Source organism: Ailuropoda melanoleuca, chromosome 3 (genome assembly GCF_002007445.2).
Source record: "Ailuropoda melanoleuca isolate Jingjing chromosome 3, ASM200744v2, whole genome shotgun sequence".
In the NCBI taxonomy this organism is placed as follows: Eukaryota; Metazoa; Chordata; class Mammalia; order Carnivora; family Ursidae; genus Ailuropoda; species Ailuropoda melanoleuca.
The window spans coordinates 80,664,590-80,727,186 of record NC_048220.1 but is presented as its reverse complement, the minus strand read 5'-3'; the positions used below and the strand labels follow the sequence as shown (position 1 = coordinate 80,727,186).

Below are 62,597 nucleotides of genomic sequence, written 5' to 3'. Positions count from 1 at the left end.
TAGCGGAGGAGCCTGATGTGGGGCTCGATCCCACAACGCTGGGATCACGCCCTGAGCCGAAGGCAGACGCTTAACCGCTGTGCCACCCAGGCGCCCCTGGGGGAGATTTTTGATCACTGCTTCAATCTCTTCATAATTAATTGATCTGTTTAAAAAAATCAATTTTTTCCTGTTTCAGTCTTGGTAGTTTATAGGTTTCCAGGAAGGCATTCATTTCTTCCAGTTGTTTAATTTATTGGCATAAAGCTGTTGAGAAAAGTTTCTAATGATCCTTCGTATTTCATTGGTGTTAGTTGTGACCTCTCCCTTTTCATTCATAATTTTATTAATTTGGGTCCTTTCTCTATTCTTTTGAATAAGTCTGGCCAGTGGCTTATCGATCTTATTTATTTTTTCAAAGAACCAGCTTCTAGTTCTGTTGATCTGCTCTACTTTGCTCCTGGTTTCTAATTCATTGATCTCTGCTCTAATCTTGATCACCTGCCTTCTTGTGCATGGGTTAGGCCTGTTCTTCTGTTCCAGCTCCAGCTTCTTGAGGTGAGAATATAAAAAGTGCATTTTAGATTTTTCTATTCTTTTGAGTGAGGCTTGGATGGCTATGTATTTTCCCCTTAGGACTGCCTTTGCAGTATCCCATAGGTTTTGGACCGTTGTGTATTCATTCTCATTGGTCTCCATATATTGTTTAAATTGATTCTTGATTTCCTGGTTTATCAAATCATTCCTGAGCTGGATGGTTCTTAGTCTCCAAGTGTTTGAGTTTCTTCCAAATTTTTCCTTGTGGTTGAGTTCCAATTTCAGAGNGCGAGGAATAATTTCAGTCTTCTGGTATCAGTTGAGACCTGTTTTGTGACCCAGTATATGGTCTATTCTGGAGAACATTCCATGTGCATTCAAGAAGAATGTGTATTCTGTTGTTCTGGGGTATAGTGTTCTGTAAATATATATGAGGTCCAACTGGTCTAGCATATCATTCAAAGCTCTTGTTTCTTTGTTGTTTTTCTGCTTAGGTGATCTGTCTATTGCTGAGAGTGGAGTGTTGAGGTCCCCTACTAGTAACGTATTTTTATCTATATGTCTCTTTATTCTGGTTAAGAGTTGGCTTGTGTATCTTTTTGCTCCCCTGTTGGGGGCATAGATATTTGTAATTGTCATATCTACTTGTTGGATACATCCTTTAAGAATAATATAGTGTCCTNTTCTGTCTATTTCTGATAGTGGGGTGTTGAGGTCCCCTACTATTACTGTGTTCTTATCTATATGTCTCTTTATTTTGGTTAAGAGTTGGCTTGTGTATCTTGCTGCTCCCCTGTTGGGGGCATATATATTAATAATTGTCATATCCACTTGTTGAATACTTCCTTTAAGAATAATATAGTGCCCTTCTGTGTCTCTAACTATAGTCTTTAGTTTAAAATCCAATCTGTCTGATATGAGAATTGCTACCCCAGCTTTCTTTTGACATCCATTGGCATGATAAATGGTTCTCCATCCCTTCACTTTCAGTCTGGATGTATCTTTAGGTTCAAAATGAATCTCTTATAGACAGGAAATGGATGGGTCATATCTTTTTATCCAATCTGCAACCCTGTGGAGTTTTATGGGAGCATTTAGGCCATTCATATTGAGAGTGATTATTGAGAGATATGATTTTAATGATGTCATGTCTCTTTAAAGTCTTTGTATCGGTTGTGACTTGCTGCTCTGTATCACTCTTGGGGCCTTTTTACCTTTATAGAGCCCCCCTTAATATCTCCTGTAGGGCTGGTTTCGTGGTTACGAAATTGGTTAATGATTGGCGATTTTGGAACGTCTTTATTTCTCCATCAATTCTGAATGACAGCTTTGCTGGATAAAGGATCCTTGGCTGCATGTTTTTCTCTGAAAGAGCTTTAAAAATGCCCCCCCAAGCCTTTCTCTCATTCCAGGTCTCTGTAGACAGGTCTGACATTATTCTCATATTTTTGCCTCTGTACATGAGCAATGTCTTTGTCCTGGCTGCTTTCAATACTGTATCCTTGGATCTAACATTTGTGAATTGCACTATGACGTGAAGTGGTGTAGGTTTGTCGTGGTTGAGCTTGGGAGGGGTCCTCTCTGCCTCTTGGACATGAATGCTTGTTTCCCTTGCTAGATTAGGGAAGTTTTCAGCTACAATTTGTTCAAATATCTCTTCTAGACCTCTGTTTTTCTCCACCCCTTCAGGGATGCCGATGATTCTGACATTGGATCGTTTCATAGAGTCAGTAATCTCCCGTAATCTACATTCGTGGGCGTGGATTTTTTTAAGACCAGCTTCTATTTTCGNCAGCCAAGTTTCTGTTTTAACTTTCTCTTCTACCTTCCCATCCTCCAATTCACTAATTCGTTTTTCTGCCTCATTTACCCTGGCCATCAGAGCATCTAGTTTTGACTGCATTTAATTCATAGCATTTTTAATTTCTGCCACATTTGCTCTCATTTCTGCCCTTAAATATTCTATATTCTCATTAATATTTTCATTAATATTTTTTCAAGTCTACACATCAGCTTGACAATTGTTATTCTGAACTCCATTTCTGACAATTTGGTTATATCCATATCCATCAGTTCTGTGGCAGAGGCCACAGACTCATTATCTTTTCTTTGCTGGGGGGATTTCTCCTTCTCGTCATTCTGATGAGGAGAGGTTGCGGGGTTGCCCAGAGACCAAATTATTGACCAGGACCCAGGCAGTGTGCCCTTGTTTTATAGGGAGCTTAGGGATATGGGCTTCTTGATTTTTCAGCCTGCCTTCTGGGGGAGGGGGTCTGCCGTGCTGATACTCAGGCAACCCTGTTTGGGTGGAGTCTCCCTGTCCCTGCGAGGGGGGATGGGGATGGGCACAATGTGAGCTGGTATTTCTGGGCTTTTGTTCTCTGGCGGCATTCCTTGGCAGTTTTCTGTGGCTCTTTTGAGAGCCAGAGCAGCAGTGGCCATATCCTAGCCTCTGTCTCAGCACAGAGAGATCTCAGTCTGCTCTCCACTGAGCTCTCTTGGCCTCTTTAACTCTGTTTCTGTCGGTGCTGCTAAAAACCCCACAGCACCCGGGGATGTGCTCCCCGTAGCTGGTGTCCCAGCCCTCACTTCCAGTGCTGGCACATCTCTTTCCTTTGTGCCTCTAACACCACCAGCCACCCCCTGTTCCCGCGCTCACTTTCCCGAGGTCTCTGTTTCAGTCTGGTTCACGCTTACTCTGGAGTGCCAGTTTTCAGTCAGGTCGTGCGTGAGGTCCTGAGCTCTCGGTCAGTCTAGTTGACTGTGCACTCCAGAGCTCCAGTTGTCAGTCTAACGTGCACCCACTCCCGAGCTCCTGGATTTAGTCCGGTTCCAGTAAGCAATCCAGTGCTCCGGTTTTCAGTCTGGTCACGCAAGCGCTCCCGAGCTCCCAGTTTCAGTCTAGTTCAAGTGTGCGCCCTGGGGCTCTGGTTTTCAGTCTGGTCATGTGCATTCCTGGGCTCACGGTCTCAGTCTGCTCTCTCGCAGGTGTCGGTCCACGAGTCCGGCCAGCAGCTCCGTGCAGGTGGCTACTGCTTCCTGGCGCCCGAACGCGGCAGCTCCCTCCCCCTTCCATTTATCTTCCAATATCTGTGCATGGATTCATGGCTCCCTGCTTCATACCTCAATACTCAGCACTGGAGATGTTCATTTGTAGAGATCCAGATATAACTTCCTACATCTCAGGCTGATTCCGTGGGTTTTCAGCATGGTCTGGTACATATTCAGCTCAACTCGTGGGACCAGCTGAAAAAGAGGACCCCTACTCCTACGCCATTTTTTCCCTCCTCCTCCAGAAATGGCCTTTCTTACACAGAACTTAAATACTGGTAGAAAATAAGGGTAAGTAAACAGGCAATAGCATGATACATTTTATAATGTGACACAGAGGAGAGACATTTAACTCAAACTTGGGATTCAGAGAAGGTTTCCTGAAGGCAGCGATATTTAACTTAATACCAGAAGCATGGATATGAATTTATCCAGGTAAAAAGTAGGAAGAGATGACCAAAAACAACCCTGGCAAAGGCATGTATGAAAGTTAAGTGGAACACGTTATGTTCAAGGAACTGAAAAATTTTTAAAGAGTTGGATTATAGAATTGAAAGTTGGTCAGAGATAAAAATGGAAGGTAAGCTGGGATGGAATCAATGAAAAGTTTTTAAAATTCTGATAAGATTAAACTTTTTCTTAAGAGCAATGAGAAGACATTGAAGAATTTTAAGCAAGAGAGAGATATGATCGTATTTCTATTCTAGGAAAGACATGCTGGCTGAGGTATAAAAGATGGATTGGAGGAAAGTAACACCATGAAAATGGAGGACATCAGTATTTATACTTTGGCAAATATCTAGTCTTAATGAGAAATGGTGATGGTCTAAACAAGGAAAGTGGAAAAGATAGAAAGCAGTGAACAGATCATGTATAGGAGTCTCTGAGTATAAAATTTCTGGATTAGTGAGGATAATTTCTTGGTTTCTAGCATGAACAAATGACTGAATTTATGTTAAAAGGCTCTGGGGAGGAGTAATTTTGCACAAGATGACAAGAATCTTATTTTTTTCCTATGTTGAGTTTTATGTGCTTGTAGGAAATCCAGAAATATTGAGTGGGCCATTGAATGAAACTGCTTACTCCTGAATGAAGCTCAGGAAAGATAAAAGAGAGAGAGAAAGCAGTTTAGATTCATCAGTCTACACGGTAGAATTGAAGTCTTGGAAGTGGATGAGATTATTGAATATAAGTATGTAGGAGAAGAAGAAAAGAGGGCCTGGTATAGAATCTTTAGGAACACCAACACTTTGCAGAAAGTCAGAAGACTTCACAAAAACAATGAATACAAAATGCCAGAAATGGCAGCTAGAAACCAGAAGAGAATTGTATCTTCAGAGGCAAGAGAAGAAAGTCTTCCAAGAGGGAATATGAGGTTAACAGGATCAAATGTAGCAAAGGTCAATATTGAAAAGTCACTTGAATTTACTATCAAGTTGCCTTTTCTGATCATAGCATTTTGGTGGAATTGTGGAGATTGAAGCCATACTGCTGTGGGTTTCAAATTGAACTCTAGGGGGAAAGAGTAAGTACACAAAAGAACTGTAGGAAGTTTGTTTCTAAAGGGGTAAATGGATGGAGAGAGATAGGTTGGTAGCTGAAGGGAGACATGGAAGCGAGGGAAGTTATCTGTTCTATACTTTTAAGATGAATAGCACAGAGGATATTTAAAAATTCTGGTTGGAAGGTGCCTATAGAGGCAAACAGTGAATTTTAGGGGTGAGAAGTGATCCTTGAGTAGATGGAAGAGGATGATATCTAGAAAACAACTAAAAATTTAAGCAAGATTAAATAATTCTTTCATTTGAAATACTTTAAATGAGCACAAAAATATTTTTTCAGGTTACATAACAGAAATTATTTTATTTCTATTTTATAAGTTAAATAAGAGAGGATGTTGGCTCAGGTCCTGTGGAAGTAATAAGGTCAAAGATTGAGGAGGGTAGAGTTTTTAAATAGTGACTGTGAAGAATGGGAGGAAAAAAATGAATACTAAAAATTGAAGGATTGTGGTTTATGTCAAAGGTGTAGACAAAGTCTATCACATGAATTTATAGTTTTACCTACTTGTATGGTCTTGTGTTATGGATGAATATCTGGGTTTCCCCCAAAATTCATGTGTTGAAGCCCTGTGGGAGATAGAACCACTAAAGAGGTGATTAAAATTAAATCATGTCCTCATAAAAGAGGAAGGGACACCAAAGATCATTCTCTCTTCACCATGTGAGAGCACATGAGAAGGTGGCTGTCTACAACCCAGGAAGAGAGCCCTCATCAGAAATCAGCCCACTAGACCCTGATCTAGGACTTTCAGAAAATAAATGCTGTTTAAGATACCCAGTCTATAATATTTTGTTATGTCAGCCTGAACAGACTAATACATCGTATAGCAATTCTACAAAATTCAGTCCCTTAGTTGTAGGAATGGATAAAGTAGATTCTTAGCTTGATCCAGAGCTGTGATACTGCCAGATTGGTGCAACAGAAAGATATTATATAAGTATTTGAGATTGTTAGCAAAAAATTTACATGCCATGGAAATGTGTAGATTCTCAGCTTTCTGGACTGGCATGAAGATTATTTTAAACTGAAAAATTCTGAATGAATCTTATCTAAATTTCTTTGGCTGACAAAATATGCCTCTCAAAAAACTCAGTTGCCATAAATCCCCTAGAGAGGAACCTAGTCATTAGCACCAGGATGGGAGGCTGCATATATGAACAAACATTATCAATAACTGTCATACCTTCCATTTGTACCCCTCAAAGCCAAGTTTTCATTCCTAACTGTCCATTTGTTTGATTTCCTCTGTTAAGTTGGTAAATAAAACCACTAGTTCCGAAAACCACTTCTATTGTGCTCTTCTATACGCATATGAATAAACTTTGTCTTTTCTTCTGTTAATCTGTCTCTTGTTAGTTAATTCACAGGCACCCATTCATTTCAACATAAGGTACTAGAGGAAAAATTTTCATCCCAAGAAAAATTATGCTGAAAAGGAAATGAGAGAAAAATGGATGAAGCAGTTTGTAGATAGTGAAAAATTCAGTATATAACATCTAACTCACAGGATTGCTTTGAAAATTGATTCATATTTGAAAAACATGTAAAATAGTGTCTGACACATAATATGTATTCAAGAAATGTTATTACCCTACGGATCAGAGATTTCCCATTCTTTGTGAGTTAGATGCTATTTTTTTCCCCTTCTGTATGTAGATGAGGGAATTGAGGGCCCTAAATACTAACCAGCTTGCACAAAGTTATGTATATTGTAAGTGATAGAGATGGGATTTAAACCCAGGAAATCTGGCTCCGGAGAATATGCCATTAACCAGTGTGGTATGCAATCACCCATACTCTATGGAAGAATAAAAAAGTGAAAGAGCTGGAGGAATAGGGATTTCCAGTAAGAGGGGAGGATGTCTGAATTTATGATTTCAAAAGTAGAGTAGTTCTCAGGGAGTACAAGGGACTCAGCTAGACCTTGGAGTGAGTTCAGCCTCTACCCCTTACCAGTTCTCATGCAGCCTTGGGAAGCCACTCCGCTTCCTCATTTGTAAAATGGGCACAATAACTCATCTTGTCCTCCTCACAGGAATGTTGCGAGGTTCCTGTGAAGTGCAAGGATGGGCAAATGCTTTGGGAACAGGTTGGGTTATGCGTTGTTGTCATTAGGACAGACAATGGGCCTGGGACCTTCCAGGGATCAAGACCAGGCTGGGGAGATACACAGGATGTATGGCGCATCAACCCACTGGTGGCAGACAACAGCAGATGTGAAGGGCCTGGTCAGGTAGGATGTGCTCACCTGGTCTGGGCAACCTGGGGCCAGGCAGCCTGTGCAGGTACCCCTTTGCAGCAAGAGCTTCTCCCCACCCTGTAGAGAAATCAGCATCGTGAATCCAAATGGAGAAAGAAATCATAAAGAATAAAGAACTTAGACAACTTAAGGATCCTAAGTAGAGAAATATTGAGAAGTTCAGGGATAATAATTTGAAAGATATAAATTGAAAGATGTGCCAGGGAAACATTGGACTGAACAAGGGAGTGGGGTGGGGAACCAACGAAGATGTAGAGTGGCCCTTGTGGACTGTACAGAATGAATGTGTAACAAATTTTACTATCTTAAGAAGAATTAAACTGACACATGGAAGCAAGTAGTTATACCCACAGGTAAAGTATAGTAGGTGTCTCCAAGGAAGATTCAAAGAATCTGGTAGAAGACTAAGTCAGGAAAATGTGGGACAGAACCCCATTTTATGCTTTTATCAGGGTATTTCAAAAAGTTGTTGTTATATTTGACAAATTACTATTTTTTTATTTCCACAAAGTCTAAGGTAAATAAGTGCCCCTAGGTACCTGAAGTGAATGTACTATTCCTGATCATTATGGTTAAGATATGAGTGTCCAGAGGAGACAACACCAAATGAACAGGCTGCTTACCAAATTTTAGTTACCAGAGCTTTTGTCTGTCTGGGTAAGCTACATGCCTCACTATGAAAAACATAAACTAAAAATTTCTTCACTTGATGGCAGAAAACCTAAATTCCCTAAACAGAAATAAAAATCTTCCATTTTGCCATCAGAGAAAAAAACCAATCAACATATAAATCCTGTCTGAGGGAACATGTTGACTCAGATGTTTTCATATTAATCTGTAATTTGTCAAAGCTCATCATATGTAAATGGTTCATATTATCAACATTTCCTGTTTGTCCATTAAAATGAAAGGAATTTTCAGAAAAAGAACTCCGGACAGCTGAAAAAAAGGCAATAGAAGTATCATATTGTGAAAAGCTGGAGGCATTAAGAAAAGCGTATCCACATTGTATTAGCTCTGTTCCATCTTTCAGTAGCAGGATGTGACACAGGAGGTTGAAGGGCACTGGGGGCTTAAAGGGGAGAGAATAATGCCCCCAATATGGAGCAGAAAGGAGAAGAACAGAGAGAGAAGCTCCTGACGCAGAAGACAGCCTTTGCAGCCTTTCCTAGTTTACAGAGCTGCTCTCGAAAGCTGGAAGTAAAGCTATTCTAGGGGAATTTTTCCCCTTATAACTGTGCAAACGCAGTTTAATGTAAGCATTGACATTAATCCACATTGCTTTATAAACGCATCAAAATTTTGTAAGCATGGCTACATTTAATAAAAGAAGTTTTATCTTAGAACATATATTACTTTGGTTGCATCTTAGTATGGGTTAGTGTAGGTCAGGTGATATCTTAATTCATCCTTCATTTTTGAAGGATAGTTTTTCCAGATATGGAATTGTTCCTTCACAGCTTTTTTTTTTCTTTAGAACTTTAAATATGTCATCCCACTGCCTTTTAGCCTTCATGGTTTCTGACGACAGATTTGTTGTTAATCTTATTGAGAATATCTTATACATGACCAGTCACTTCTCTCTTGATATTTTCTGTTTTTCTTTGTCTTTTATTTGCTTTTAATGTGTCTGAGTGTTGATCTCTGCTTGGAGTTTGTTGAGTTTTTTTGTATGTGTAGATTCATGTCTCTTATCAAACTTGGGAAGTTTTCAGCCATTATTTTTCAAAACATTCTTTATTTACTTTTCTCTCTTTTTGCTTTATAGGACTCCCATATAGTATATGTTGATCTACTTAATAGTGCCTTGACAGCCCTCTCAGACTCTGTTTACTTTTCTTCATTCTTTGTTCTTTCTGGTCCTACAACCGGATAATTTCAGTTGTTTTATCTTCAAATTCACAGATTTACCTGCTCATCCCTCTGTTGAATCCTTCTAGGGAACTTTTTATTTCAGTTATTGTGATTTTATTTCCAGTGTTTCTTTTTGATTCCTTTTATAGTATTTCTATCTCTTTATTGGTATTCTCATTTTGCACATATATCACTTTTCAGAATTCCTTTAGTTCTTTGTCCAAGGTCTTCTTTAGCATTTTGAGTATATTGAACACAGTTGATTTAGTATTTATCCAGTAAGTCTAATGTTTGGCCTTCTTTAAGGCCAGATTCTGTTAACTTATTGTTTTCCTTTGAATGGGCCATGCTTCACTGTTTCTTTGTATGCCTTGTGATTTTTGTTGTTGCTATTTTGTTGAAAATTGGGAATGTTGAATATTATCATGCAGAAATGCAGGAATTTAAATTCTCTCTCTATCCTAGGGTTCTTTGTTAACTATTGAGGGCTTCAGTCATCCAACTGTTTGATGACTTTTCCAAATTATTTTTGCAAAGACTATTCCTTGTCATGTATCAATACTAAAGTCTGTGTATTGTCTCATGTGCCAGTCAGTGACCTGACAGAGATTAATTTAAATGATCAGAGCTAAGAAGATGAGAATAAATGCCACTCTCTCCTTTTTTTAAAAAGATTTTATTTATTTTATTTGAGAGAGAGATAGTGAGAGTATGAGTGGGGGGAGGGGCAGAGAGAGAAGAGAGAGAAGCAGACTCCCTTCTGAGCAGGGAGCCTGATGGGGGCTCCATTCCAGGACCCTGGGGTCACAACTTGAACCAAAGGCAGATGCTTAACCGACTGAGCCACCCAGGCGCCCTGACTCTCCCAGTTTTTGTAGCTTGGCTCTGAGTTTGATCATTCTTTTATCACCGAGACAGCTTAAAACAGCCTTAGCTTTCATCTCCTGGTTGACCAGAGCCCAGAACCCACGTGTCTATCAGAGGCGCAAACCTAGGGTTCTCTCAGGTCTTTTCTGATCATGTGTTTGGTTCTCCATCTACTTCAGGGAATGAGATGGCCCTTCTGAACCAGCATTCCTCCAAGCAACTTTATTCTGGGCCTTTTCCCCCAGGTTTTGGGTCTATCTGATACTTGCCCTACACACTGGGCTCCTATTTCTGTGACAGGTCTTTAATGACCTTTCCAGTCCTTTTTTTTTTTTTTTTTGAGAGTGAAAGCATGAGCAGGGGAAGGGGCAGAGGGAGAGGGAGACAGAGAATCTTAAGCAGGCTCCACACCTGGCACATATTGGGGGGCTTGGTTTCACAACCCTGAGATGGTAACCTGAGCAGAAATCAAGAGTTGGATGCTTAACCAGCTGAGCCACACAGGTGCCCCTCCAGTCTTTTCCATGAAAATTGGTCTACTCATGGTTTCCACAACTGGGGTTAATCTAATAATTTCTATTTTATTTGGAAATATATATTTCTTCTTAGGTTTTCAAATTGGTTTCAATATAGTTGCACGTAGTATTCTCTTACAAATATCCTTTTTCCTATATCCATAGTTATATCATCTGATCCTCAATATTACTTATATTTGTGCTTTTGCTTGCTCCCTCTCTCCTTCTATTCCCTCCCACCTTCTCTCATTTTCCCTTTTTTCCTCTTTCTTAATTATGTGAAAGTTCAAGGGAGGATTTATTTAACTCTTTTTCTGTTTTTTTATTTTTGTATTTAATGAATTTCAGCTTTGTTCTGTTTTTATTTATTTCTAGTTTTAATTATTTTTATTTTCATATATTTCTCATTTTTATTGATATTTCTTAATAAAAGCACTTAAAGATGTTTTAAACTCTTTGGCACAGCTTTCATTGTGTTCAAAGATTCTGTTATGAAATATTTTATTGCTTTCTAGATAGTTTGTGATTTTTCTTTTTAAGTTCTTCTTTAATTTATGAGTTTTCTGGGAATATATTTCTAAATTCATAAATATTAAGTTTTTATTATTAGTTTCTAATTTATAGATTATAGTCAGAGAATGTGATTTTTAAAAATATGTTAAAGTTTCTTTTGGCCAAGTACATGTGCAATTTATGTAAATATTCAATGGTTTAAAAATCTATAATGTCCCTTAAATCTTACGTATGCACATATGTGTGTATGTGTGTATTACATGAGATTATATAGATCTACTGGGGCAAGGTTATTGAATAAATTATGCTGGTCCCCTAATATTTTTTTCTTTAAACCAGAAGTGAGGGGATTTATACATAGTACAATGCACTACATTTATAGTTAAAAGTCTTCCTCTAAAATTTCATTTTTAATATCTCCTTTTAAAAGATTTTATATATTCATATGTTATGTTTTTGAGCCATAGAAGTTATAATTGCTATATCTTTATAAATTGTGTCTTTTATCATTATATAATACTATTTGTATTTTGTTTCATTCTTTTAATAATAAATTTTAAATAGTGATTTTTCACCATTGATATTTTCATTCTGGATGTTTTTTGTTTTTCTTGGATTTAACTGGCATTTCTTTGTCTACCCCCTTAATTTCTAACCCATCTTTGCCACTGTAGTTTAGATGTGCGTGTGTGTGTGTTTTATAAAAAGCATGTAGCTTTTATTTTAACGGCAATTTGACTATCTTTTTTTCTCCTGTTTGGAGAAAATGGTCTATTTGCTCTCAGTATAAGGAGTTATAATTATTCAGTCCTTCATTCTACCTAATGAATGCTCTTTTAAATTTACTTCATATTAGTCTTTTCTCTGTTTCTAGTTCCATTTTTTTCGCTACTTTGATCAAATTGTTATTCTTTTCATTTACTACTCAGGCTTACTGAAAATCCTACTTTACTCCTCTGTTCTGTTAATGCCTGCCTTCATAACCCACTCTCATAACCACACCCATTTCTTTAATAGTGTTTGAAAATAAAATACAAGTGCATTCTCCCACAACATAAACTGTCCCCTCTATTTCTGTCCAACCCAAATAGGATGAGAGATCTGTAAAATATTTTTACTCTCCATGACTCCCCTTTCTCCCTATCCCCATCTCAGTCCACTGAGTGTCTTTCTTCTCTTTCCACTCTCATCCCAATTTTCTGCATTTTGCTGAAGTAGTTTAGAAGTTTTTATTCTAGACTGTTTGGACTACATTAGGATTTCCTTAAATCACTTTTCTTCCAACTCAAGATTCCAAAGCATTTATATATCTCGGTTTATTCTTGTTAGGGTCCTCTTGTGGACCAAAATACCTGTAGTCCACACCAGTCTTTTCACTTAGACTTTAAAGTAGAGGGAAAGTGAGTTTCATTTAGGCTACATGTACCCAGAACCTTTATTTGTAAAACATTTTTTTAAATGTAAATTATTGTTTCATACTATATGCCCAATCTATTGTTCTCAGTTCTTATCACTATTTAACATGTTTATATTTCAGTTATTTATCTTGTTTATTGACCTTCTCACTCGCTGGAAGGGCTTCATATAAGACCCATTAGGGCAGAGGTTTTTGTCTTAATTGTTCACTGCCATATCCCTAACACCTGCCACCATACCTGGCACATAGTGGGAACTAATAAATATTATTTGAATGAAAGAATAAAGTAATTGAATGTGTTTCAAACTGTAGATACAAGTTTTTCTTGTGCTTTTACATATTTTTAAGTGTTTCTAAAATAAACATATATTAATCTAATTTTGAGAAATAAAATTAAACTTTTTTCTTCCCCCTTCCCTTCCTCCCTTCCTCACTCCTTTTCCTTCCTTCCTTCCTTTTTCTTTCTTTCTTTCTTTCTTTCTTTCTTTCTTTCTTTCTTTCTTTCTTTCTTCTCCCCCTTCCTTCCTTCCTTCCTTCCTTCCTTCCTTCCTTCCTTCCTTCCTTCCTCCTATACCTTGGCTAATTGAATTTAAATAAGAAAGAAGAGAGACAGCCTAAAATATATACTACTTAAGGGATAAATAAGAGATGTTAGGTTTATGGAGTGATTGACATTTGCTTTTCCTTCTGCCCAGATTGTTCTTTTCCAGATATTCATAAAGCTCACTTTCTTACTTCAATATGGACCCTGTTCATATGTCTCTTCAGAGAGGACTTTCTTTTTTGTTTGTTTGTTTGTTTGTTTGTTTTTAAGTAGGCTCCACACCCAGAATGGAGCCCAACATAGGGCTTGAACTCACAACCCTGAGGTTAAGACCTGAGCTGAGATCAAGAGTTAGACACTTGGGGCACCTGGGTGGCTCAGTCCTTAAGTGTCTGCCTTTGGCTGAGGGCGTGATCCCAAGGTCCTGGGATCAAGCCCCACATGGAGCCCCGCATGGAGCCCCGCATCAGGCTCCCTGCTCTGCTGGGAAGCCTGCTTCTTCCTCTCCCACTCCCCCTGCTTGTGTTCCCTCTCTGGCTGGCTGTCTCTCTCTGTCAAATAAATAAATAAAATCTTAAAAAAAAAAGAGTTAGTCACTTAACCGATTGAGCCACCCAGGTGTCCCCAGAGGAACTTTTTTTTTTTTTTAAAGATTTTATTTATTCATTCGACAGAGATACAGACAGCCAGCGAGAGAGGGAACAACAAGCAGGGGGAGTGGGAGAGGAAGAAGCAGGCTCACAGTGGAGGAGCCTGATGTGGGGCTCGATCCCATAACGTCGGGATCACGCCCTGAGCCAAAGGCAGACGCCCAACCACTGTGCCACCCAGGCGCCCCCCCAGAGGAACTTTTTAACACAAAAGTCTCTTCTGGTCAATTTCTATCACTTTGCCCTGCTATACATTTTATGATAATACTTAATCATTTTTTAAACATATTATATAACCATTCTTTATTGCCTTCTTCATTCACTTTAATGTAAACTCCATGACAGCAAATATTTTTACTTTTTTCTCGCTGTTGTATTCCCAATGCCTAGTGTCCAATATGTGGGGATCCCTTAATAATTACTAATCAAATGAGTAAGTTAGTACTTGACAAAACCATCACTAACTAATGAGTAAGTTTATTTGGATAACTAAGAGAAATTAACTTATTTTTGCCAAGATATGTTGGGAAAAAAGAGAACTAACATTTTTTATGAAAACAGAATTCCTAGAAAATTGAACTTCCATATTAGAAAATTTATAAAAATTAATAACTGTTTCCTTGATGCATATTTGCTGTTTTACATATTCACGCACTTATATGATTTTTGATAGAATCAATTGTTCAAAATGAAACAAAATTATTTCAAGTTTGCACCTTTGTAAGAATTTTTCCTATTTCATAGTATATATACACATACATATTTTGTCATACCAAATGTCATGAAGAAAACCGCTTTTCAGATTTTAGCCATTCTCAGATCACATTCGTAATTTTTGATCATAGCCACATACCTGTCACATGTTATTTTAATTTTCATTAATCCTACTTAAACCAACTCTCTCTACTATTTTAAACTTATTCTTGTCCTAAATACTAATACTTATGGAATCTCAAGTTTGATTGTTATAATTTTTAAATATACAGTTAGTTAAATATGTGATTATTAAAACAAAAAAACTCATCTATGTGTGCCCAAATTATGCCCAGTGCAGTGGAATAGGTGGCAGAGTGATGGAGGACAGGGCAATGCATTATAGCGGCAGGTGAACATCCATGCATCAGTGATGCTCTCTGAGGCTTGACTTATTCGTGTGAAAGGGAGAAGATGAAATGGATGGGCTCTAAATTCCTGGTTTCCCTCTCATAGTCTTCCTTCTAAGAGTGATGACTGGATCCAGGAAGACCTCCCAAGAAAGATTTAAACTTGTTTCCTGGCACCCCAACTCGTACATGAGTAAGGAAATGACTCCACAGGCCATTTCTGAACCCTAACATCCTAGATAATGAGAAAATACGGGCTTTATTATGGAATTCCAGCCGGAACACAGAAGTATGAAGTACATCTCATGTAAAAGGAAACAGAAATACAAAGCAATGAACTATTACCCCTATGACATTACCTCATTTCTCTGGAAATTTTCTTATACTTTTTGGGAAGGTTGAATTACCCAGATGAGCATTTTCCACTTTTTCCCTCCATATTAGAACCACCTGATTTTAGTAAAGTGTTCTCAAGTAGAACTTTCCTGAGGACCATATCCAGATCAAGCAGCCAACAAAGGGCATTTCACATGCAATAAAAACTGCGCTAAATGCTGTCAGGACACAGGGGCTGTTTCTAAGCATTCTGCTGTATGAGGGGAGACATGGCCATCCACAAGCACTTCACAATCATTGCCAAGTTCTTCATAGGAATAATAGTATTGAAACCACACGTTTGTATACCCTTTTTATTTGATATACTATGTAAACTGATTCACTACTATTGACATATATATATATATATATTTTACAAATGCTAATTAATTTTTGCAACAGTTCTGTGTGGAAGAGCACCTGCCACTAAACCCTTTTGTAATTGAGGATTTATAGAAGAATACTGAAAGGCCCAAAATAACTATGGGGCAATCTGGTTTTCATTGGTGTCCTTATGTCCTATGGACATAATTACCTTTTATTTCTAGAAAAAAATAATAAAGTATAAAATATGAAAATTAGAACTATATTGATAGGGAAAATAAGAAGAAATATTTGAAATAAAATTGTCCTATGAATCCTAGGTACCTGGTTGTATGGCTGCTACTCAGAGAAAGATGGGCAAGTGGGATTTGGTGCTTCCATCGGTCTCTTAGTTTTCTGATCAATTAGTTGAGCTGTTGTGTTTACAAGTTTCAGAAATCTAATAATAACTAGTTTATGCAAATAATAAGAATAAGAATGAAAATAAATTAATTTATTAAGTTACATAACAGAGAAGCCCATGGGTAGAGCTGGCCAGACAGGTTATGTCCTGGCATTCAAATAGTATTTTCAGGATTCTCTCTCTCTCTCTCTCTCTCTCTCTCTTTCCCTGTCTGTCTCTCATACATACACACAGACACACACATTCTCATAAGCAGACCATTTCCAGACCAGCAGCTAAGGATTACATAATCCTTTATCCTTAGCAAGGCCATCAGAAAGATAGTTTATCTTTTTTAATACATAGATACATATATAGATGAAATTCCTGGAATTCTGTTGCTTCGATCAACATAGAATCTGTGCAACATAGAACATAACGTAACCCCTTGAACAAAAGGGTTGGTAGGTGTCATCTATCTTCACCTCAACCACACGCGTTGAAACTAGGTGAGGGAAGCATACCCAAAAGAATATCAGAGTGCTTTCACCAGAAGAAAGGGAAGATGTGTGTTGTCAGAGAAGTTAAGACAATAAAACATCCAGTACACTGTGTTCTGCCAGTCACTAAGGGTTGGTAGAATGTCCTCAAGCAGTTACAACTCCAAAGGGGGGTCCCAAACCTCAGGAATCATTGAGAAGACCATTGAAAATTACAGAGAATATAGCACTATATTCTATAACTTAGATTTTTTTTTATCTTCATATCTTAAAACTTATTTCTTGAAGAGAGTGGTTCCACTCTATAACTGCTCTGTGTGGCACCTGCTGCAAGCTGCCCCTAGAAATGGTGCTAAGAAAGCAGGAAACAGGCACCAAAGGAAGAAAGAGTGGCAAGTGTCCTTCAAGGTAGGGTGAGTTGTTGCTGCCCTGACGTTTGGTAGTGGAACTCACTGCCAGCGGGAACCATTTCAGAGAAGAGCCCTTACAGATGGGAACAGCTGTTGGGAGCCTGTGCCAGGAGCCACTGCCAAGAGTAATCGCCAAAAGGGGCTGCTGGGAAGCCACTTTGGGAGCAGAGAGAATTGCCACTAGTCTCAGCCCTCTTCATCACAGCTTGGAAGTAACCACAGAGGTCTAGCAGGAGAGGGATTGTCCTGATCTCTAACTACCATGAGTGTGTATCTATACCTACATTGGTATATAGATATAGACCTCGGTATACTACATATTTCTAACCATTTCAGGGTAGATGATCAACTCTGTTCCTTTCTTCACTTACTTAGTTAATATTTACATAACACGAAATTTTTAAAAAATTAACTTTGTGTTTCTGCTGTGATTGCAATCTAGTGGAGCAAAGAAGTATGTAAATAACTGTTTAGAATACAGTGCAACAGGAGTGGTCGTGCAATGTTGTCTGGGGAAGCCCAAGGGAAAAAGCTGTCTGTGCCTGAAGAACTTAGGTAAGACTTTATTAAAGAGGACACATTTCATCTGGGTCTTACTGAATAGGAGGCCCAGAAATTCTAACAGGAGTCCAAACCTGCTTTAGAACTGGAAACCAGGCTTCATATTTCAAAGCGTCGCCTAAGGAAAGATGGTCGTGTACATCACAACTTAAATGAAGATATAAAATAACTATCTCTCAAAATAGGTGGTCAGGTGAATATTTTGGAAAATATATTTCATGGAGTAAAAGAATATTTCTAGAGTCTGATATATACTGCATAACACATAGTTTCCTTCCAAAGTTTGATATGATTTATTCCTAGATAATGTGAATTAAAAGTAATAAATATAACTGATTTTATCTTTTACTTTTCTAACCCCCATTCCTTCTCACTCACTATCATTTTTCTAGATTGCTTCTCCAGAAGCAGAAAAAACCTGGTCCCACTGTCTGATTATTATCATTTAAGAAACTATTATTAAATAATAAATGTCTTCAGCATTTGGTGAAAATTATGTCATAGGCACTATATACTATTATAATTTACAGTTATTAAGTTATTTAATTCTCTTCAAAATACTCTAAAGATTGTAGCATTAATTATCCCATATTATAGTAAAGAAACTGAGGTTTAGCGACTTTCACCAAGTGTCATGATGGGCGACAATATTACCATCCTAACCAGGATCTCTAATTTCAGGTGACTTCAACACTAAAGTAAAGCAATTGAAAATCAGGGAAAAGCAATTGTTTTAAGGATGTTTGTTTTAAGACCATTATTTTAATACTTTCTTAGCTTGAGAAGAATAATTTTGTCCACTCAAATATGTTTCCTCATTTGTAAAATGACGCCAAATGCCTCGATATTATGACGTCTCATGCTTTCTTTAGCCCAAACATCTAAAGACAAGACTGAAACTAAGATTCATGAAGACATATCTTTAGTGACTCACAAATCACCATAGATCTCAGATAACCAAATACCGACTCACCTGCAGCAGAACAGGTGCATTCTCAAATGTGGAAGCCAGGCCATCTTGGTTGTCAGTTTATAAACATTTTCAACTGCTGATTAGTTTCTTCCACGTGATCTTCAGCCTGATAAAGTTTTATAAGCTCTATAAGCCTTCCCAAATATTGAAGAAATTCGGTCTTAAGTGCTTTTATTAACATGCAATAAAATTAGACACCATACGATCTAAGAAATTGAAATTTAAAAACCCAAACTTAAAGGGAAAAAAAGATCAGATTTGTGGATACCAGTGGTGGGGGCGGGAGGGTGGGGGAATCAGATGAAACTGGTCAAAAAGTACAACCTCTCACTTATGAGATAAATAAGTACTAGGGATGTCATGTACGGCATGATGACTGCAGTTAACACTGATGTGTGGCATACTTGAAAGTTGTTAAGAGAGTAGATCCTAAGAGTTTTTTCATCACAAGAATAAAACCTTGTTTTCCTTTTCCTTTTTTTTTTGTATCTATATGAGATGATGGCTATTAACTAAACTTACTGCAGTATAATCATTTCACAATGTATGTTATGATTCTGTACACTTTAAACTTACATAGTGCTGTATGTCAATTATAACTCAATAAAACCAGAAAAAAAGAACCAGTTTTACCAAGTAGGTGATATATGAAGAGTTGATAAGAGATCTGCCTATTAGGTCACGGGCTGTACATAATATGAGAGTTTATCTGGTTTAATAAAATTTCTTATAAAATAATGGCACAAGTGATAAAACAGCTGGTAGCTCTCATTCCAACTCCTACTCTTATATTGGGTATTACAGCTTAAAGCTAAACTCTTGAATGCTCCCCAGCCTTCTTATTTAATTGACCACCAACCAACTGCTGGATAGAAATGGTAAGCAGAGGCAGAGTAGTCTAGCAACAAGAATCGTGGGAGTTGAAATATGGAAGTTGGAGGTCCTGTCCAGGTTTCGCTGACTTGCTGTATGATATTGCTCAGAAAGAAAGCCTCTCTGGACCTATCACATTCCTAGTCTGCCATCTGTACCCCTTATAAGACGAAAGTGTGATGATTAAAGAGACATTGCAGTTTATAAGGTGTTCATTTTTTTATTTTCTGAACGACCATAAATAATTGCAATTTACTCTTCTTTCTTGATCAGTGTAGAGTGTCTAAAAAGGTATTGTAAAATCATTAATGGTATTAATTATCAGTTGCTGTATAACAAATTATCATAACCACAACCATCTATTGTCTTGCGTCTTTCTCCAATTATGGTACTAAAGTCCTCAGGTACTGTTTACCTTGGTCCAGATAACCCACACAAAAGTTATAATTAACTAAAGTCAGAGTTATCACAAGTGACTAAGTGGGCCATTAAAAACTACAAAAGCCCAAATTAAATGCATATTCATCTTTGCCAACCACTGATGAAATAAATAGTAAGGCAGTTAGTACACTCTGTTACCATTAATTGGTTTATCAGAACTCTGCCGCTCATTGGCACCACTTCCAAGCTTTTGCACTTACGCTGCTGGGCTTGGAGCTGTTGAAGTGTGGCTAGAGGGAAAAACAAACACCTGTAAAACAAAATAAACCCACATCTACCTGAAGGATGCCAAAGAGACGATTTGCTTTTAAGTAAGTTATATTCTCAAACTATATTGAGTTTGTCAGTCCAAATCCCAGATTAGAGCTGCAATAACCTCTGACCTTCTGACGCTCTAGGTTAGGTTTCAGAGAACCCAATTTTAGAACTCTGGCTCCTGAAGCTACTTGAGGAGCTCCTTGCGTCCATACAGCCAAATAGACCTATCTACTGAGAACAGACGTGAATATTGTGTAGGCGTCTTTGCTGGCGATTGAACCTTTTGTTAGCATGGGAACTTTGTCAGCACATAATGATAAAGGTTTCTTCCTCAACTAAGCTACAAATACAGGATTGAAAAGACGATGGGGTTAAAAAAGACAGCATTCCTACCTACTTTTGGACATGAATGCTTTATTTCCTGTGGGTCAGCCTCTAAATGCAATGTACAGTGAGGTTTCATAATATTTAAAAAGCGGAAAATCCTCCGAGATTCTAACAGTTGACTGACAGTCCTGGTTTTTCTTTTCTTTTATTTCGCTAGGAGGTATTTCAGTAGGAAATTAGGAGCGGCTGCGTTGTAAACGTCTTCTTCACTCAGCAGAGCGTATTTAAAATAAATACCCCTCAAATGACCTCTTTACCCACAGAAACAAAAATATCTACAAAATCCTCTGCTTGAGGAAAGACCAAAGAAACAAAACCAAACAGATATTTGGAGAAACTAGAAGAGAGAAAATGACTGCGTGATTTTTGCACCTAGGTCAAGTACTGAGTCATGAGATATACACACGAATCAAATTTTACTGCAAAGGTGCGATGAAGAAATGGCTGTAACTGGAGAAAGAAAGTCAAAAAGGAAACGAAAGACAGGAAAAAGAAAGTCATAATTTTTAGAACTGACAGCAACATAGCAGGACACAAGTTGTAATGAAAGTGAAAGGAAACAGACTCATTGACAGCAGAAGGAATTCATCAAACATTTGTCAAGTACCTGAGGTAGCAAAGGAACGGGCTAAAATGCTGAGTTCTAAAATCATTCAGATCTACTTTCTTATAACAGCTATACTTCATTGAGAACTTACTATGTGCCGCAATCTTACACACTCTTTAAAAACATTTTCAACGCTTTAGTTTATTTGGTATTATTATTTTCATTTTATCAAAGAGGAAACTGAAGCTCAAAGTGTTTAACATTGTCAAAGACACAACAGTGTTAAAGGATATAGCTAGAATTCAAAAATAGATTTGTTTAATTCTGAAGTCCATTTTCTCTCCAGTATACCATGGAAATTTTTCAAAGTCAGGAATCAGACAAGTTTACAAATATTACAAGAAGTGATCATGGGAAGAGCTGGAAAGAAACAGGAAAAAACTCTAGCACGTATAGGATACCTTGATGGCAACACCAGTGTTAACATATATGGCTTTCAGTATTGCCCTTGTCCCACTGAGCCACAGTCAACAATTGATAGTGTTAACTATCTATTCTAATGTATCTTCTACTGTATTCTATAGGAATTAAAGTATATAAAACAAAACTGAGGCATAGTCAGCAATTGTTATAATAAATAACTTTATTTATTACAAGTTTTTATTTATGATAAATAACAGGTTTACAAATATTATAAGAAGTGATCATGGCAATAGCTAGAAATAAACAGGAAAAAAACCCTAACATGAATAGGATATCTTGATGGCAACACCAGTGTTAGCATATATGATAAAATATATAGAAATAGGGAAGTTATAATGATAATCCCAAGCCATCAGAAAAAGCTCAATTTCATTTTATATATTTTAATTCCTATAGAATGAAGTATAAGATAAATTAGAATTTCCTGTAGAATTTCAACTTCCCAGCATCCCACCTACAAACATATCTAAGTTTGTGGCCTTCCCTATTTCTTTTCTCACATATCAAAGGAAAAGTTTCCTTCCTCATTCATTACCTAATTCAATAAATATTTATTGAGTTCATGCCATGATCTATGCTGGACTTTAGGGAGAAAATGAAGAAAAAGAGAGACAAGATTCCTGTCCATATGGACTCACATTCCAGGAGGGATAGTTAACAAAGAGATTATATATATTACAGAATATAAATGATAGCATATAAATGATAATTATATCTATTTCATATATTTTATCATATATATTTATGTTTAGATGATTGATATTTATATAATATGATATTTATGATACTTCAATACTTAAATTCTAGTTTAAGCAGAAGAGTGTGTATTAAATTATACTAAGCATTTTGCAGCAACCAAGGAACCAGCCTTAGAGGACGTGCGGCAAGGACTAACACACACCCTGCCACGGCTTTAGCAGTGATCCTAGCGTGCCCCCACCAGAAGCTAACACCATAGTTTACAATAGTGATACTGTTACATCATCACTGCTCCTGAAAAGCAAAATGTTTCGGTTATATCCTCACCTAAAGATGGGTTTTCTGGTACACTTTCATTTTCTGATCTGAAATTTCACACAGGCACATTGACTACAAATTCTAGGTCACATGCCGCTGTCTTAGATGCCGGAGATCCTGGAAAAGTGAGAAATGGCTTCTATTTTGGAAAGATGGGATTCAGAATGTGGGACATTCCACAAATACAAGAAGGCTATCAGAAGACGATGAGCACCCTGTGAAAAATACGCACACTTGTGGCAGGCACTCCTAGCCGCCTCCCCAATTCCCAGTCTCCCCTTTTCCCTTAGTAACAACTCTTACTACCCAGACTCAGAGTGTCAGGGTACCCCACTAACATACTTCCTGCTTCCCCAAATTCCTTGGAGTAAGGAGTCACCGTTTGACACCTTTGGAGCCTATGAGTAATAGGGAAAGTCTTTGGGGGATTTTAGAGAACACATTTCCTTTTTTTTACACAAATGATGTCCAAGTTCATTTTTCTCTTCTTTTTTAAAGCCACAACGACATGGGATCCCTGAGTCAAAGAGAAAATGCATATCTATTTTTTGTTAGATATTGCCAAATTCTATTCTAAAAGGGTTGTACCAGTTGTGTATCTACCAGAAATGCACCTGAGTGTCTGTTTCCTCATTATCCGGCCAAAAGATGTCACACTTTTTAATTTTCCTTAACTTCATGTGTGAGAAATAGTATCTCAGTGTAGTTTTAATTTGTGTATCTGTAACTATGAATGAAGGTGAAAATTTTATCCTATACTTAAAGGCCATTCTTATACCACTTTTTTACGATTTTATTTATTTATTTTAGAAAAAGAGAGAGAGAAAGAGCTCACGAGCAGGGGAAGGGGCAGAGGGGGAGAGACAGGGAGAGGGAGAGAATCTCAAGCAGATTCCGCACCGAGTGCAGAGACTGATGTGGGGCTTGATCTCACCACCCTGAGATCATGACCTGAGCCAAAATCAAGAGTCAGTGGCTTAACCGACTGCGCCACACAGGCGCACTGTTCCATCTATTTTTAAAAGTCTTTTATATATTTGAGATAGCAGCTTTATGTTGCGAATATTTTCTTCTAGTATCAGTTGCCTTTTCAACGTGTTTATGGGCTTTTTGTTTGTTTGCTATGTAGGTTTAAAACTTATTTAGTCACATTGTTAACCCTAAATTTATGGCCTGGATTTTTTTTTTTTAAAGATTTTATTTATTTATTCTACAGAGATAGAGACAGTCAGCAAGAGAGGGAACACAAGCAGGGGGAGTGGGAGAGGAAGAAGCAGGCTCACAGCGGAGGAGCCTGACGTGGGGCTCGATCCCATAATGCCAGGATCACGCCCTGAGCCAAAGGCAGACGCTTAACCGCTGTGCCACCCAGGTGCCCCAGCCTGGATTTTTAATCATTGAAAAACTTTCCCACAAACAGGTTATAAAGAAATTCACCATTTTTTTAAAGTATGTACACTCTGATTTTTCCTTTTTCCTTTTTTATATTTAGATTTTTGATTCATTTAGAGTTTGTTCTTGAGAAGCTCTGAGGTATGTATTTAACTTTGTCTTTTTCCAAGCAGCAAAACTATTGTCCAGCACATTTTATTTAAAGGGTATTTTTCAGGGTGCCTGGGTGGCTCAGTGGTTAATCGTCTGCCTTCGGCTCAGGGTGTGGTCCAGAGGTCCTGGGCTCAAGCCCCCCATCAGGCTCCTCCACTGGGAGAATTACAATATATTTTAATGTTAAGTAAGATGACATGTTCCTCAGAGTTTTCCATTTTGGTTTTGTTTTGGCTTCCAATTTTTTTTTTTCATATGACCTTTAGTATTAACTTGTCAAGCTCCATAATATCTTATAGGTATTTTTATTGGTATTGCATCAGCTTTAGAAAGAAGTGAAATCTTTACAATGTTGAGTGATCCTATCCAAGAATAGAAATCTTTCCGTTTCTTTAAATATAACTTTGTATCTTTCAGGAGTGGTTTAAAATTTTTCTTTAACCCATATGGGTTTTGCATATTTTTTGTTAATTTTGTTCTTAAGTGTTTAATCTTCTTTGTTACTATTGAAAGACTGATTTTTCTCCCTGCCATTATTTCTTGTTATTTGAATGTATAAATATAAATAATGTATATTAATTTTTATCAAACTGAATACCTCACTAAAACTTTTTATTATTGATATGTTAGGGTTTTCTAGGCAAAAAAAATTTCGTCTGCAAAGAGGGATAGTTTTAGATCTTTTAAACCAATTTTTATGTCTAATTGATTTCTCTTGTCTATTTGCATCCGCTAATAGCAGCAGTACAAGGTGGAATGGGGTCAAGATTGTGGGCATTTTTGGGGCGCCTGGGTGGCACAGCGGTTAAGCATCTGCCTTCGGCTCAGGGCGTGATCCCGCGTTATGGGATCGAGCCCCACATCAGGCTCCTCTGCTATGAGCCTGCTTCTTCCTCTCCCACTCCCCCTGCTTGTGCTCCCTCTCTCGCTGGCTGTCTCTGTCTCTGTCGAATAAATAAATAAAATCTTTAAAAAAAAAAAAAGATTGTGGGCATTTTTGCTTTGTTCTTAATCTGAGAGAAATATCTCTAGGGTTTATTTATTAAGTTTAACTTGGGTTTATATATTTAATCATGTTAAGAGAGTATCCATCAAGTACTTTTTTCTTGATTTTTTTTTGTTGTTGTTAGAAATGGCTGTTGATTTCCATTAAAGGATTTTTCAACATGTATGGAGATAATTGCATGTTTTACTCCTTACATTTATTAATACGGTGTATTATGTTAATGGTTTTCTAATACTGACCAATCCTGCAGTCATGTAATAAATTCCACTTGATCATGGCATGCTATTTCTTTAATGTGGTGTTTTATCCTCTGCTAATGTTTTATTAAATATTTTGCATCAATATTCATAAGTGATATTTGTTTATAATTTTTTGTACTATCAGGTTCAGTTATATCTGTTACATAAAAATAATTAGGAAGTTTTCTCAAACTGAGGGCCTCAGAGGAGAGGGGGTTGGGGGGATGGGCTAGCCCGGTGATAGGTATTAAGGAAGGCCCGTATTGCGTGGAGCACTGGGTGTTATACACAAACAATGAATCATGGAACACTGCATCAAAACTAATGATGTACTGTATGGTGACTAACATAACAAAATAAAAATTTTTTTTAAAAAGTAAAAAAAATAATTAGGAAGTTTTCCTTCAGCTTTAGTGCTCTGGAACAATTTATGGATCGTTGTGACCACCTCTGGTATTTAAGCATTTCTTAGGATTCTCCTGTGAAACCATCTGGTCTGTGCTTCTGTGGGATAGTTCCTTGATAACCTTTTCAGTTTCCTCTACTTAAAGTAGTCTGCTTGAGTTTCCATTTCCAAACACGGTTGCTTTTGTCAGTCTGTATTTGACTAGTTATTCAATTTATGAAGGTTTTCAAATATATTTGCATGGGGCCCTGCAAACTGGCCTCTTATACTTTCTAAAATTTTCTCCATATCAGTTTGCCTTTTATTTTGTATTTTGTATATTTGTGCTTCACCTTTTGCTTCTTGATCACATTTTCTTATAATTTGTCAATTTTATTGATCTTTTCAAAATTCTATTTCTTTCTTCAACCTCATTAATTTTGCTTTATCTAAATTATGATTTCCCTTTAATGCTTCTTTCATTTACTTTGTTTTTTTAAGCTTGAAATTTAACTTATTTTAATTCTTTGATTTAATTGATAGAAGTATATAGAACTATGAATTTTCCTCTGACACTGTTTTAAATGTATCCCATAGATTTTGATATTTAGTATTTTGTTATAATTATTTCAGATCTTATTTCCTCTTTTGCCCAGAACTATTTAGTAGAAAATTTTATTAATTTTAGGTGAAAAGTCTTTAAAAATTTTTTTAAATAATTTCTAATTTTAGTGGTTAGAAAATATTATTTATAATAGTTCTACATTATAGAATTTACAGATGTTGACTTTGTAATCTAATATATGACCAATATTTTATAAACATTCAATCAATATATTATGTTCCAATGGTGTATTTAGAAGATCTATTCTGTAGTATCAGGATATAACATTTGATATCTATCCATAAAATCTGCATGATTGTTTATATTGTTTAGATCTTTAACATCAATACCATTTTGTTCACTTTATCTGTAGTACACTGAGAATGACATGTTAAAATTTGATATTATTAGCTTATATCTGTTTTTTTTTTTTGCACCTTGACTACTTTTTTTACTCATTTTTTTCTTTATAAAGGTGGTTTCTGTTATTTGTTGCATAGATATTCATAATGTCATATATTTTTTGTGACTTTTGACTCAACAATTAAATGTGCCCTTCTATGCATGAATTTGTTCTGGTATAAATACACAACTAAGAAGAAAAAATTAGTCTTACAATTTTCCAATTAATAAATTTAAAAGGAAATGTAGAAATAAAGAATCACCACCAGGCACATATCACAGGAACAATTTTTGCAGGCAGGATACACCAATGAATGTTAAAATTAACAAGTAAAAATTTCAAAGTAAATAGAATTCGCATAGTTTCAGAGTTATCTCTTTCAAGATACTTATACTAAATACAAAGCAAAGTATAGTAACTTTACAGAGGAGAAACTCGGCAGACACCATCTTAAGTAAATAAGGATAACATCACCAGTAATAAGACATGGTGACATAAATCCCTCGATAAGAGGAAAGGCGCAGTACCATTTTTATGGGATTCTTGCCGAAAATTCACAATGTCATTTAAATCATGAGAAAATATAACACCAATTCAGATTAGGGGAGAAGCTACAAAGTAACTGATCAGTACTCTTCAAAAGTATCAAGATCATTAAAGACCAAAAAAAAAAAAAAGACAAAAAAATTTTATAACTAAATGCATAATGAGACACTGGATAGTATCCTGGGACAGGAAAAGGACATTAGTGGAAGAAATGGTGGAATTCAAATAAAGTCTGTAGTTTAATTAATAATATATTTCCAATGTTAATGATCTGTTCTTGTTAATTTTACCATGGTTAAATAAAATATTAACATTAGAGAAAGCACTTTGAGTAATGAAAGGCAACTATTTGTATTTTTTTAAATTAAGAGACATTTTAAATAACAGTTTCAGATTTATCAAAAAAAAAATGAGCAATAGTACAGAGGGTTCTCATATACTTCTTTTCCTCTCTGCCACGATTTCCCCTGTTGACTTGCATTAGTGTGGTACATTTGTTATAATTAATGAACTGATATTGATGCATTAACTAAAGTCCATACTTTACATTAACTTTTGCTTTTGGTGTTGTACAGCTTGTAGGTTTCGACAAATACATAATGTAATGCATCCACCATTACAGTATCATACAGAATAATTTCACTGCTCTAAAAATCCCCTGTTCTCCACCTGTTCATCCCTCCCTCTCTTCTCCATTCCCCATCCTCTGGAAGCTACTGATCCTTTTAGTGTCTCTGCAGTTTTGCCTTTTTAGAATGTCATATCATTGCAATCATATAGTATGTAGACTTTCAGATTGGTTTCTTTCATTTAGCAATAAACATTTAAGTCTCCTCATGTCTTTTGTGTAGTTCATTTCTTTTTATCACTGAATCATATTCCATTGTATGGCTATATCACAGTCTGCTTATCCATTCACTTATTGAAGAACATTTGCATTGCTTCCAATTTTTGGCAATTATGAGTAAAACCACTATAAACATTTGTGTGCAGGTGTTTGTGTGGACATAAGTTTTCATCTCAGTTGGATAAATACCTAGCAGCTTGATTCCTTGATTGTATGGTACAAGTATGTTTAGTTGTGTAGGAAACAGAAACCTTCTTCCAAAGTGGCTGTATCATTTTGCATTCCCACCAGCAATGATGAGAGTTCCTGTTGCCCCACACCCTCACCAGCATTTAGTATTGTTAGTGATTTGGATTTTAGCTCTTCTAATAGTTACATAGTATTATCTTGCTGTTTTAGTTTGCAATCTCTAATTATATATGATGTTTGGCATCTTTTTATATGCTTTTTTGCCATCTGTATGTCATTTCTAGTGAGATGTCTGTGAGTCTGTCCAGATCTTTTTCCCAATTATTAATTGCTTTTACTTTTTTTTTTTACTTTTAATTACTTTTAACTGAGTTGTTTACTTTCCCTATGGTTGTATTTTTTGTGTTCTTTGTGTATTTTAGATACAAGTCCTTAATCAGATACATATTTAGCACATAGTTTCTCCCAGTCTGTGGCTCGTTTTTTACCTTATCTTTTGAATGTGAATATTTAAATAAAGAGTAGAAATCAGCAGAATTATCGAATGTTGCCTTCTTTGGCTATACTGTGTACATAGATACATGTCACTGTAAATATTCTAATTTTATTTTAAGTGGGGTTAGATATTTTTACAGAGCCATCATCAACAGAGTATTTTTGTTACCCTTGGAAAGAACTTAATTTAACTTCAGGGTGTAATTCAAGAAAATGCTACATCCAAAGTTGTATATCAGGCAATTTTTCTATTTACTTTCCCCTTCGGTTATAAAAGACGGAATGATGTCATTGCTATGGACTTTTCAGTAGCAATTATGGCAGACACTGTAACTGAGAATGAACCTCTTCTATTTTATCCAAAGCTTGATGATGCCCAGTTTATCTTTTTACCAGGATCCAGACCATGTTTTCTGTCTGGCTCAGAATGACTTCAGCTAGCCCAAAGAAGTCATCTTGCTCACTAGCTGCAGCACGTTACAGGTCTTTTTAAAGACATAAAAGGTACTTGGGGCCCTACATTTCCATTGTTGGATCCAGGAGTCTTGTGACTACATCAGTAATTTTAAAAAGTTGGCATTTCAAACACATAGTTTCTTTGGGCACTGGGTGCTGGAGGGAGGCATGGAAAGTTTTCCCCTGTCAACAGGTTAGCTCGGATGAACAAGCTTTCATAATAGCCAGATACAGGCTTTGTTTAGCACCCTTTATACTTTTGTTTAAAAACAGTTTCAATCATAACCCAGTAGAATCTGATTTGGGAGTAAAGAGATTCTCTAAGTAGTCTTAACAGTCTAGGTTTGTTCTGAGGCTCTGAACCATTCCTCAAGATAGCTCTGTAGATAGGCTCCAGCCTCAGAGTTGGATTTTGGGCTGGTAGTTATAGGAGTTCCTAACTCATTTCTCAGATGTGAAAATTTGAGATTATCAAAGCGACCTTTTCGACGCTGTAAATTATGATCTTAAGCTACTTGCTTATAGTAAACGCACTTTATATTTTTCAATACTTAGGTGTACCCAGAAATGTTGTAGGTGCTGGAGCGGAATGGGATGGTGAATTTCGAATCTTAAGAAAGCGGTCTGGGAGGTAATATTGGTCAAAGTCTGTAATTAGCCTGCCAGAGGTTCAACTTCAGGTGCTTGCTAGGTATGTGGCTTTCACCAAGTCACAAGTAGTTTTCTTTTATTTAAAATGAGATAGCAGGGGTGCCTGGTGGGCTTCATAGGTAGAGCATGTGATTCTTGATCTCAGGGTCATAAGTTCGAGCCCAACACTTGATGTAGAGATTACTTATAAAAAATGAGATAATATATAGTAATATTATTAATAGTTATATTAATATAATTATAGGGTGTTAATCATATGTAATTCTTATAATTATAATATTAAATTATATTATAATTTAATGATTATATAGTAATATATAAAATGAAATGAGGGCAATTACCCTCATGGGGTCTCAGTAAGTATTAAATAATAATGTTTGTAAAATCTATAAATAATAAATAATATTTGTAAAGCATTTAGTACAGTGTGTAGCACACATCTGAAGGGGAGCAGAATATGCCCTCCAAAATATGCCACTTCGGCATATAGATTATTTTGAATTATAGTTACTTAAGAAACAGCCCATGCGAGAAGGACACTCTGATCCTCCTTTGTGCCCCTGAGGGCAGGAAATAAATTTCCTATGTGAAAGTATCTTCCAGGAGGGTAGAAAGCATCCTTATCACCAGAGATAGGGAATTTAGGGCTAAAAGATATGTATAAACAAACCTTTTTACTTCTTCATAATTTACTATCCTATGTGCAAATATCTTTGTCTTGTCAATTCATCATAAATTTATTGTTTCCTTGTCTAAAAGGCATAAAAGATGCCTGCTTTGGTCACTTCCTTGACTCTTGTATTTTTATGGGCTCCTATACATACAAAGTTAAATTTGTTCTCCTCCTGTTAATCTGTCTCATGCCAATTTAATTATTAGACCAGCCAAAGATCCTAGAAGGGGAGAAGGGAAAAGTTCTTCTCCCCTATGGATCCAACACTCGATACAAATTAGCCATTATTATGATGGAGATTACAGTCTTGCTGAAACAATAATAAACATAGTTGTTAAATAAGAAACTCACATTACCTGCCTAAAGATATGATAAAGGTGATTATTTCTGTAAGACTTAAAGGAGGAAAGAAGACTTGGCTATGTAGCAGGAGCTTGAGAAGACTGGCCGCAACTTCCTTGTGCATGAACGGTGTCTCATTCATTGCTTCTCTCCTGCAATGTCAGGGTACTTAGCATAAAAAATGTGCTCAAGGAACATTGGCCTTTCGAGTGCCTTAGGATTTGAGCTAGGAACCCCAGAGATAGTTAGGATTCGTAAGATGAGAGGATACAATCTTGGTGGAGCAGAAACCAAGCAGAGATGCAAAGACAGGAATGAATGCCGTGATTAAACTAGCTGCTGCTCATGCAGGGGCAGTGAGTGGTCAGAGAAAGCCCGGGAAGAGATGGCAAGCCCCTGGGAAGGCATGAGCATCTGGATGGGTAGTAGGAACTAATTTTAAGGGCATTGGGTGGTTAATGAAAGGAACTGAGCAGGGAAGCAATGTCAATAAAAGGATGGTTAGAAAGAGTAAGGCTATAGGGAAAACCTATTACTCATTTGTGAGATAATGAGAACTTAAACTCTGAAGGTCAAAAGGAGATTGGAAAGGGGAACACTTGCAATACTTCAGGTTATTTACAGACATTATTTCACTTAAACTTCAGTGAAATAAGCCTTATTTTCATTTCACAGTGGAGAAAACTGAGGCCAAAAGAGATTATTAGTATGCCATGGAACCAGAATTCAAAGCCAGGTGATCCAGGCTCCAAGGCATGCATGCTATTTTGAGAGGCTTTGAGAATTGATTGACTATGAAATATCTGCGGAGAAATTGAAGATGATTTCAAATTGATTGCGTATGTTTGGGAAAATGCTAACATTACTGAAAGGAGGGAACCAGTTTGCAAAAGATAATGAATTTAGCTTTCAATATATTGAATTCGAGGCAATAGTGTAGAACTCAAGTGCCGAAGTGCATGAAATAATTAGAGATATGGGTTTGGAGTTTAGAGAAAAATCAGGGCTAAAGAAGAATGTTGAGAAGTCAACTGAAACAATGGTAGTGCGTGATACGTCCTTGGCTCAAAAAAGTAAACCTTAGAACAGGGTCAGGAAAATTCTAAGGTGAGGTTTAGAAATTGGAGCCAGTGACAGGGACACAAAAGATGGAATGAAAAAAAGTAACAAATGAGATAAGGAATGTGCAATCATTCATAGATTTTTTTCAAAGTATGGTCTATCAAGTCCCACATAGCTCAGAGTTTCAAGTGTATATTTGTATAGGTAATGTGTAGCTAGAAAGAAGGGAGATGGTGAATGGAAGAAACAGGTGACATAGTTGGAAAAGACAAGTCTGGGATTGGGAAGATCTGGGTTACGGCATCAGCTCTGTTATTCTGTGACCTTAGTAAAGTCACTAAACATCTCAAGGACTCAATTTACACATTTGTGGAATGAGAGTTTTAGTCAAGATGATTTCCAAAGGTCACTCTCGTGTTGAAATTCTAAGCTAAAAAGGAATGTTTCAAAATATATAGACAAGGTTGGGTACACAATATTATAGATTCATTTATTCATTCAACATCTATTATGTCTATGTAATTTATTATGTCTATGTCTATGTATGTGTAGTGAGAGTGGGGAGAAAATATGGTGTCTAGTATAAAGTTAGAGAATTTAAGAGATGCTCACATGTAACTACAAGGTAGAAAGTCCATAGGTCACAGAAAGAATTAAGAGGCTACAGAAGCTCAAAGAGAAAGGGAGATGTTTCCAACCTAAGAAGGGAGAGGGATGGTGAGGACTTGGGAAGATCTCCCAAAGAGCTCTTCCACTGTAGACCCAGGACAGATTAAGCTGAGAAGCAATTCATCAATTAGTGAGAACAGTGGTGTCCTTTGATCCTTCTGTTCAATGTCACTATTTAACGCAAGGCAAACTTCCGCCTGGTGACCGGCCAAGGAGGGCAAGAATTGAGCAAAGTCCTGGGCCCAATCCTAGCACTTCTTCTTACTATGTGCCTTCTCGGTTGGACAAAGCTCTCAACCTCCCAGCTACACTTCCTGCATTTATAAAATGAAGACACTGTTAGACCTACTTTATGAGGTTGCTGTAGGGAATTAATGAGATAACACATTTATTAATGATCTGGCCATTATACTAAGTGCTTGAAAATGTAAGCTATTATTCTTTTCCTAAAGAGCAGATATTATTAGAGCATCTTTGAGGGGTCCCATTACGGTGGGACACTGAACTAGATAGAAAACTAGGTTCAACTTCTGGCTTTAGTTAGTTGCTTTACTTAGTGGATTGTTGGAGCACCCCTTTAACACTTGGCCAGGCTGTTTACAACTCTGCTTCACCCTTCCTTCCAGGTTGCCCTGATTCCCCCAAGCGACTCTCTCGCTGGCTTTTCCTCCCTGGCTTTAGACAGTCTCTTGTATGCCCTGTCCGTCATTCTTTGCCCTGAGGTTTTTCTAATCACCTTACGATGTTTTCAAGTGATGCCTACCATTTTTCTGGCCTGAGTGGAGCTCCAGTTAGTGAAAACAGATGAGCACTTTGCAGTAGTTTTTCAGTAGCCCCTAGAGAGGCTGACTTGCAACACAAACACACTGACTTGCAAGTAACATCTCTTCTATTCCTTCCAGAGCCAAGGACCATGTCCCACAATGGCGTGGGCTACCACAGATGCCAGGAAAACAGTGGGAGCAAAGGTAAGTAAAAACCCCACGGTTTTCCTACCATTAAGTTGCCTTTTTCTTGATTCTGCATTCACTTTGTTGCTGTAAACTTGTTTTCAAGAGTTCTGACAAAGTTGGTTCTGAATTTCTGGTTGTTTTTTCCTAAGTTTCTATGGAGGGATAGAAGTTTGGAACTGCCTACTTACCATCTTGCTGGCATCACTCCCCTAATTACTTAACACTGGACAAGTCACAACCTCCCTGTATCTGTTTCTTCCCTAAGCAAAACTACTCAGAAAATGCCTGAAGGCTGTCGTAAGGAGCAAATACGGGAATGTGGGAGACTTTTACAAAATATAATGCACATGAAACCTTATTTTAGAAAGTAGGTGACTTGTTTTGTGAGCCACATCACAGTTACATCAGAAGGATTTTTTAAATGGTGGGAAAAAAAGTTTAACTTCATGTATTTTTCCTTATCTTCATTTTTCCTACAAAAATATAACATTTCTTTTACCAGGAGCCTGAGAAGTCCTCTAGCATGAGTAAGAGAAGAATACTGTTTGTATTTCAACATTTTATTGAACCTTTTCATATTACACAATTTGCTGAAAACATTTAACATACTAGACAAAACAACTTAAACACACACACACACACACACAACACCTCTTCTAGCTGGGGTAATATTGTGTAAGACTCATCGTTATCACAAGTTTTTGTTACTCTGCTATACAACTTGGTATCACATTAATGATACTCAATGACTCAAAAGACATCACACATCCAGTTTATATTAGAGAGAGCAAGAGAACTAGCAATTACTTGAAAGAGAAGAGAAAGCAGAAATGCCAAAGTATCACTCAAATTCTAATGCAATGTGAATTGCTACCAAGGGGATTTTATTTGCTTACATGTTATTGAAAATAATTAATTCAAAACTGTCTTAAGAGCTGGCAGAGTAGTCTTTCATGTTCCAAAAGATCAAGCAATCAAACTTGAGGGCAAATATCCTTCCCAATCCCGTTGCAAAAAACAAATACCAAAGCAGTGTTTTATTTTCTGAGCAGATATCTGAATACACAGAAATATTAAAACATTCGTGCCCAGTCAGTAAAGTGAATGCTTTGCGCAGCTGTAACAAAGCCAGTGCTAAAAAGACAGCTGTGAGTAATTAGGCATGTTTGCAAAAGTGAGTGAGATTTCTTCACTCTCCAGTTGTTTCTGAAAACACTGGCTGAGTTATTAGATCCCCCAAACCTTGGTCATTTTGAAATCAGTTTGTTTTTACTGTTTCATATTTATAACATCTAGCGCTGGGAGTTTGGAGGCTTTAAGAAATTTTAAAAACCTAGGGGTTATTTTTCAAGGGCTCATAAAATAAGAAGGGTAGCTCAAGGGGAAGAAATTTATATGCAACTGTACTAAATCAACTCAAATTCACATAACGTACTAAGTCAGTATTTACCAGGTTTTTCAGTTTCTAACTCACTTTCGTACTATTTGACTCAGATGAAAGAAATGCTACAATGTAAAGCAAGCAAATCGCACTTCAGCTGCCTGGCCGAAATCTGGCTTGTTTAAGAGGACCATTGGACCTCTGGAACATTTTAATAGAAGCTTATTTATGATACTATTAATCATACCGAATTAAAAAATATTCTGAGCTATTATCACCTTTAAAAACGAAGCCAATGGATATTTGACTTTGGCACACACACGCCAAGGAAATAGAGCAGTTTTTTAAAGGGACAGTGTGCCTAATACGCATTACACTTACTCCTTTCTAAATGCATTTAAATATATTTGGCCAGCATCTAAGTTCTTGAATTTTAAGGATTTTTATATTTCAACTAATTTGGAATGGCAGTAAAGAACAATTAGTATTTTACTTGCCACATTCCAATTTTAATATTAATTTGTATTCTGCCTCCAAAGAGACAAAAGACCAACCTTACTTGTGTGTGGTTCAGACTATCCATCTTGTAATGATTCTATAACGAGATAGATTTATATAACTGAATCTTTATACTTACTTCTGTCAAAAATCTTGAATTTTTCACTCATAATGGATCTCATGGATTTTCATTAGTAAATACTTGATTCCATTCAGATTGTTTTTCTAGAAATTACTTGAAATTTTCTAAAGTTTACTCTTATTTGAACAATCTTGATTATAATAAAAATGACTGGAAGTTGAACAGATGATAAACATCTAAAAATTTACTCCGCAATTCAAAAGCACTGAAAACAATTTAAGTGTCATAGGTAGGGAAAAATAAACCATGATCTAAAAGATTAACCAGAAAATACAACATGTGACCAATGGCGTTTAATTTTATTTTCCCCTCTTGGTGGAATTTAAAAATGGAAAACGTGTGTATTTTAGTGATTTTTAAAAAAACACACACATACCACACAAGATCATAGACAGAGTTGCTACTTACATATGGTATGACACTTTTTGGATATCATTTTTTGGTTCTAAAACTATTAATCACAAAAAGTAACTGTTCCGCTGACATTTAGTAAGTAAATCTCAGTTTTAGGTTGGACAACACTGGTGCAAAATCACTGCACTTCAGTGTGCTAAATGGTTTGTAGTAAAACTGTGATCACTCCCGTGAGGAGATGAAACTCTAAAATGTTTAATGATGGATCAGTCAAATGCTTATTATTTTTTTATACAAAGAACCTCACCCACCAACTTCAATTTAGGAACAGGCAGAATTTTTTTTAACGAACTGATAACAATGTTTTTGCTTATTATCTTTGAGATTTACTTCTTTTCCTCATCCATAAAAAGCAAGGACAAACTTCAAGGTTTTTATTTTTTCTTCATTATTCATTCAAACAAGTTTAAATAAAAGGTGATAAGGATAAACTTGCTTTTCCCTTTATGTATATCTAGTTTGGAGAATGAAAGTACAAACAAAAACTAGAAGGAAATAAAAACTGAAGCCATTATTTAATGACGACTATATGGAAGGCAAGAGGCACACATTTTCACATGAATTTTAATCGTGTCTCCTCTACGACAAGTCATTCAGATATATATGAGGCAAGTAACATTCCTTTCAGAACACAATTTGTAAACGTGGAAACAGTAATAGTTGTCATGATTATTTTCTATTCTCTCTCTCTTAGGAGTGGCTCTAAAAACAGCCTGATGATTCACATATCTAGGTAAGCAAATCAAACTTTATAAACATATGACAAATTTTCAGTTGTTGGCATTGAAACGCTGGGTTTGGATATGGACAAATAAGCTGTTTGCCTTAGATCTTTTGGGTACCTTGTCTTTCAGTGTTTTGTTCTGATATTCAAGCAGAAAGTACATGACTTCATTTTATGAAATAAGCTGATCTCAGAGTGGAAAATTTGTAGAAATGAAGGAAATTCTAAGTTTCTTATGTGTACATAAATGGCTTTATATAATCGATATACAGCCATTAAAAAGTTATACAGGGACAATATAACTTAAAACTCTTCAAGTCCTACTTACACATGGCCAAATCTAGTCCTTCTCATCTTTATCACTGATGACACAGTTTATTTACTTAAAGGTAAACTATACTGATACTATATTAAGGATGACATAGCAATATCAATCTAGAAGGTGAAATAAACTTCTAATAAATATTAAAGTCAGATGGAATAAATTCAGCTCGGTGAAATTTTGTTCTATGTTTGCTGACAAATTTTTCCTTCTGCCCAGGATCATTTTTAGTTTAGCATGAGTGCTGCACTAGCTAGAATTCAATGCATGAGTGTTACTTTCACTGAGTTTTCAAATTTGGAATACTTTCCATCCAAAATACACGCCTATGCCCTTTAAAAAATTAAGAGTCAATATAATCAGCATGGGCTTTTCTATCAGTTTCGCTTTCTAATTCATTTTTCTCCCAGTATTTCACTTTTATCCCTCATAATTTCTAACAAAGTATCCAGATTTCGTCTTTTAGACTAACCAGGAACTTAAACCTCAAACGCTATTTTGAAGAAGGGTGGAGTAAATAATTTTGGTAATCTGTAGAACAGCTGCATGCAGTGTGTACTGTATTATAACAGCACCAAACCCCTTATAAAAACCAAGCATTCCTTCCTCCTGCTTTATGGTATTGATACAGTCTCTCATTCCCTCGTACTGTGTGTTAATTGGAAGCACTTCATAGCCAAGGTCTGTATTGTCAATGATTGTGCGTGTTCCTTGAATGTGAAGGCGGTGCAACACTGTCTCCAGTGGGTAAAGTATAACATCAGAGCAAAGACTGGCAGCAAAGTTAGCAATAAGTTCTGGAAAATAGGCATCCAACATACTCTGCACCGGACGAGTGCTCTCAGCTAGATGGCTACTGTAAGTCTTTCTCTTTAGAATTAGGAGGACAAACTTCTGAATGATTGAGCTGATGACGTAGTGAAGAACCCCATGCAGCACCGTAGGGAAGATCAAGGAAAGAAGTGGGAGCAGCCGTTTGCTATGAGGCACTCCGAGGCCAATCACTCTTCCAATTCCTTCTTTCACACATTCCAAAATTCCAGTGTTATCACGAATGATCTCACTCTGAAATAAAAATGATGAAACGAGTAAAAGTTAACACTTGCTTATTGTGCCACAAGAAAGGACTCTCTTTAAGTCCTTTTTAAATCCTAACTTATGACTACAGAGGGAACATATCAATAGCTTGCACCCTTCAAATGTTATCTAGGCATTAGATTTTTTTTTTAAAGATTTTATTTATTTATTTGAGAGAGAGAGCATGAGAGCGGGGAGGGTCAGAGGGAGAAGCAGACTCCCTGCTGAGCAGGGAGCCAGACAAAGGACTCGATCCTGGGACTGCAGGATCATGACCTGAGCCAAAGGCAGTCACTTAACCAACTGAGCCACCCAGGCGCCCCTAGATTCTTTTTTTCAAATGAAATTTCCTAACAGTACCGAAGCTGGGACCTATTCTTACTGGTAAGGGAAACAGGGGAGGACACGTGGACACATCTGGCTCCCCTACTCTCAAGAAGCTCCTTAGAACTCATTTTGAAACGCAGCAGCCCCCGGACACCTGAAGAGGTTGTATAGAGCTTAGAGCTCTGAAGCTCAGGTGTAACGCCTGCCTCCAAGAGTCACTTTCTGGTTGTGTGACCTTGGGCAAGTTACTTCTCCGAAGAATCAGTTTATCATTCCGCAAAAGTAGGATTAGTCCCACCTACCTTTATGCACAGGGTTTGCGGGGAGCATCGCAGGAAAACAGGCCCGGCTTCCAGAAGCACTCACTCATGTTAGTCATTACCATCTACAATGTATCTGCCTTTTTACAACTGATATTAGGGAATATGACTCAACACAGATTCTGGATCAACAAAAGGATATAAACATTGCATCTTGGGAACAACGGCATAAGTGCACAGAGTGACTTTAAAAGGCAGGAACCAGATCCCGGATTTTTAATGAAGACAACAGATCAGCAGCAAGCTCAGATTTAAGAGCTTTAGGAGTTGTTGTACAGGAGATCTATAAACAAATGTACATTTTTCAAGGGAAAAAGTGTCCTTGGCAATCTGAGCTCCCAGAAGGGGGAAAAAACCACCGAACGTGAACGAAGTAGGAAGAAAGAAGCTAATGTAGTAAGCTGAGTGTGTGCTAAAGAAAGGATGAGAATGGCTCCCTGCCAGTGGGGAGAAACTGACAAATCTCAGACACTTGCTGAAGTTACCAGTAAGAAGGCATCCGACTGATCGGTTATAAAAGATAAAAGAAACATAACAACCAAGACTTTCCTAAAACTAGAACTAAAGTTTTGAGTCTTTGGGGCAGATATCAGCAGTACCACGAATAGAAAAGTAGAAGCAACTCAAAGGAAGCTACTTTTCAGGGTAACAAGATGATACTGTTTACATGAGGTGAGTTTGAAGGGAAGATGATTTAGTTCACATAGAGATCAGAGTTAAAATGATTCACAAGAATAAATGAGTTCTTCAGGACGCTGAATATAGGGTAAAGAGCAGAGCAGGCCAAGGATTACCCCTGGAGGAGAGCGAAAAGATGGCAAAGGGTTATTGAAAGAAGAGGATGATGCTCCAAAGAGAGAAACTCTAAGAAGTAAAAGTAAGGCTTCTAGAAAATAGACAAAAGGAGTCAAAAGGACACAGCAGGTGGAATCTGGAGGAAGGAAAAACAGGGGCTGGATATTGGGTGAAAAAAACTAACTGATAGTGAGCTAGGCACTTTACATAAATAACTCTAATTTTTATAACTGTTACTGAAATGCTATTCTCATCTTATGGATGAGAAAATTAAGATTTAGAAAGGTTAAGACATTTATTTACTCACAGATCAAACTTAAGTAGAGAAATGTGATTCTGATAAGGGTCTGTCTAAAGCTAAAACTTGTTCTCCCCAGTATATCATGCTGCTTATTTTTTCTTCAAGTAACTACCTTGCTACCTGCTATTTTCCCCCCCTTATCTGTCAAATAAAGATATTTCATAGTGATAACTGTAAACTGCAGCCTTATACAAAGGTCATCATTTGACACCATGCCAAATGCAAGGGGAGAGAAAAGTATATTTGCGTAGTAAAACATTAACTTCAGTTAACTCAAGTTAATAATAAATAAATAATCAATCAACAATAAGGCCAGAAAGCAACTGAGTGGAAAAGAGTAATTAATTAGAAAAGCAAAGGCTAATCCTGTGAAGTTCTTATGGAGGAAACACATACATATTGAAGACAAGAAATAAGCCAGAGGATTTGGTGTTGGAGGCAGGAGATAGGTGGTGTACAAGTAACTGGATTTTGAGTATATGTGAAGTTAAAACTATCTTCATCTTACAGGTTTTAAATGCAGGAATGGTACAGTAAAAGTACATGAATCCACTGTACTCAAAGCGCCACCATGTGCTTAGAAATGGTAAAACACGAAGATCTGACAGGAAATCGCTTTAGCTTTGTAGTACTTAACACCATGGCACAATGTTCCTTCCAAGGCGTATTGGAAAAGAATGCTGTTAGTAGACTACCTATGGGACTACCTGCTCACTATTGGGATTTTTATCCAGCATGTTTTATGCTCAGGTAATTAGTAATTTACTGTCTGGTGACAAGCCATAAACATTGTAAGTTATACATAACGGTCTTAAAAGGTCGAAAAAAAAAAAACCCAGATTCTTCGTATTCAGATTAAACCCTTGGCTGGATTCTGAGACAGCTGAATGAAGAATACAGCTGGCTATGGAAGGGATAATAAGAATTAAAACTAGACGTGCGAAGTAAGTTTGCAAAGGAAAGATACACAACTAGCAATGTGTCTAGTATACAATCTTTGGGATATGTGTGGTATCTGGGAGATAAAAATTTTAAAAGGTTACTGTCTTAAATTTTTCTAGTATACAACCAGAATCTTATAGAAACAATATGCTGAATATTCAAAAAATATATTTAACTAAAAAAATGACAATAAAAGTAGCTCACCTGTACTGTTTCAATTAGACTTGCTGAATAAAAAGGCATTGCCACCATGTAAGTTAGGCTGTAGAAATTAAAAAAAAATTTATCAGTATACTGAAACAACATGCTTACACCAAATTTTGAATATCTACTTTAATATATTAGCATAATTTATATTCAAGCCTGAATATATTTAAGGTTTTCAACTATTAATATCTATATCCTAAAGATACTTTAGAGACCTATATGGTAAGATGCCTTATTCAACAGCTAATGATAAAATTTAAGTATTAATAATAAGACAGGGAAAGGCTGCAAAGAAAACTGATTTTATTTTAAACCAGTAAAATGTAGGCTTGGTTATGATTCACTGTCCAACCTCCACATAGCTAATGTGACCTTGTTTTCTACCTGCATATAGCTAATGTAGCCTATAAATTGGATATTTAAAAGTTAGGATGAGGGATCCATTCCACTGTTTGCCTTTTTAGTGACATTTGAACAAGTATACTGTTCTACTATTATCCTATCGATTATCATTATCCATTCCCAGATTTCCCACCCAGCGGAGCTAAGCCACTCTTCAATGATGAGTGAAGTCCCCTTTTATTATTAAAAAAACAATATTGTACAGCTTTGCAAAGTTGTTTCCTATCACCACTATTTAGACATAGTAATATTACAACTTTGCAAGCCTGCAAAATAGAGTTATTTAAAATAACATCAAGGTGGGACTTACCTAACCCTATGGGCCAGGTCCTGGCAAGAAGTAGTTTTCAAGGTGAATGGAACATCACTAAGTAATAATGTGCTGGAATGTCCCACAGAGGGAGCCAGCAAGCTGGGGGATTTCCAATTCACAATCTTCAAAAAAAATTAAAAAGTGAAGAGTAAAATTCTAATCTACAAAAATGGTCAGTGTTGTAAAATCACAAAGTGTCTTTAGGACGTTTTAATGACACTAAGGTTTGAGTCTGCTCATCACTATACAAACAGTAAGTCTTTGTCTCTAATTTTCTGGCAATTTGGGTTAAACAAGTTGAAGACCTTTGCTAGCTTCCTAAGAACACAGAGAAAAATGAGGTTGTGATTTCAGCCTTTCAAATCAGAAAGATTTATTTTAAAGATAATATATATTTCAGGATTTTATTCCTTAACTCTATGTTAACTGTCTTTTGAAGTTCTAGTCCCACAAATATTTTATTGCCCTAATTTTCTTTGCTGAATTAAGATTTTTCAGTCCTAACACTACAAAATCAATGCAAATTTTCAATATAAGTACACTTTTGATACTTACGATTTTAGTAGAAGGTGTTCTCCTATTTGTTTAGGATTCCATTTATGTGAAATCTCCCTAAAAAATAAATTTCAACAAAACAGAAGCCATGTTATTTACAACATTCTGAATTAGCCTGATTTTCAAAAATGTAATTGATTATAATTTTTAAAAAAAATCCACAGGAGAATATATTCTAATGGTGAATATTTTCTTTTCTGGGACATACTTCAAACAATTATGATGGTTTAAAAAGAAAAAACGTACTAAGTGTTTTTCTGTGTGCCAAAAGAAGGGGCTGACAGAAGAGGAAAAGCTACCACTTATTATAAAAAACTTAAAACTTAAAGGAGGAACATGAAAACTTCAAGGAGGAGATATAAAAATGATAAGGTTGGGGAAGAAAGACTAGTTGGGGAGGGGAAAGGGAAACAAGGAACAGGATAAAGGAAGAAAAAGCATGAAAAAGGATGAGAATTTAAAAACAAAACAAAATTAAGCAACTATATGCAGAATGAATGACACAAGACATTTGTGTAGCACCAAATTTCCAAAGTGCCTTTCCTTATTATGATGACACTGTGTGACCTTTATTATATTCTGATATCTTTCTGAGCACCTACAAGGCGGGACATGGTGCAAAGTGCTTTTGCAGGAGTTATTTCAAACCCTCACAATGACTTTGTTATCCCCATTTCATAGATGAGGAAATAGGCTCAGAGAGGGTTCATAACCTACCCAAAACCATACAACTGGGTTCTAAACCCTGGTCTCTAGGACTTGGAAGTCTGCACGCTCTGCCCACACTGCCTCTCATCCCATTTGATACAAGAAGACATCCTGTGAGGTAAGCAGAGAGGTATGGTCCAATTTGCTTTACTTATGAGAGAAAGGAAGGTCGGAAGACCCACAGGGACACGTTCAGGTAGGTTACAGGCAAAGCGCCAGGTCTGGAACCAAGGTCTCACACTGTGTGCTTCCTGCTGTTTAGGCCACCCTCGGGAATCAGAAAAGACAGCAGAAAAAGAAGAGAGGCAAGCTGCAAAAGCAAAAGAGGACAACGTTGTACCAAGGAAATGTCAAAAAGGAGAAAAGAGAATGGAGAGAGAGCGAAAGGTACAGGAACTGAGTAAGCAGAATAAACTGAGAAGGCAGAGAGAGGGGTGGAAGGGACGGGAGAAGAAGGAAAAGGGAGAGAGAAGCAGAACAGCTGAGAGAGGGAAGTGTAAAATGAAATGGAGTATAAAATAAAGAGAGCCACCACCACCTCCCCTGACGAAACCAGTGCCCACGCACCACAGCCCCAGCAGAAAGCTGAGGAAACATCTATTTGAAATGAGTGAATATGACAAACCTAAGGAGGCAGGGAATAAATTTATTTTATATTAAAAAGGTGTAGAAAATAACCTTTTTTCTAAAACAAACTCAGTACAATTTTAACATGGGTGGTATGTGGACTTTCTAAGAGAATGAAAGATCTGCAGAGAAGCTTTTAGACAACAGACCAACCACCTCTGATCAATAAGACCTTAGAGAGCCTTCTGGGTCACATTCTGATTAAATTAATTCTAAGACTACTATTTTAGGCCTGAACAACCACAGAGAAATACAGCCGAAATGACCACCAATGATTTGGATGAAAAATATAAAAAGATTAGGATTCCCGTCTTTCTGACAGTGACTTTAAGATTCTAAAACAACATATGCTACATGGTCTGCAAATCATCTGGGCACTGCTGTTACTCTTACCATGGCCCCAGACAGTACTATCACAGGGCATTATGACTGATTTTAAGGATGAAACCATCATTAACATTAGAGACAGATGGGTCTGTGATCAGCATTTCTGTAAGGACTGGGCTACTTTGCCTTTGAATACAATACTAATTACTACTGCCAATTCTTAATATCAGTAAGATTATTAAAAGTAAGAAAAATGAAATTTAGAATTAAGTATAAAAAATGAGACTCTCTTCCATACTTGTATCTCTATCTGTGGGTAAAACTTATTGCCACAGTGCTATAAATTTAAATTAGCACACTGAAATGCTTTAAGAAAGAGAGTAGTATAAAAATCTCCTTGTGATCAAACCTCTTTATATTTCATTATCAATACCAAAACAGGGGTAAATGTATTTAACTCACTATTTTCACAAGCACAACCTGCCCTTGAAAAAGAGCAACAAATTTAAGAGAAATGACTTGCTTTTCTTAAAATAGTCCTCTATTTGACAGATTGATATGCATGCTTCCATGCATAATCAATACAAAAAAGCAACAAAATTTTTAAATAACTCTATTTTTAAAGTGTTCACTTATCATTCTCTCATTTTCACATGTTCAGATAACTGCCCTCCTAAAAAAAATCTCCCCTCAACCAAACCCATCTTCCAGCTGCTTCTCTTCATCTTTCCTCTGCACAGCCAAATTTCTACACTTGCTATTTCCATGTCCTAACTTCCCATTCACCTCTGAACCCACTCCAAATTGGCTTCTACCCCATTATTCCAAAGAAAAACTCTTGCCAAGGCCCCCATGACCTCTATGTCACTAAATCCAATGGACATGTTCAATTCTGAGGGTTACTGGAGGGAAGGTGGACAGGGGGATGGGTTCAACAGGTGTGGGTATTAAGGAAGGCACTTGTGATGAGCACCGGGAGATGGATATACCTTATTTCCCTTTCCACAGCCAACATGCCCTCAGGTTCCTCCCTTCTTGAAGCCCTCTCTGCCCCTGTATTCCACTATCCCATATTCTTCTTTCTCATCCCCTCTAGTCTCTACTTTTGACTCCTTTGCAGGAGGATTTTTCTTAACCCAGCCACCTATCCTAGAGTTCCTAAAGACTCGGGCCCTCTTCTTACTTTATATTTTATGCTCCTTCCTGATGTAATGTTATCCAAGATAAATGCTTTCAAAACCTCCCAAATCCATTAGCTTCAGTTTAGATTTCTCTGTATGTCAATCATGTATATCATCTGTCACTCCACCTGGGTATGGCAAAGCGTCTAAAAATGAACTTGTCCAAAATCAAGCTAATGATCTTTCTTCCCTACTCAGACTCTTAGAGGTCCCTACTTAGTAACAGTTAATCAGAAAGGAAATCTACTAAATTAGAGGAAGATTTCATTGTGTTTAAAATAGAGTATGTTCAGGGGCACCTCGGTGGCTCAGTCGGTTAGGCATCTGCCTTCAGCTCAGGTCATGATCCCAGTGGCCTGGGATCTAGCCCCACATCGGGCTCCCTGCTTCTCCCTTTCTCTCTCCGTCTGCCTTTCCCCCTGCTTGTGCTCGTACTCTCTCTCAAATAAATAAAATCCTTAAAAAAAATAGAACATGTTCAAAGTCAGTGAATTCAGAAGGGTGGTTAGGAGAAACAAAAAACATGATGAGAAACTGTAAGATGTTACTGTACTGGTCTAATACAAATGTGAGATGCGTCAAATGAAGTTGGAGGTTAATCAAATGGGTTTTGTGAGAGACTGAAATACATAGGTAGCATTGGTTACAGGTGCTCCTTACGTTAATATGAGAGATGACACATGAAAGTAAAGGGTATACATAGTCTTAATCACTCCACCTGGGAGAAGATTTGGGGAAAGATTGGGGAGGGATCTGGGCACTAAAGAAAGATCACAGATGATGATCTTGGGTTATATACTTTTTTTTAAAAGTAGTAATACTATAAAACTCTAACCATGGTGACATCATGGGCACTACAGACTTGCTCTTTTTCTCTCAGATGTGATCAAAATGAATATAAAAATCTAAATATTGGTGAATCCATACTATCTCACCCGTTCTACCTAGTGATCGCTGTGCAATTAAGGAACCTCAGTCTAGGAGACCCCCAAGCTCATTCTCCTCAGGTGGTAACTTCTGTGAATCACTTTGTGTTACTGCTTTGCTGACTTGTCTGCTGTGACTTTGATTTCCCTCAAGAAAGGTCAACCCTGCCCAAAAACAGAATTTAAAAAAAGTTTACACTGTACTTCAGAGAATGGCTTCATTTGACATCCAGTTACATAAGCCAAAATCCTAGAAGTCATCCAGAACAGCTCTTCCTCTATCACCTACCATCCTAGTCCATCACTAAGTACCATTAGCTTTACCTAAATGCAATTCAAAAGAATCCACTTAGATCCATCTCAAGAGATGCCACCCTGGTCCTAGCTACAATTACCTGTCACCTAGATTACTGTTGTAGCACATGAACATGTGTCCTCTTATCCACTTTGGTCCTCCCATAATCTTCTCATCTTCATTTACAGTGACCCTTTAAAAACATGAATCTGATCATGTCATTGACCTCTCCTTAAAACTCTTCAATATCCTTAAAGTGGCCTACAAGGCCATGCATTAACCTGGCTCTTACCTCTCTCTTACATTCTGTCCCACAACTCTCCCTCTAGCTCTCTAAGCTTCAGCCACAGGAGCCTTCTCTCACTTACCTGAATTCTCCATGCTCCCCTTGCAACACTGTCTTCACACAGACTGGTCTGAGCCTACTAATCACCGCTCAGATGCCAGCTGAAGTTTCATTTTATTAGAGACACTGTTCCTAACCCCTTACTGATCTCAAAGAATCTCTTCTTTTCCTTCAGGGAACAAATCTCAATTTGTAATTATTTATTCATTAATGGGATTACTGTACTTAATGTATGTCCCTTATACTGGCTTCTAAGCTTCATGGTCATAGAAACCTTTTGTTTCTTCTCACTATATACCTGATTTCCAGCACAGAACCTAGCACATAGTAGGTACTCAGGAAGTGAATTAATGAGTGGGATTTATCTGAAAAATTATCCAAGTAGAATACAACAAAGATAGCCTTTTGTGTCTTCCTCAATAAGATCCAAAATGACCAAGAGAAAGTATATACCCATAAAACTGACATACCTATAGGTCTATAGAGTAAGAAAGTTAGGCAATAAAATTTAATGAAATTCTGTGCCTTCCCATTCCCATTCCTTTTACCTTCCCTTAAACCTTAAGTTAAAGTTACTATTTCATCTCTGTGTTAAAGAAATAGCATTACCTGTCTGAAGTCCCAGAAGTAAAAAGTGGTATAGCCAAGACCAACAGTATCCTGACTGCAAATATACAGAATTCTTTACACTTCATTATATAGAAATTCCTGAATATTATTAAATCTTTATAAAATTCTGTTTGTGAGAGAATTTCAAGAACATCTGATGACAAGTACTAACTTTTGATCTTATCTTACGATATAAAAAGCAATAGAGTGAATAAACTTAGTCAAGGACAGAAATTCAGATTTTTAAGTATGAAAGGGGAAACTTTTAGCTGGCCAAATGTTTTGTTTTAATTTAAAACTTACTAAGGCTGTGTTAAAGAACTCTGACTATGATGTCCTTTGAGAGCAATCACATAGGCAAAAAGCCTGATTTGTCTTTACTGCCTTCATTTCATTCCCTGTAAAGTCTGAATCCCAAGATAGACACTAGTGTCTGTACTTTCAACTACCTTACTTTCTAGTCAATGCAAAAAATTCAATCTGCCAGGGACGAACTTTGGATAACAAACCAAAGTCTTCGATGCTATCTCTGGAATACAGCATTGATACAGAAAGTCAGAGTTCTGCCAGATAGTACCTAAAAAAATTTATGATTTCCACTATTATCTATTAGTGTTCCTTTCATATATACTCCTTGTAAGGTTCCCTTCCTGCTATGCATACTGTGACTGTCTCAAATGTGTATCATTCTTCTCATGCTTTTCTACTTTGACCCCAATGCTCATCCTTCTTTCACCTAATGATGTTATATTCTATTTCAGAGAGAAAAGAGACACAGAAGCAAGTTTCCCTAATTTCTCTTCCCTCTCCCTCCAAACGTATCTACAATTCTAATGTTCTTCTCTTGGCTTCTAGGACACTGTTACCCCCGTTTACTGCTATGTTCAATGGGTTTTGCTGAGCATCTCTTACAACTGTCCTCAACGACCTCTCCTACCCACACGTCCACATACACACGTGCTTCACACATCACCACGAATACTGCCCTGGGTCCACTTCCTGTCACTTAGTGCACACTTTCTCCTGAGGGAAATGCATCCATCCCAATACTTCAACTACTATTTTTACGCCAGAACATTCAAAGCTATGCCTCCGGCTTCAAAGTTTTTCTAAGACCACAATCCACGGTGCCAACCACATATTAGACATGTCCTCCTAGATGTCTTGCAGGAACCTCAAACTTCATCTGTTGAAAGTTAAATTTCTCATCTTCTTTCCCACTCCAACTTCTTCTTGTATTCTCCAGTCTAGAAATCTATCACTGATGAAAACTCTCCCATCCCCTGATCCCCAGTCTAGCACCAATTACCTATTAGACTTCAGAAACTTCTATCCCTTTCTGTTCTGTCCCACATTTCAGATCCCTCTCAGTCTGGCCTAGAGTAACAGTTCTCCACAAGTCTCTGGCTACACCAGTTCGCTTTTTTTAAAATTTTTTTTTAAAGATTTTATTTATCTATTTGACAGAGAGAGACAGCCAGCAAGAGAGGGAACACAGGAAGGGGGAGTGGGAGAGGAAGAAGCAGGCTCCCAGTGGAGGAGCCTAATGTGGGGCTCGATCCCAGCACTCTGGGATCTGGCCCTGAGCCGAAGGCAGACGCTTAACGACTGAGCCACCCAGGCGCCCCCACCAGTCTGCTTTTTTATGTTACACTGCCACTTGAGTAAATCCTTGACCAAAGAACCCATATATTGAAACAAACACCATAGATCCCAACTCCATAGAGAATAAAGCCAAAGTCCCTTACAAAGGCATGACCATGCTTCAGTCTAGCATCTCAGCCTCTTTTCCTATTATTCTGCTCCATAAATGCTCCAAATTCCAAGCACAAGACTTCTATTACTCAGACCCTCCAATTTCCATTAAATTGGGCATGCTGTCACTTCTATTTGGAATGCTCTCCTTCTCTGCCAAGTCCATTCCTACCAATAATTGAAGATAAAGCTCAGATTTCAGTTCTTTTTTGAAATCTTGGCCAATAACTTCATGCAAAGTGTCCCCTGGGTACCGCAAGGGGTTTCTTTAATTATAGCACTAATCCTGATGTCCTACTGTAATTTGCTTACATGTGTCTCCTTCACCCAAATGGCTACTTAGGCAGTAAGAATTACTCATGTACTCGTATTTGTTCCTTAGTAGACATTTGCTGAAACTTAGCAGTAGGAGCTGAAAGATCTATCTCAATAGATACTAGACCAGGACGCAGTTTCTTTATCACGTACTAATTCAATAAGACAGAACTAATTTTAGTCTCTGTTTCTTCTCTTAGCTATGTCAGGCAAGTTTTCAAATTCAAGGAATTTTTAGAAACTATCATATTTTGTTAAAATTTAATACAAAGCTAATATTGAAAAGATGCCAAAAAGGTACCTTGGTAAAGGTGTGAATTCACTTATTATTCCCTCTGCTCCAAGTGTGACTCCCTGGACAATAAACGTACTTCCCATTCCTTTCCAAAGGGCCCTTGGTCCCTAAAATGAACAAAATTTATTGTTATTTCTATTAATGCCTAAATAAGAAACACAGAAAAGGTCTTAATAAAACTTGATGTTAAATGTTTACTGATATTTTCCAATAAGGCATTATTCTAAGACATTTTGGTAGAGAACTACAACTACGTTAATTCCTATCATTTTATTATTTGTCGAGTGGCCTACATTTAGGCCAATATGAATATTCCAATTAACTAAATCTCTAATACTGATTAAATATCCCTAATATTTAATTAATTTTGGCAAAGATGTGAATACATTATTAAGTGACATCAAAAGATGTCATTACCATGTTATATTAGTTTTAGAACAAGCATTAAAATATTTTTATTAACTAAATTAAAGGAATTACTCTTGCTTTAATTACTACTAAGACCAAATGGCACTTATATTATAAATAATTTTAATAGAACCTAGACTAATTCTCACCTGAGTTTTGTTGAAGCTGTACATAATATTGATGACTGTAAATGGAGTGAGATGGTAATGCCGAGCATGATAATTAACCTATAAAAGATATGATGTCGTAATTATTTTTGTTATTGTTTTGTCAAGAAATAACAAGGCCATGAAAGATATACAAAGGAGTCACAGCATACACAAAAGTTCAATTCTAAAGTCATCAGAAATTACTCAAAAACAAAATTACTACTGTTATATATATATTTTGGTGCTAAGCATGAACAGCTTAATTTGTAATTACTTATATATTTTCGAACTAAATTTTCAAAGAAGATTAAGTTAGATTATGGGAGCTTTTACCACAGTGTTGTCCACTTAACCCATGGGGCCTTTCAGGAAATCTATAAGTTTAAAACTATTTTCTTAATGATACTAAGGATCATTTGTCTTTTTTATTGCGTTGACATTTTCAATAATAGCACAAAACAGTGGCGGCTAAAACTGCTAACTCCCTAGCATGAATCAAGACAGTTGGCAGCAAACTGTATTTTTGTATATATTATATTCTTTATCCCATTCACTTGGAAGGAGGAAAAAGCCACTTTCACTACAGAATGTCCTCGGTGAAACAGTAAAATACATTGATTTTATAAAATCTTGATTCTTAAGTATACATCTTTTGAATTAACATTCTATGTGTTGCATAGTAAAGTAAGACAGCTATTGTGAGGAAAAGCACTTGTCTGATGGAGTTACAAGCTGAACTAGCTACTTGTTTCATGGAACACCATTTCTTCTGCAAAAACTGACTGCCAGACTATAGTTATTAAATCTTGAGAAAAAAATGCAGGGGCGTTTGGGTGGCTCAGCTGGTTAAGCATCCGACTCTAGGTTTTGGTTCAGGTCATCTCATGGGTGGTGGGATCGAGCCCCACATTGGACTCTGTACTCAGCGGGGAGTCGGCTTGAGAGTCTCTCTTTCCTCTCCCTCCCCCTCTCCCCCCACTCTCTCTCTCTCTCTAAAATAAGTGACTAAATCTTTAAAAAAAAATAAAAATAAAAATGAACAAAGTGAGTCTATTGATTCAAGGAAAAAAAGAAAAAAAAACCTGGCACTTTGTGATGCCAATGATAAATGTGACTTTACAAACAAAAATTAGAATTCTGAAAAAACTGCATCTACCATCAAGAACTTAGCAATACTGAAACACTTTCCTGGTGGGATTGGTAGTGATTTAATGACAATTTTTTAAAATACTGTATAATCAAATGTCTTAACATTTAGAAGATCTACAGAACTCAGTAAATCAATATTTTTTTTTAAAAAGATTTTACTTGTTTGTCAGAGAGAGAGTGAGAGAGACAGAGTAAGCATGTGCATGGGCACAAGCAAGGAGAGTGGCAGGCAGAGGGAGAAGCAGGCTCTCTGCTGAGCAAGGAGCCCGATGTGGGACTTGATCCTAGGGTGGCATCATGACCTGAGCCCAAGACAGACACTTAACCAACTAAGCTACCTAGGCGTCCCAGTATTTTTCAAATAATCAACACATGATGTTATAGAATCATACATGGATAAAAATGTCCATTCAACATACAGTATAGATCAATAGATTTTAATGTAAGAGAGTACAACAAGTTAACTCACACGGTTTGAGATTTCTCATCGCAAGTAACCTTTAATATATTACTACTTATTAAGTTTTGGTGTAGTAACAAAGAAGAAAATCTGCCAATTATCTGAAAAAAATATAAAATACTCCATTTTCAACACATATGTGTATAAGGCTAGGCATTTTTCTTTCAAAACCAATTTTTACGACTTAAGAGTTTTCAAGACCAAAAAGTTTGAGACTGATATATATTGTAGATTCTGGTACCTTTCACATGGAATAACGGTTACAGAGTTTCAGTGATTTATCTGAGTTCTGTATTTTAAATCAGAGTCAGGATTATTGTTTAGAAGGTCACAGAAAAGTTCATTTACCTGACACTGGCGGCGGAGAACAATGCAAGGATGGGCCAGTACATTTTCTGTAAAGAGACTATAAAAGAATAATTTATATATAATATATATATTTTATATATAGATATAAAAATATATAAATAAATGCAAGTAAATAAAACATAAATATATAAAATATAGTATATAATTTATATAATTTTTGTGTATACACACACACACACACACACACACACACATACATATAATAGCCAAAACTTAAATTACAACAATATGTGTATCTGAAACTATTCTTGCTTGAGGAATCATGCATTATTTTATATTTCCCATTCTAACAGTAAAAAACATTTGTCTGGACATGTTTGTAAATCATCCTACCAGTAACAAAATTCAGTATGAAAAGAATTAAAGCCAGATCTGCAAACTGGTAAGCAAGGGAAACAACATAAAATAGTAATATGTACAATCTAAAGATAAAACTACATCTCCGTATGCCTGATATGGGAAACTCCTTTCCTAGACAACTTAAATGCTCTGTGGGCTTACATACTAACAGTGACAGATGCGTAAGTGTGAGCACACGTGTGTCATGCACACACACATAAATAATATATCAAATGAACAACAACTTTAAGTATAAACAGTGAGGCTAAAGAAAAATTAACTCTAGCAGAAGGAAAATTTTAACACACAATTTTGTTCCTATTTACACTGAGACTCTCAGGCTTAATTATGCAAATAAGATCATTTTTTCTTGATTAAAATTTTAAAACAATGAGTTATCCTGGCATGCAATGTAATGCTTTGTGCAATTCTGATGTAATATGAAATAATATTCACTAGAGACCATGTTAGCAAGACTGGAGGTTTTTCTTCCATGAAATGATCATTTAAAATAAAAATAATAATGGTGCTCATTAAATGCTGATTGTAAGCAAAACCAAGACTCTATGTTGCTAAATATCATATTATAGTTAGAACGTTTAGGAAAAAGTTCAATGCAAAATTACTTTCTCTTGGAGGGGGAAATTAGATCAGATTTTTTGGACAGATGCATGAAAGTTGTTAAAATATAACTTACAAAATTATTTTGTAATTATAAAATTGAATGACTATTCTCTATCCTTACTCAAAAAAAAATCAAGTTATAGATTTTAAATAATAACTTGTTCTGCAAAATATTATTCAACATTTAATCTACTGCTCCAAAGACTCAATCTAAAGGAAGCGATACTAATCGTGTAATATTTTACATTAAAACACTCTGAATAAAACGCTTTAAATAAAAACTTAAGTTAAAACTCTTTAGAAGAAAACATTACCTTGCAAGGCCAATACCAAATCCAGCAAATCTATTCAACTGCTCTAAAACAGAAGAAATAAGATTACTCATAACCAATATTTAGGTTTACTGTAAATTTTTTTCTTTTATTAACATGACATTTATTTAAATTCTAGGTCCCAAAGTCAAATTCTGATATGGGCCAGGGAAGTCGTGGGAAGTTGCAAGGCAAACCTGCTCTTCAGCTCCAATTCACTGTTGCCATGTGCGGCTGTGGGCCCAGGGATTCTAAACTGTTATTTTTCTAAAGAAATATTGTCATTTTTACATAATATCTTCCAATTTTAAAATACGGGCAACTATTTTAAAAAGCATTAAAACACTGTGTGGGCCAAATCAAACATGTCTGCAGGTAGAATGTAAGGATTACCACTTTTCAACTTCTAACTACAATTAAAATGTTTTTTCTATAGTAGGCTCTGACTGGTACTATACCAACTTCACCTCATATCTTGTAAAATTAGTAATTTGCTGTTATCGGTGGAAAGCATCTATGTTAAACCAACAGTTGCAAGTAAGACACCTCAAAATTATTAAATTGAAAGAGTACTAAGAGTAATCAAAATGATTAAATGAGGCTCACTTCTCTCTCACCAAGTTTTATTTTGAGAATAACTGCTTACTTAGATCTCTGTGAGAGGCTAGTGGGTACATATGTGCTACTGCTGATGGCATTTCTATTGTCTTATTAGAAAAGTTTATAGCTGGAAACATTCCTATGCATATGTCAAAACAAACAAAAAAAATTTCTCCTTGGCTAAAAATCTCAAAATCATGATGGCGAAATACCACAACCTCGGGGGACCAGACATTAAATTTCTACTATAATACAATATTCACAAGGGATAATTTTTCTCTCTCAACCTCTTTTCTCTCTCTCTCTCATCTCTGCTCTTTCAAATGAAGCAATGCTGTCACTATTTCCTTAGAGTCAGAATAAGGCCCTGTAAACATGTCTTTGGGGAAACTATTTTGTTAACTCTTGCCTTGAAAAATGTACAAGCCAGACAGAAGCTTCTTTTGCCAATTAAGATACTCTCCTCCTTTCAGCTTTTCCCTTTTTTGCATGTACAGATCATCCCCAATATTAACAGAAAATGCTGCTGATATTTTCCGGGAAGTTTTAGAAAGGTTTATTAACTGTGTAAGTTAACTAAGTCTCTCAGTCTTCAATTCTCCTTGCAAATTACCATCACCAGCCTCTTAACTACTGCAAAACACCCCCCCCCGGTTTTATTAAGAGTTCCTCCTCATTTTAAGCATTAAAGCATAACTTATAAAAAGATAAAAACATTAGCTTTACTGCCTAAGAAGTTAACTGTGTAGCAATCGTATATGCATTTCGAATTATTTAATTTATAACTTTCCAGTACTCCTTTGGGACCTAGAGAAAGAAAACTAGAGAGGGTGAAAAAGCAAACTGCATGACACCGGGTTAAGTAAGATCCTCCACGTCCTCATTTGCTCTGAGGTGATATTTAAAGTCCTTTCCTCCCAGTTAACTCGAATGTAATAAAAGTTATTGTACTTCGAAGTCAAAATAAAGAAATGAGAATGACACATCTAGAATATACTTAATATTTAACGGTCTAGTCTATTATTTTAATGATTTCGAAATGGGAAGAAGCAGTGATTATTTCCATCTTCTGACTAAACAAGTTGAGAATATTTAGATCACAGTGTTGCAATTAAAACACAGGTCTTCTGACATCCTACAGAGAATAATTACGTCTTGATTCCAAAGTCTTGAAATTGTCTCAGTGTTTTTTACTCTTTAGTGAAGTTTTTAGGTGAGAAATAGGAAAGCGGGAGATAAGAAAATATAGGAGTAGTGTGAGAGTCTAGAAAACAGACACAATTCCTATGATTAAAAGAGAAAAGGAAGGAAACAAATTATTTTTTAGTTTACTATGTGCTCCATACCGTACCAGGCATTACTTACACCTCATTTTATTTAACACTTAAAAAACTCTGAATTATTCTTCCATCCACCTTAAAGGTGAGAAAACGGAAGGCTCTAAGAGGTTAAGAAAATGTCTCAGCTTCTGAGAGTGGTAGAGCCAGGTTTGAACGCAAGCCTGCCAATGCTGAAAAACGTTACAGAACATAAAGCCACCATTATTAACTCAAGGCAATAAAGGTGTCAGTGAACTAGGTATTGTTCACATAATTCCCAATAAACAGTAAATAATCCAATTTCCTTCCTTCTTGATTTAGGCCATGGGATGTCACACACCGAAACCCTTCGAAACTCCTAGCACGCAGCCCAGAGCTAAGGCAGGTGTCTTTTCCGGAGGTGATCCCGGAGGAAAGGTTCGTCGAGGAAGAGGGAGCAGGCCCGCTGCAGGGGCAGAGGACGAAAGGAGGGCAGAGGGTGTGGCGCGCGATAGGTCCAGCGGCACCGGAGGCGGGACCCTCGCCTCGGCTTCCGCGATCTGCAGGCCGCGAGCCGCGGCTCCGCCACTCCACCCACCCCTGCCTCGCTCCCAAGTCCCTCACCGGTGCTCTGCCCCGGCACGCCGCCTCCGCCGCCGCCGCTGCCGCCGGGAAACGGTTCCTCCGCGGGGCCCTCGAGCGGGGTGGAGGGACCGGGCACGCCGTAGGGCGGGCTCTTTTCGCCCCAGTGCAGGTTGCGGCTACCCGGGATGTCTGGGGGAGTGGTCACCCAGTGGCTCAGGTCCGACGCGGAGCTGAAGGACCTTGCAGGGAAAGCGCCGCCAAAACCCTGCTCGTCCCGGGCACCGCCCCGATAGCCCAAGCCATCGAATCCGTCCGGGCGCCGCGGATGCATCGCAGACGGGGCAGGATGACGCGAGCCCACCCAGAGCCCACCACCACCGGGGCCAGCGCGACCTCGGGCCACACGGCTTCTTCCCGGCCCCCGCCGCGTCTGGAGAAATCTGACATCCGGAAGTCACGTTGCAAACCCGGAAGTTCGGTGAGCACGTGACCGTAGCCTTTTCGGGCGGTCTGGCGAGAGAGGGTTGCTAAGGAGACGCGGCGGTGACTTAGGGCCGAGCTTTAGAACAGTCGCTGTTTGGAGGAGGTGGGAAAATGACTGTGGGGTTAATGGAACATTCCACCGAAGAGATGCCAAAGGAGCTGGGGTGGGAGGGACACCCTGGATTAGCGGAGGTCGAATAAAGACGGTTTCTCGAGGGACGTAACGCGTCGATGGAGCTGACGCGCTGACATGTCAGCCAGAAATGTCCGCTGCACTCGTAGGCCTCAGATCTAGGTCTTCTCTTTTCCTAACTGGTCTAGTGCCTCACCAGCTGCAGGGGGGCTGTTAGAGAGTTTGCGGGGTGTTAGTAATGTCTCTCTAGCTTTGCCTCCCGCACCTGGAGTTTTAGCGAGGATCTGTTGAGAGCTGGTTCTACCCCGTGAACGCAGAGGTACCCTGGAGAGCTAGCCCAAGCATCACAAAAGACCGTCGGTGAGGAAAACCTCCTCTTCTCCGCTCCCCCACGAATATAAACCGCTCTCAGGTTTTAGAAATTAAGCATTTTGCTTTTCTAAGGCTACAAAACAATTGTAAATAGTTTTCTGTCGGGTTTTTTTCTTCTTTTTTTTTTTCTGGTGCATCTAAATCACTTAGTGTCTTTAAAGCCCAGTGATACTGTTCAAGATTGAGACCCTAGTTGAACAATTAAGAGGACAGTAATGAACAGAGTCCTCTACCACCTGTTTTCATGAGCTCCATGGGCTCTTCGGGCAAAGTCGCTCTCCCTAGATCTGATCGAGCCTTCCATGGATTCTTCCTGTGTGCCTTCTTCCCCACTGGACACCCAGGATTCTGAGGGCCTTCAGAAGAGAATCTTGACGCACAATTCTTAATCTTCCAGATGCGATCCTTTCTTTAAAGTGATAACTTCATTCATTGGGTTGATACGTGGTTTAGACAATTGTATTGAGTCTCTTCCTTAATAAGTGTATCTAGTATTACTCAAGTACTAATACCCAATTACTGGGCAACTAATATCAAATTAATTACTGAGCATGGGAATGCAAAATATTTCTCTGTTTCTTAAAATGATTGAATTAAAGGTGCACTTGGCTCAGGTCCAAAACTTGTTTCTTAAAAGGAGAAGGAGAAGGCGGCCTGTGTGTGTGCGCATGCACGTGCACTTTTAATATAAAAACAACATCTCACAATTTCACATCCATATGAATGAAGAAAAGATGAATTAGTAGAAGGACAGTGGGGTGGCTAGTTGAGGGGAGGAAACAGTAACAGCCCTGCCTCACAGCTTACCCCCACATAAATTCCAGCTGCAATAAATTGTGTTTTTTCTTTATTTTTAAAAAGATTGAATATTGGGAGAAAATAATGGGTGATTATTTTTCAAATGGTCAATTGGCAAACTTTCTAAAAGTGACAGAAAAGTAAAAAACCATGTATGGAAAGATGAATCAATTTGACCATATAAAATTTAAATTTCTATATGCAAATAAAAAAGGGAAAACATAGTAATCAAAATTGAAACAAAAAATCACAAACTAGGAAAAATTACATTTTAAAATGATAAAGACAATGAGACTATTGTAAAAAAGCTCTTAGTAATGAGTAAGTGTATATCAGTAGAAATATAAGCAAAGAACATGAAGAGGCAAGTTGTAAAAAAAGAAATGCAAGTGGATAATAGTTATATGAAAAATGTCTTCCCTCCAGTAATTGACGAAAGGAAAATTTAATAACTATCTTTCCCCTATTTAAATGACAATGTTTAAAAGGGAAAATGTACATTGTCATGTGATGTGAGAAGAAAATAGCTGTCATTCATTTTTGGAGTGGCATAAAATATATCAACTTTTTCTTGGAGAGCTCTTTGGCAGTATGTCTAGAAAATCATAAAAATGGTAATCTTATGACTTCGAAATCTTAGGAAACAAATATAGTAAGTATAGCATAAGTAAATATATGCACATGTTCATGACATAATTACTTGTAACAGGAAAAATTGTTCGGACACTAAATATCAAGTAATTATCCATTAATTATTAATTAAAATGATTCATCTATATGGTCGTTTAAGCAAAGTATATTTATTGAGCACCTATCCTCTAAACAATGAAGTTAGAATGATAAATAAGCCAGAGTCCTTACATTGTTAGAACTTATGTTCTAGTTAGGAGATGACTAATAGATAAATAAATCATGTCAAATAATGAAACAAACATATAATGCAATGTAAAATAATGACACATGTATTTAATAAAATCAAATCAGTGTTAGAGGCAGTGTTTTTTAGATTAGTTGGTCAAGGATGTCCTCTTTGAGGAAAAGATCTTTAAACAGACTTAAATGAAGCGAAGGAATGAGCGCTATGTGAATCTGGAAGAAAAATTTCCAAGGCAGAGTTAAGTGTAAAGTCCTGATGACAAGCTAGATAGTCAGTGAGCAAGGGCTCACTGAGAGCTGAAAGAGGATAAGGGACAGATTTGGCAAGACTTTGTCGGGGATGGACAAGAATTTAGATCTTTTAAGAGGAGAAGAATGAAGTGACCCTAATGAGGTTCTTGAAGGACCAGCGTGACTTCTGTATGGGGCATAGGTGGAAGCCACCTCTACTGAGTAGACCGCTGTAAGAGGCTTAGGCAGGAGACGGTAGAGTAGTGCCTCCTAATCAATCTATGGTTTCTCCTTCCCAGGTTTTCAGTTTCCTCTGCTTTTCAGTTTCCCACAGTAAACTGCAGACCGGAAGCAGATGATCCTCCTTTTGAGGTATAGTCAGAAGACCAGTAGTAGCCTAATGCTTCGTCACAATGCCTAAGTCATTTTATCTCATCATGTAGGCATTTATCACCTCACATCCTCACAAGAAGAAGGGTGAGTACCAGACAGTAAGATATTTTGAGAGAGAGAGAGAAACCACATTCACAAAACTTTTATTACAGTATATTGTTATAATTGTTCTATTTTATTGTTGTTAATCTCTTGCTGTGCTTAATTTATAAATTAGACTTTATCATAAGAATGTATGTATAGGCAGAAAACAGCATATATGGGGTTTGGTACTGTCGCAGTTTCAGGCATTCACCGGGGGGTCTGGGTCTCTCCTAAAGTTGCTGTCAAGACTTCAATTTGAGGTGCAGTTATTTTAGACTTTACTGGGTTTGTCTGGAACTGGAGGATTCACTTCCATGATAACTCACTCAGCTAATTGAGGAAAGAACAGCTCCTTTTCTTGTTGGTTTACTATCAGGAGGTCTTAATTCCTTGCCACATGGAGCTCTCCATAAAACTTTTTTGGAGGGTGAGGGGTGGGGAAGGCAGAGGGAGAGAGAGAATCTTAAGCAGGCTCACATCCAGCACAGAGCCTGACTTGGGGCTCACTCTCACAAGCCTGAGATCGTGACTTGAGCCAAAATCAAGAGTCAGACGCTTAACTAACTAAGCCAGCCAGGTGCCCCTCTCCATAGAACTCTTGAGTGTCCTCCTAATGTGACAGGTGACATTTTCCCTGAGCAAATGATTCAAGAGAGAGCAAAGGGGATCCTACACTGTCTTTATGACTTAAGTCCACCTCATCCGTTCTGTCACATTCTAATCTCTAGAAGTGAGTCACTAAATCCAAGCCCACACTAAGTGGAAAGAATTTGGCTCCATCTTCTGAAGGGAGGGTTATTGAACAATTTGTGTTCATATTTTTAAATAACCACAATTAAACTATTACATAACAATGAGTGGATAGAGGATATTGAAGGCATCAAAAATGAAAAATTAGGAAAAATTTCACAAAATTATATTATTAATAGAAATATATGGATTAATTTCTTTTTTTTTTACCTTTTCCTTTAGTAAATAGATTTGAAGGATTAGTTTGCTTTGGAAAGAATCATATGACAGAAAGATTTATAATCACAAAATAGTTTAGTAAATATTTTTAAAATTCCAGTCATTATTCAGTTAAACTTAAGTTGAAATACAAGTGAGAAGGCAGATTATTTTGACAGTCTTCAAGAACTGGCACAAAATAATATGACCTGCTAAATTAAAGTACAAAAGAAGCAGGTCATTCATTTATATTAATATTTTACTCAGAAATTCATACACTGAATTTAGCTCATCAGATAAAACAAAATCATCTATATTTTTATGCAGGAATTCACCCAGCAATATTTATTAAGCACCCTACTATATGCAAGTTACCCTGTTAGGTACTATGATACAGTTATATATTTTCTCAAGGATGGAATTTGAAGATACTGAAATTATTTATTTTAAATGTATATGTGGACCAAGACAAATTTTTTAAAGTAAGTTTTAATATGTAGTAAGCCACACTCTCATATTCTTGCTTCTTAATTTTCTTGGCTAATCTGCCCATTATTCTTCCAAATGAACTTTAAAAAACATTTCATTCTTCACTCTCATTCTTCTAAAACACACACACACAACACTTTTTGGGATTTGAGATGTACTCACATATAATTTATATAGTAACTTTAACAGGTTAGTTTTTTTTATATTCTGTAAAATATTTCCTTTAGTGATGCATGGTTTTCTATTTGCTAATGTCTATATTTATGTCACTAAGTGTTCTCTTCCAAAAACATGTTATATATTCCTATTTTTTGAGATCCATCTTTTAGTGTACGGTATGAATTGAGGATCTGACTTCCCCCACCCAACAGCAGTGTAACATCTTTATTTTACACTTCTTTATGAAAATTGAGAACTGCCCCCACTCCTTTCTCACACTTCTTTACTTGAACCTGGATTACAAAAGCTATAAACATATGTCTTTCAAATTTGTTTTTGTCATTTCATTTTGTGGCCAAGAGAAAATTAATTGTTTAGGTTTATCTGATTTCAGAGCTTAACATCAGTTCTTTCCAGTCACAACTTCTGCATTTTTGAGTTCTTAACTTTGATTGATGTCTAACTGATGTTCTCTTGAGTGGTTTGAGTAGTTTCATCCTAAAATGTAGGAGGAATAGGAGAAGACATTTGTGGATTCTCCCTTATATAAACATGTCCTTTAGCTGTTTTCCCTATAGAATTCGTGACTAGTTACTTTTTTCCTGAATGCTCTACAGAATCAACTGATTTTTAAATTTGAAGAATTTTTTATCTAATGTTTTAGTGTGAGTAATCCATTTAACATTTTATATTTTTAATTCGTCTAGTATTTTTCCTAGATCTCAGGAAATAAAAAATATCCATCAATTATACTTATGTGCTACAGTGTTTCCATATTCATTTTGTTTGAAATATGGTAAGCACTCCTTTTTTTTTTATTTTATTTTACCCATCCCCCCCCATCCACCTCCCCTCTGGTAACCATCAGTTTGTTCTATTTAAGGGTCTATTTTTTTGTTTGTCTCTTTTCTCCTTTGTTCATTTGTTTTGTTTCTTAAATTCCATATATGAGTGAAATCACATGGTATTTGTCTTTCTCTGACTGGCTTATTTCACTTAGCGTTATACCCCTGGATCCATCTATATTGTTGCAAATGGCAAGATTTCATTCTTTTTACGACTGAGTAGTATTCCATTATATACAAATAATGTGATACATACACACACACACATATCACACCTTCTTTATCCACTCATTTATTGATGGACACTTGGGCTCTTCCATATGTTGGTTATAGTAAATAATGCTACAATGAACATAAGGATGCAGATATCTTTTCCAATTGGTGTTTTCATGTTCTTTGGGTAAATACCCAGTAATGGAATTAATGGATTATAGGGTAGTATTATGTTTAATTTTTTGAGGAACACCCACATTATTTTCCACTGTGGCTGCACCAGTTTGCATTCCCTCTGACAGTGCACAAGGGTTCCTTTTTCTCCCATCCTTGCCAACACTACTTGTTTCTTGTGTTGTTGAGCTTAGCCATTCTGACAGGTGTGAGGTGATATCTCATTGTGGTTTTAATTTGCATTTCTCTAATGATGAGTGATGTTCAGCATTTTCATGTTTCTGTTGGCCATCTGGTTGTCTTCTTTGGAGAAATGTCTGTTCACATCTTTTGCTAACTTTTAATTGGATTTTTTGTTTTTGGACGTTGTTTAAGTTCTTTATATATTTTTTTTTCTTTTTTTTTTATAATTAATTTTATTCTATTATATTATGTTAATCACCATACAGTACATCCCCAGATTCCGATGTAAAGTTTGATGCTTCATTAGTTGCGTAACACCCAGTGCACCATGCAATACGTGCCCTCCTTACTACCCATCACCAGTCTATCCC

General features: G+C 37.0%; 1 protein-coding gene across 1 annotated transcript; it reads right to left on the bottom strand.

Annotated features, from left to right (window-relative positions):
• Positions 1-33,993: 33,993 nt before the first annotated feature.
• Positions 33,994-56,299, bottom strand: SLC25A46 (solute carrier family 25 member 46). Its single transcript, XM_002919943.4, has 8 exons — positions 55,885-56,299; positions 53,366-53,408; positions 52,068-52,125; positions 50,111-50,188; positions 49,560-49,660; positions 42,170-42,226; positions 40,897-40,954; positions 33,994-37,995 (listed from the first exon to the last, which is right to left on the bottom strand). Exons 1-8 carry the CDS (start codon positions 56,174-56,176, stop codon positions 37,417-37,419), a joined length of 1,266 nt encoding a protein of 421 aa, XP_002919989.2. The 5' UTR covers positions 56,177-56,299; the 3' UTR covers positions 33,994-37,416.
• Between the last annotated feature and the right edge of the window lie 6,298 nt (positions 56,300-62,597).

Bases quoted from the DNA above. Each gene is read 5' to 3' on its own strand.
- SLC25A46 (XM_002919943.4), bottom strand. From the start codon at position 56,176: ATGCATCCGCGGCGCCCGGACGGATTCGATGGCTTGGGCTATCGGGGC. The intron at 42,227-49,559 runs GTACCTTTTTGG...TTTATTTTTTAG, and splicing joins GAATTCACACCTTTACCAAG to GGAGATTTCACATAAATGGA. The intron at 37,996-40,896 runs GTGAGCTACTTT...TTTTTATTTCAG, and splicing joins GTCTAATTGAAACAGTACAG to AGTGAGATCATTCGTGATAA.